This window comes from Varroa jacobsoni, unplaced genomic scaffold (genome assembly GCF_002532875.2).
Source record: "Varroa jacobsoni isolate VJ856 unplaced genomic scaffold, vjacob_1.0 contig02452, whole genome shotgun sequence".
NCBI classification, from domain to species: domain Eukaryota; kingdom Metazoa; phylum Arthropoda; class Arachnida; order Mesostigmata; family Varroidae; genus Varroa; species Varroa jacobsoni.
In genome coordinates this window covers 1-52,824 of record NW_019214818.1, presented here as the reverse complement: position 1 = coordinate 52,824, position 52,824 = coordinate 1, and the positions used below count along the sequence as shown (strand labels likewise).

General features: G+C 40.5%; 2 protein-coding genes and 1 long non-coding RNA gene across 9 annotated transcripts; 2 read left to right on the top strand and 1 right to left on the bottom strand.

Moving 5' to 3' along the window:
* The first annotated feature begins 5,243 nt into the window (after positions 1-5,243).
* Positions 5,244-8,013, top strand: LOC111272505 (phosphatidylglycerophosphatase and protein-tyrosine phosphatase 1). Its single transcript, XM_022854000.1, has 5 exons — positions 5,244-5,365; positions 5,998-6,238; positions 6,549-6,665; positions 7,245-7,322; positions 7,963-8,013. The coding sequence occupies exons 1-5, from the start codon at positions 5,244-5,246 to the stop codon at positions 8,011-8,013; spliced, it is 609 nt and encodes a 202-aa protein (XP_022709735.1).
* A 12,552-nt stretch (positions 8,014-20,565) lies between these two features.
* On the top strand, positions 20,566-25,246 carry LOC111272501 (trypsin-1). Of its 3 annotated transcripts, none has more exons than XM_022853995.2 (9): positions 20,566-20,721; positions 21,141-21,238; positions 21,926-22,014; positions 22,238-22,316; positions 22,910-23,102; positions 23,469-23,547; positions 23,774-23,898; positions 24,320-24,461; positions 24,794-25,246. In XM_022853995.2, exons 1-9 carry the CDS (start codon positions 20,616-20,618, stop codon positions 24,933-24,935), a joined length of 1,053 nt encoding a protein of 350 aa, XP_022709730.1. In that variant the 5' UTR covers positions 20,566-20,615; the 3' UTR covers positions 24,936-25,246. The 3 variants fall into 3 exon arrangements, with proteins under 3 accessions (XP_022709730.1, XP_022709731.1, XP_022709733.1); XM_022853996.2 differs by having other exon boundaries at positions 20,577-20,682; XM_022853998.1 differs by lacking the exons at positions 20,566-20,721; positions 21,141-21,238 and adding an exon at positions 21,641-21,778.
* On the bottom strand, positions 23,905-30,911 carry LOC111272503 (uncharacterized). Of its 5 annotated transcripts, none has more exons than XR_002687556.2 (5): positions 30,697-30,911; positions 30,264-30,405; positions 28,073-28,286; positions 26,516-26,584; positions 23,905-24,035 (listed from the first exon to the last, which is right to left on the bottom strand). It is a non-coding gene; the product is annotated as an uncharacterized LOC111272503 (long non-coding RNA). The 5 variants fall into 5 exon arrangements; XR_002687557.2 differs by having other exon boundaries at positions 30,264-30,384; XR_002687555.2 differs by having other exon boundaries at positions 28,073-28,325; positions 30,264-30,911.
* Positions 30,912-52,824: the final 21,913 nt, after the last annotated feature.

The following is a 52,824-nucleotide window of genomic DNA, read 5'->3' as shown; positions in this document are numbered from 1 at the left end:
GTTATATTGTAGATCTTTTCTCTGCTCTATATACACGTGATTTGTATGTGTCCGCGGGGAAAAGGTGGTCTGTCGGGCAGGTTTTTCTACCCAGCACAAACCAGATCGTTCACGGTTGTCATTAAGAAGAACCTGAACACACGGGCGATGGAGAAAAAATAAACCGAGGCACCTAGCCCATGTGAAAATGGCAAAAATGAACAAAACGCGAACATGAATGGCAACAGCTAAACACAATTGCGTCAATGAGCATCTGTGTATGCGTGTCTGTGTGTGTTTGAGTTGGAGAACGAGAAACGAGGCCGGCGCGAAGGTCAACGGAGAAAGAAATTCACACGGTGAACGTGCTAAAATGCTGCCAAGAGGAAACGATCCGTCAAATACGTTGTGTGAAATGCATAGCAGTGACGCCGGACTGGACGAATGGGCGCGAATGAAATATGAAACAAATAAAGTAATTTTACGTCGACAGCGAACAATTGGAAGACGGCGAGAATACAGAACACAGAAGGTGTGGAAGCAGTCAAGTTCGTAGAGTTTTGTAGCGGAGTTTAAGTTGACTTCCCCGTTTTTAGATAATAGAACGATAAAGAATAATAGATTAGTGTAGTCAAATAGGTTGTGAACGCCATCATGTGCTATGGATGTACTAACCAATCTGGTAGAAACTTGTATGTGGGTTGGCGTTCGTGTACTGACGTTTGATATTCAAAAACGTTTAGATGTACGTTCATATATATATATGTATATATATATGAGGGTAATAAAGATCCTTTGAAACATAAATGCAGCAGTGCAATAACCGAGCGATGCAAGGGAATTTTAATAAAAAAAAAAGTTTAGATTCGCCCAAATGCACGTGGACAGAACCCTAAGTTAAAACCCGTTTCTTGAGTTACAACAATTATTACTTCACCACTGCGTGAACTATTAATAAGACCGTGTGATCTACGGTGGTAACTTTGACGACGACGGAAAAAGCTACGTGCGGGGCTAAATTTAGGCATAAAACCAAGCAGAATCCTCATAGTAATAATAGTGAAATATGAAGCATGAAATTAACAGCGAAAGTAGGGAAAGTTATCGAGTAAAAGCATCATGAATTATATTCCACACGTAAATGAAAACATAGAAAACAACAAAAATACGAAAACGCAGCTGGTTCCCACAATCAGGGCAGTACAAAATGGGAGTGGAATCTTTTCCGACCATTGCTACTAATGGTGATAATGATTACGATTAAATATAATAAAATAGAAAAACAAAACATGTAGGCAAACGGAATATGGCTTTTTAATGATAAGAGGTGTCTGATGGTGTTTGTAATAAATATATTTTTAGGATTTGTCGTGATTTTCATTTAGGTTACTCCACGGGTGTTTTAGAAAGTTGGAGAGGGTGTAGAGAAAGACGGATATTGAAAATGTCGTTTGAATTTAAGACTACTCAGAAAAAAGCAGATACTATATCAATGAAGCGAAGAAATGGGCATATGATAATTGCAATAATAGTGAAATAAATGACCGACATTTCTGTCCCTCGTAGACACGTTCCCTCGAAGTCTTGTCCTCAATGCAGGCAAATGTCTTTTTTTCATTAAACAGTCGTCATTGCTCATTGCTTCGTCACACGACCTTTACATTCCATACTACCAGCCGTAGACACCGTAGCAGTATTGTTTCAAAGAGGTTCACCAGTCTTATGTATAGCAGGTTGCACTTTACGATCCTTTTGGTGAAGAATACTAAATTCAATAATTCAAGAAGTAGTTGCTATACAATCGTCACTACTCTACCTAATAGCTAGAATACCAGAAACCAATACATATCAAAATATAATTGTTAGTAGTAGTATGCCTCGGTCTGCTTGCTGTACGTTTTTTGAGTACTGTCTTATAACCTGTTAGTCATGGTTTCGTGTGTAGTAAGAGCCAGCGGTCACGCTTTCGTACGTAGTAGGAGTCAACGTAGGTAACCCAGAGGGTAGTTAACAGATTTGGGAGTTAGTGGGTCGAGGCTCTTTCCATCGACAGTTATCTTCACATATTTTGGCCAAAGGGGCATGTTCTTGCGCTGTCCGTTGATTACTTTAATCACAAGATTACTTTTTGCCCAAGCTCCGAAAGCATATAAACAGAAACGATTTTTGGACCGCACATAAATTTATTAGATATTCACTGAGAGATTTCTAAATGCACGGATATTTTGCATTGGTTTGAAATAAGTAGATGACTACCAAAAACATTGTCATACTTCCATGCTGAAGTATGTCTTCTCATCTTTCTACTTGAGAATTTAAAGTCCAGCGTGGCGCTCCTTTGTCCGAGCTCAATGTATGTATATACCAAGCATTTTTAAAGAAGCTATGCACCGACTCAACGATTATGCACTCTGACACTATACACTTTTTCATCTTTTTCTTAGCGAAAGTTCCCGGTATGAAATGTAAAAAGCTAATCCAGCTTTTTATGTTTCAGACTTTAAAAAAAGCACCTAGAAATTCTTTCAAGTGAAAAGGTACTTCATGAGGTTACAAGGTACTTTCGTTTTAATCATGTTATCCCTGAAATCAGTGGTGGTGAGCGCTGCTACAGAGCCGCAAAAACCGACAGCGAGAACACTGCAGGGGAAGAGAGCAAAAATAAAAAAAAAAAGCCGATCACGGTGGTGAGATCTGTGTTAGGCTAGTGGTCGCAAGGGGCAATGCAACCTTTTTTTACTGCGCTGCTGAAACTTTACTGTAGCTGTGTCGTAGGATGTAGTTTATGGCCGCAGTTCACTAGCGGCTCCATGGCAGCCACTAATGTCAACATCAGGCAATGCAGAACCAGCACGAAATCAGCGCAGTATTGGGTTTCAGCCGCGACCGCTGCATCGAGGCCCAATCGAAGTCATAGCTTGTGGCAAGCCTCCATAGGGAAGAAGGAGACAAGGCCAAGAAAGAACCAACGAGCACTGTTAGCAAATCAGTAAGCGGGCCAATACCCAGTGTTAACTCTAACTAATGTTGACCTCTGAACGGAACCTGGCATAACTGTGTTCAGTACGGTGCGCGATTTTTCTTCTCCTTATTATCACCACGTTGCGTTGGTGGACAGTCTTGTTGGAGTTAGCGCTTTGTTTGTTTATTCCTGTTTGCCTGTTTTGAACGACGATTCGTTCGATTTACAAACTCATCGGCTATAGCGCAGATCGGCGGGCTATATGAGTAAGGCAAAGCAGCGTTGCTTCTAGTATCTGATAGGAGCATATTGGTTCCCTTGGTCGCGGCCTCGCTGCTATGATCGCTATGGTTCATGATCGAGGTGGTTCTATAGTTCTTGTACGGTTTCGTACAGTTCTGTTGGCAATTAAGCAGTGATTAACAGTCGTAAGGATTTAGAGGCCTCTACAGAGATATAGAGGAATCTCTCCACTGTCTGACTGCTGTCTGCCGACTGTGTTTGCTGGTTAGTAAGCTGCACTGCACGCTACGCTTGACGGCAAAAATGGCTATGACTTCATAAGATCATAAGATTTCCGCTTTAGAAATCAATGAATAGCTCTATGAAGATCTCAGCAAATCAATGTGTACAGCTGCAACCGGAGAATTCTGCTTAAGTCGTAAGTGTTTTCTTTCACTTGTTTTTTTAAGCGACATTTCACAGTGGGTGAGAAAAATGGGGAAAGGGCCGAATGCTTTTTGTATTTTTGTGATGTTCGAAACAACCGATTTTGAGTCGAGCAAAAGTGTACTTGTCCTTGCGCATTTCTCTACCGAAAACCGATCTGTATTTTGTAGGCGCATTCCACGGTGCTTGCTTTTTCGTCTAGTTATTTAACGGGTACCATTGTAATTGGGTTGTTGTTGCATATATTCGACACAGAATTCTCTTTGTTCACTATCCATTTTATACAGCGGCAGGACCAGAAACAGTTAACGATCTTTGACCGTTTCGATTAAAGTTTTCGCCCGATATTCACAAGCATAAAAGTGTCACATTAACGGACCGTTAATGTGACCGTTAAAATGGCCGTTGCAATAATGGCAAAATTGCAAGCTCGATTAAAAAGCTAAATAGTGAAGAAAAATATATGGTAAACGTTGTAAAAAAAAGTTGCGAAGTATAATTGTGAAAAAGAAAACCGGTGATTCATTTACATCCAATTAAAAAGCTTAAAATCACGTTAAAAAATGCATTCGTTAACTTACATGATATTCTAGAATTACGGAATATGCAAGCGGGGGTACTGAAAAACATTCAGTGACGCAATGTTTTTCGTGCTTATTGAGTGAATCTCTCGAGTGATATCAGTTTTGCTATGTAGTCTGTTACTACATGTTGTTATGTAATTACTAAGGTAATCGTATAACCTGTGACATATTCCAAGAGCTGCCGAACATAGTGTATTGTTCATCAAATAAAGTGGTTATTAAATGTTCATGAAAAAAATTATCAAGAAGAGGTTAATTCAAGTGCGGTACACCATGTTGTTAAACAAACATAGACATTTTCCACTATTATTACCATTAGCCAAGATTTTTAATTATGCTATAAGTAGCACTTTTTTGCAGTTATACCACGCCGGTTTAGTAATTATCCCATGTTTCGTTTTGCATTGAAAATGTTAAGCTAACTATAAAAATTTATTTATTTAGAGTTTTATTAACTAATGTTATTATAATGACCGTGAAGTTCAGAATGTGCCGTATAGTCGTAATTGTAATTATTATCGAGCACAGTGTACGACTTGTTTGCGGTCCATTAACCATTATTTTATCATCTGGATTCTCGCTTGATTGACGTTGCCGTTCAGGAAACCGTTGACCAAACAATTCTAAGCCAACAAACGAGAATTTTTGTTCCACTAGGGACAGCCGCAGTTGTACCATCTGATTGTGCACAGGGTTTGTTGGCAGCTCGGATTGGCATTGCTGTAATCCGAGTAATTCTCAAATAATACGCAGATTGTTCCCGTTTTAGTAAAAACTTCTTTGTTCGTATCTTGCAGTACATCAATGTACGCTACAAATTTTCCAGTGAAATTATGAGTGAGCAGTCATTATCACATTATGCTTCCAATGCTAAACAAAACCAATACAATTTATGTATGCTAAATCCTTCGTTTCAGTAAAGTGTTTCCAGAAACACTCGAATTAAGTAACCGGAAAAGACAGCTTCGTGTACGTCGGATCGAAGGTTTTGGGTTAAGGAACTATAGCTATCAACTGTTCGATCTATCGAATTGGTGTAGATCGGGATCATGTTTTCCCGAATCACTTTTTACCCTTCGTTAGTGTACAACATCTTCATGGAGAAGATGAGCTCCCGACGATGGTTCGATAGAATCGACGAAACAGTGATTTTGGGCGCGTTGCCGTTCAGGTGAGTAAAAAGCACATGATCAGCTAGCAAGTTTATCAGTTCAACCGTCAAACATGTCGTGTCATATGTTTAATAAACATGTAGCTTTATATTGGTTAAAAAAGCCGCGCATACGTTCGGAGACAAACTCGCTTTAGTAACAGATTGTTCGTAGCTAGTTCCAGTAGCGTTTAACTTTATTTAGTTTTGCAAGTTTATTAAAAAAAGTGCATTAAAAAGCTACGTTCTAAAAAGGCAGTGTTGACTTGGGATTCGAATAGACAGTTACTGTAGCGTAGAGAGCACTGCGGTCAATTTGTTTGCTTCGATCAATTGTACAACGGAGTGATTTGTTAATCTTGTCAGATGATTAAGACAATTTACTTAACACAATTCTAATTCGTCGCTGATTTAAAAACGAAATTTCCCAAACTAAGAACTTCGCAACTCATCGTACATCGGGCTAGTTGTTATGTTACACATATATGATGTTACCCACTTTTGCCAGTGTATCAATCTTCATATCGCTATATATGTTACAATATAGTCACTATTAACATGCACTTCTTTTAAATTTCGATTCTATTTTTAATTTTTTTTTATTTTTATATTTTCGAATTTCCTTCTGTAATTCTCTGCTCGAATATACACAGGGGTGTTGCAGACCAGCTTGTAACTGAGGAGAATGTTCGGGGCGTTGTGTCGATGAACGAGGACTTTGAGCTGATGTTTTGGGTCCCTACTTCAGAAGAATGGAATCAGAAAGGTTGCGAGTTTCTTCAACTGTCCACAACGGATATTTTTGAAGCGCCGTCCGAGGACAAGCTCAGGAAGGGTGTTGAGTTTATTTACAAACTTTATCAGGCAGGTCATTCTGTCTATGTTCACTGTAAGGTATGTTTAACGCTGAATCGTAAACATAATTAAAGTTCAAACTGCGCAGTGGCCGACGTGCTTTTTAAATCATATGTCTCCAATGGGGCGAAACGAATATATCGTTGAGCGTTAATTTACATAAAAATCAGTCCTTTTGTTGGAAAAGAATAATTTAGTAAGAATGCATCTCGAGCATTTCTGGTCGCCGGTATGCTTAGTTTCTAGATTGAAACAATATGAGATTAATGTGCTACGTTTTATGCCGACGTCGGATTCCATAGACAAGTTAATGTGCAAATGTGATTTTGTTGGTCGCTGTTGATTTTAGGCTGGACGTACTCGCAGTGCAACGCTGGTGGGGTGCTACCTCATGAGGCGATATCGAATGACGCCGGAACAATGCGTTGATTTAATGCGCGGAAAGCGAGAGCATATTCTGCTACAGGTATGATACTCTGGCAGCTTGAATCTATGCCAAAAACACAAAACTGTTGTCCAACTAAAATCGAAGTGTTTTTGGGTGAATGTAGTGACAGTAAGATTCATTACAAAATACGTTGTTATTTTGTCGAAAATTGATAGATACTACTGAGTCACTTAGAAATTTCCTAGAGAATCACCACAGGTGTTTAGTCCTTTAAATCCCTGATGCTATACCAATGGGATATTTCCGAATACCTATTTGAACAAAGAAGAAGAGGAGAGCACTATATGGGTTACTTCTGAACTTATAGAAGTTCTTATCAAAGCTAAACGATCAAGATAATATTGTATTAGTAAGAGTCAACAGGTCGTCACGGGGTATAAATCCCTAATAGTTTTTAGTTGCTGCTATCTAATAATAAGAAAAATTAGTCTTCTTTTTTGAGTCTTCAATTAATTCTATTCCTCGTTAATTTAAAGCCTATAATAGTGTGTTAACATCACCGTTAACTTTTTCCCTCTGAAACTCCTTTTGCATGGCACTTTTAAATAATTCTACGCTGATTCTCTCTGTCGCTAATTCGTAAACTTCTACTTACAGACGGCCCAGTGGGACGCTCTTCGAACCCACTACAGTAATCACGTGAGGCCATTAGTAGACAAGGAGGGTGCGCCGCAGGTTTGTGTGATACGAATGGATTCAAACTGTTCACGTGTTGTGCATATAATACATATAGTAAATAACAAGTAATTTCCTCTGTTTACATAAATTGTGTACATTTCCGAGCAGTGGGTGTGTGGATGTATTAAGAACAATCAAATAAAGGAACAACTATTTTCTTTGTGCAAAGAAAATACTACCTGTCATGTGCTATTTATGACAAGCTTGAAAAACTAATTAAAATTCATCCTAGATTATTTTCTTCTAAAACGTAAGGCTAGCTTAGATATATGATCTATAAAAAAAACGTGCTGCATTGTTATTATAGAACTCCTATTAGAAAAGCCATTTTCGCTCACTAGTTAGTAAAGGGTTTTCTTTACTAACTTTGTCGTGTATCCTTATGCGAATAATGCACGTGAGTGTGGTATTGCAAAAAAATGAATATTTTCAACAGTACGGTAATAACACTAAGTAAACATCAGGCGAGTAAAACATTTCGTGCCTAATTAAAAATAAATAAATAAAAATAAAATAGTACCATAATTTGTATGCTGGTGGTGACCGTCTACCACTAAGCCATACAGGATACAAATTCACCGCATATAATATGGGATTGCATTCTTTAACGAGATACCTGTGCTTCTTGTTTCTACAGGATGGCGTCGACTATTGGGCACTCGAAAAAACGCCAAGGCCGATGGCGTGAAAAATAGCTGAGATACTTAGTGTTTGCTGGTTATTAAAGAAGAGATAACAGTGAAAAACAAATTTTAGGAATATGATCGTCATTTTTTTGCTATAACAGTACTAAATAAGGCTCAACGAAAAGCACGAATAAGCACATTTCGTTATAAACAATAGAATGAGTATGTATGCGAAGACGATGAAATGCAAAGGTGGGACAAAAGCAGAATCAGAAGTTCCCAAGAGCTTTTTCTGTCGACGCTCAATAATGAACGTGTGAAACGTAAGCACACGGCGATGGGAATCAGTCCGCAGGTCGTGCTTCACTGACTGCCTCAAAATTGACAGGTTGATAGCAATTATTGCAACCGCTGTTTACAGTTATAGGTGTAGACATATCATGCATGAGACAAACGGGTGTCCGTAATGAAACACGTTGACACTTGGGAAGGATATCCTGAGAAAAAAGTTTAAAGGATAACTGAGATCTAGCGACACTTTTATAACAAACCCAATACACATATATAGATGTATCACTTTTACAAAAAAACATTCTAAAGAACCGCTTCAACTATTGCTTTGAAGATGTGTAAATGAAAAAGCGATTGTTGTACATACTAATGACAATAATATATTATAGTACACTACTAATGACAGTTGAATTGAGAATGTACGTGGTTCGCTTGCATGTGCCCGGCCAACCAATGGTAAGAGCTTTCCTAGCGTTCAGACAGATGGTAAACATACGCTTATTTGATAGGAGAGCTTTTAATATAACTGCTATATACACAAGCGTATCCTGCAAATCGCCGGGTGGACACCAGCCTCTCACGATCTTTCACCACATTTCAGTTTTAAAATACATCGTCCTATGTAAATTCAAGGTGAATGATTCATTTCTTACTACTATTACGGTACGGTTAGATCATAGTATAACACAATAATAATCATTACGATTTAATATATCTGTAGCCCTCTGTATTAGGGCGGATTTTTAAACGTTGTTGTCAGTGCAATCGTTGACATATACACATATATATGATTAACGTGAAAAATAAAAACAAGTTCTCTGTTCTCCTGTGATGGGACTCCGATCAAACGGGCTGTATCAATGCTATCATTAATCGACATTACATTTGTATAAAGTGCGCATATTGTTAATATATGCAGTGTACGTATGATATGTAGGAGACATTGAGTACCTTTAGCAAGCCGCATTGTTGTGTGAAGGTTAGCTACCTACGACGATTTTTTTGCGTTAGTCAATGGTTGCACTGGCCGTTTACGGCGGTGCAATCAATCTACTAATATAGACAGCGACAATTGTCGTTGCTGCTCGATGCTCCAACGGATCAATGAACGAGCACACGTTGATGTTGTTAGATGTGAGGGGTAATGTTACGGAGTATTGATGTCTCGCCTTGTCCTGACAAAGAAGCGAAGTGCCATTAAATATTTATGAAAAATGCACGACTTCTTTAAACGAAAAAGAACCATGCAGCCTAACGAAGGAAAATATTTAATAGACGAAAACATTCCGTATCTATCTAAATTACGCACGAGGAAGCGTTCCTCTAATAGGACCTAACGACAGAACGGATAGATTTAGTTATAATTTAGCTGTATTGGGCGCTATTTCTTCAACTTTTCTTACCACAAAAAATGTGATTATTAATATTCGATTGTGATAAAAATGATGGCTTTCAGCGTGTATTTATCAGTAGGAGGGCTGGGGCACACGACCTTTGTTTAGCTTCGTCATACCAAAATTGTTTCTCATTTTATAGATCATTAGGATGTTGTTACGTCTAAAAATCGTTACGAAAATCTCTCTGAAAGTTGCCATAGCCACGGATATCTTGAATCATAACTTACCAGTCATCTACGAGCTAAGGTAGGCACTAGCAATTTTTGTCGATGTTTATGGAAGTCATCCAAAAAAAACGTTACACTGTTCCCCCTTGTCTTCAAAGGGAATTCGTGGTAGAATGACAACAAACAGTTAGCCACAGAAGGGAAACACTGATACAAAATAAAAAATGCGTGTAGAGGACGCCCTAAACTTACATTGCAGCAATAACAGATAATTAACTACAAGTATCACACAAATAAGATAGTAAATTTCTCATTGCAATTGATGGCAAGAATCTGGTTTATCATAGGGTGAAAGGCACGCTGTGTAAGCCACACGAAAAAGACCCGCTCTGCTTGTTCGATATCTTTTGTGATGATGACAGATCTACAGATCGACTTGCAACCGCGATCCTGCGTCAGTATGACACGGAAAAATCTAGGTGTTTATCGCTCATGATACCATAACGTCTAAAACGAAAAAAAAACATTGACGATTGTCATATTCGCTTTTGCATGGTACCATGCTTTACAGTAGAATTAATAAGATCTCAATTTCACCATACCAGATTTTTGTTCCGTGCGTTCCCAAGAAAGCCTGAGGATTCTGCCCGTTTACCTAATATCGCGTCCTATCAAATGATGATATCGTAGACGCCTGGTAATCAGGGTCGAATAACTGAGCACAACAAAAAACGAACAATAATGAATCCGAGTTTTTGCGGTTTTTCCTTCTTTTCACGGTCTGCACACACTGCGACACTGATGAGCAAAGTACACCTCAACAAGTATCGGATGTTTTGAGCCACAGTGATATATGGCGGTTGACGCCATTAGAGCTTGTGTACGGAAAAAAAATGTATAGTGAACCAAGTTGAACTAGTATAGAACTGAATCTACTGAAAGACATGTGTGACAACAAGGGATGATGAGTTGATGTCTTTTTCTTTCAATCATTTTTATCATTGTTATTGTTATTTACTCATATTATTATTTGTTGGCAATATTGCCCGAACTTCCCTGCCTCGATTCCTTTTCGATACAACACCGTACCCATAATGAATAACAATTTGTGTTCCTTGCGAATGCGTGAAATTAGCGTGAGAAATAAAAACAATAGGTGAACAACCAGACCAAATAAAAGACGCGAAAGCGCACCGATGATCTCGCGTGATTATTTCAACAAATAAAGTAAACAAAAAACGAAAAACAGCAAAGGAGTACTAGTTGTGTATTATAGTCATAGGTGAAGATTATTAAAGAATTGTTAACTACGGACTGTAGGAGGTACACGATAAATAAAATATACATTTCTAAAATAAAGTTAAGGTTTTCATTTGTCGCTGATGATTAAGCCAAAATGACGAATAAATTATAGAAACTTTATACATTTATTTCTTAGCACCGTTTTCTAGAGAGCCATCTCATAAGTTTTGCTGGCGATAAACTACGCTTCTTCTTCAGAGCATGTGTGTATTTGCTATTTGTTTCCTATGCTTCCACGCAAATTCTATAATTGTTACTTGAATAACCTAAAATTATTATAATGAAGAAGAAATCCTATTTTCATATGTAACACGCTGGTGCTTTCACTGGAGCTTGTTTATGCTCGATGAAGCGTTCCATCGATGCTATGAAACAAAGAAGCTATTGCAGTTTCAGACGTGTTACTTGTAAATGCATGTTAACATGTCGCATAGTTTCAAAACTCTAATCAAAACGTATTGACATTCTACATGAATGGTTGAGTTCCGCCCCTTGCGCTGCAGATTTTATGACTAATTGCAAGGGCTGCTGCTATTTCATAGCTGCCATGATTATTTGATAAACACCGTATTTTTGACGACATCCGGCCACATTACATGATTGACAAACAGAAGACGTGCACATTAAGAGAAAGTTTAACTTGCTAACGTGATGGAATAGCAGTGATTTAATTTGTTGTTTTCTATCATGGCTAATTATTGATACGAAAAAATTTGGAACCGAAGGGTTAACAGGCCAACAATTGACCAGATGCATGGCCACATCAAAGCAACATTTCTCTTTTAGATGGGGAACGTTGAACGAGATTTATCGTAGTTATAAGCTTCTGGCGTCGAATTGCGTACAGTTTACGGGCGACCACAGCTTTCAACGCTTACTTGATACTGAATCGTCATTATTCAGCCAGCTCAATTCAGCATTATCCAGCAACAGAGCAAATGTTGATTAACATTTGGCAGCTTGCCCGTCAGTAAGCATAAGAACAGGATAATACACTTCTACGTTATAATGACAGGTCAACATTTATTGATACAATTGCCATTAAACCGTCCGCAAGAGCCTACTTTGCTCAGGAGCGTTTCTCCGAGAAAATTTCGAATGTGTATCGTACTCAACGATAATTTCTCACGTTCCATCCAGTATCCGTTGACGCTTATATTTCGTCGATCATTCAACCCCGGCAATCTTCAGGTTGTCCGCGATCACCGCCAGTCTAACGCGAGTTCCGAATCATCATCGGCGGCCCGGGTGAATCGCTCGTTTGATTTTCAACTAACTCATCATCAGCTGATTCATCTTGAACTGGTTTATCCGTGTCAGTCTGTGTCTGCTCCTCAGCACGCGCCTGGTCTTCAGCCTGCGCCTTGTCAATTGGCAGCAGTTGTCTAGCAAGTTCAAGGTAAGCTCTCTTTTGCGTCTCGAGAAACCCTCGCGAAACTTGTTGGTAACTACTTCGCTGAAGATAACCAGTCTGGCTTAAACTAGGCTTGCCGTAGCCTCCGAACGCTTCCGGTGCTATCCGGGAAAAATATTGTGGATAATCCACGGCACCGCTCTGCAGATCATATCGGGGATCGCACTGCAGTTCATTCCGGAGACGGTATTGTTCCTGTGTCTGGTATGTGCACTGCCCCTGTGTTTGCTCTGTCGGACGCACGTACAGTGCGTGCTCCGTTGAAAGCACGTATTGTGTATGCTCCGCCGGACGCACGTACTGGGTATGCTCCGCCGGACGCACGTACTGGGTATGCTCCGCCGGACGCACGTACTGGGTATGCTCCGCCGGACGCACGTACTGGGTATGCTCCGTCGGGTGCACGTACTGTATCTGCTGCGAGTTTTGTGTAGATAGTCCTGGTTGGAAAAGCATCACTTTAGCCTCGGGCTGGTCTATATTCATACGCTTTACATATAAGGGATACCCGCTCGGTCCGTACATTTGCTTCCCATCACAAGTCGCTGGTTCTCCGTAAAGGATATACCACCTCCGCCCGTCGTGTTCGACACACACTGATCCATCCAGATTTAGTAATGGCATTGCCTCTACCAAACATGCCCCTTGTGGTAGGGCGTCGACCGTTGGCTGAATATGGCCTGGGTATTGGACGGGAGAATACAACATCTTCGTCGTTTCTAGCAATAACTAATAATATAGGTAGCTTTTTCACTAATGATTCATATACAATCCATATATATATTTATGCGAGAATCAATCTCACTCTCTTTCTGTGATGGGCCCGTCGCTGGCTTCAATAGATAATGACAAGAATATTTACACCTGCAGTTAGCGCGGAAGACACCTATAACACACAGCTAATGTGTCACGTTCGGAAACGATTTCTCTAAACTCTATGACATTCGTATCTACCAACTATTGCGATTGTTCCTTTCACGTTATTGCATCCATAGAACAATGAGCTACTCATAAAAAGCCCCTTTGTGATCTCATTCTCCGTTATAGTCCCTGGTGTTACGGAATTATCGAAGACATAAGCGAGAATAAAGATTTTAAACTTTATGTCGATATTCTAATAAAAAATTTTCCCTGATACTATCGGCCTGTAGAGTTTTCATTAGTTGTTGACGATGCTTAATTTCATCATCGTCGTGCTATCTTTCATTTCGACCAGCAAATTATTATTATTATTATCCTTATCTGACCGTTTAGTTTTATTGAAAGATTTTCGAAATTGAAAAAATATTAGGGCGACGTTCGATGTCGTCCACGGGCAATCTTGGCCTTGGTAATTGCGTCACAATATTTTTTAGTTACGTTCTAAATGGCTTATGTAGATATACGAACTCGCAGAGATAAACTCACTGCGACACTAGTACAAGTGTATCTCAAATGGTTGAATGCTATCTGAAGATGATTGATCGAAAGATAAGGATTTGCGATTTTTATATGTTCATTTTAATAAACTGTTCTTTTTTTTTCATTTTTGAAGTGAAGAGCGCAAGTTTATAGTCAGGAGGCACCTTATTATAAAGGGAATTGAAAAACTCTTCTTCTGACATGATTGACCGCTTATCGCACAAGAAAATAATGGTCCGGAGTTTTCAATGGCTTCAGCTCTTCGAATAATAGTGGGTTTCATGACGGTGTGATTTTCAAAATATCCTGTTGTAGTAATTAGGACAGCAGTGGCCCTCGGTTGTGAGCCTGGTTTTGTTACGTAAAAAATCTTTTCGACTGGATGACAAAACTGATGGTACCATAAATTTATTTTTTGCTCGTGCACTCTATTTCAATAGGCATACACGTGTAGGGCAGCACACGCTATTAGCGTCATTTTTGTTTACGTTCGCACATCCAAATAATATGGGTATAATAGACACAAATTGAGCGGTACAAAAGGGAATATCTTAATAGAAACCGTTCAACAATATGAGCCCACCTAAATTGTACCACTAAGCCCAACAACGCGAAAGACGAAACTTTCTGTTAAGGAATTAAACGGCTGATAAAGTAGGATTTTATAAGTGGATATCCTAACAGGTAAACCAGTCAGCGGTCAAATGACATTCAAGATCTACTTTACAGCGACGAACACTGCGGCTTTTCCCAACAGTAGCATTTACGGTACTACACAGCGTAAATATTCTGCTCATAGTACGCAGGCCTTTCCACGATGCTCCTTCTGGGGCAAATACTAAACTAGGCTGATGGGAGAGCTGGGTATTGGTGCAATTGTTGAAGCTCGGGATCGTCGTTGTAGTTCATCCACTCGATTTCGTCCTCCTCATGTAGACGCTCATGATTAATACGGTGCTTAGGTTTTGCGAACATCACTTCACAGTATTTGCACTTCGTCAATACTTCTTCCTTGTGGAGAATTGAGAGATGCAGATCCCGCCTTTTTTTCAAAACAAAAGCTTTGCCGCATTCTGGACATGGAAACGTCTTTTTTTTGGGATAGCGAGGAGGAGGATCGAATAGACTCTTCGGTATCTCTCCAAACTCCTGGGTGCTGTCATATTCGATATCACGCTGTTGATCGTACGACGCGTCTTCACCAAATGATTCTCCTTCTAACACTACATTTTCGGGCGCAATCACTTTCCTTTGTTCTTGACTTACACCCGATGGACCTGCCACATCAACAGCCACCCTTTGAGCTGCCATTTTTAGGATTTGCTAATTTAGGATATATACTGACAACCATAGATATACATTTACGATTCTCGTATATCAGATCGCACTACCATATCCGCACAATTCGTTTAACCACTGGTAACAAGTATATCGAAAGCGTAGAAGCGCTCATTAACGTTAGTATTTTTGCATCAAGCGGTTTTCTTTGAACTTGTTTATTTCCATTTCGCCCGTTATTTTGGCCGAAATTTAAAAACGTTTCTTCGTGTTACGCCAATAAATGAGAGTATGTTTTTCAATGATCTACAAATCGTCCGTAACCGTTGGCGTAGTCGAGGTACTCTGGCTGACTTTCTCCTATCTGAACAGCTGACAAACACCGGTCCATTTAAGCCTTACGTTCATTCGGTTACATCATCAGAATTGGCGCCGGGAATTGCGCGCGACGTACAACAATCTACTCGATTATGCACTGTGAATTTAGCTGACCCGTCAGTATAAAGAAGAGACGTAGGCGAGATATTTACATGCCATTCAAATATATACCATCCGAGCTCTTGTTAATTATTAACAAGAGCTCGAATGATTATATTTTATTAACCTTCATAAAATTACTTAGAAACTGAAATTAGAAACTGGCCATTTTTCAAGCTTATTTTTCTATTCATAAAATTCTCTAAATAAGGCTTTCTACGGGACAAACCGCTAAATAAAATAATTTTGTAAAAATTCAAGGCCAATGAGTTCGGTACGATAGTGAAGTCATACGTGCTGCTATTAAGAAGCGACGTTCCCGCTACAGGACGCAAATATACTTGAAGTGACAATCCTTTATTCCCTTGTTGCTCGAAATCGACAGAGCTCCAATGCCCAAGATGTCTAAAGGTCTGCAAAATTTCTAAATACCTTTTCAACTCTGTTCTAGCTACACAATGATTTCATCAAACGATAGTCTGGAATGACTAGGTCTACATTTGCTGCCCCAAGCCCCTGGCGCTCGTAAAGGGTCCTCACAGAAAGAGTCCTATATGTTGTACTCTAAAACATGTTTGACGATGCGACAGAAAATACTTGATTTTTTTGTCAATCGTAACAGTTGGCGCTATTTACGTGCTGCGTTCTGTGCGGAAGGAAATTCCTGTACACGGTTCTATAAGACTCAGATCATTCAGGAATTGAAGCCTGTACACCCCGTTGAGAGTCGCACGTTTAGTGCATGTCCCAAAGGGAAAGTATGACATGATCCTAGCTTTATGTTGAGATGATTTTTTCACTTGATTCGCACTTCACTGCCTCTTACTTGAGCAGAACTCCCGTATATAGACATACGAAAATCCTCATGTCATGTACGGCCAATTACCCTAAAACATTCGTATAATGCAGGCCTAGGTCTTCTACAGTTAAAAACCAAAAATAATGTATCTGATATGGCATTTTGGTGATTACACTTGATTTTTGTAAAAAAAAGAAGTCATGTATTTAGTTTTAAACTTGTAAAGTAGTTCCGGCGTTTAAGTGACACATGTAAAACATAATGCGCATGCTGGGCAGATAATCTTGAGGGTGATTTCAATATATATACATATATATATATATATATATATATTTGAAAATCTGTGCAAAACGACGAGAGAGCCTTAAAGACAAGCTGTGTAAGCGCTTTCCTCGGGAACGCGAGTTTGTTCGAGAAATTCTTCCATTGCTATAGGAAGGCGCGCGAAATGTTTAGCGAGTTCGTTAATTTTAAGCGATCTCTGTTAGAAGAGCTGGATATGAAACTCGTGTGTAGTGTGTTCCTAGGTAGCATTTGACGAGCGGTGGAATGAACACATCTCGCTTTCTCCCTGCGGCGAAGGCAACCTCCTATGCTGTCCTAGTCAACTTACTAGCCCAGTCACTACGAACGTTTTTAACGACGACGGTCTTGTGGTGTATCAACGCGGGTGTCAACATGCAGAAGGCGAGCAGCACCAATTGCTAGGTGTACTAACAGGGTAACAAACTGTTTAGGACGACAGGAGGCCCGGTTGTGTGGGCCTGTTGCCGCGGGCTCGTACGAGGCACCTCCGGCGACGTCGATAGTAGTAGTGCCACTCGTCAACTGGCGTTAACGACAACGGAAACCAACCCTGCACAGAGCCGTAAAAATCACGACAAGATCTACACACCGTAGCGATAAGGTAGATGCAGTAGGCGCAAAAAAATGCCCACCGCGAAATGAGAACACCTCGCCGAATAAGTGTGGTCGAGCTTCAATATATCTAATATTACTATATTATAGTTAAAATATATTTATTCCTATCGATGATAAAGCTAAGCCAGTTCCTTCAATATATTGTAGAAGCACGATACATAATCTCCGACGGTGTATAGGTGGGTAAGCACAGTGGCAAGCGTTTGTAGACCCATCAAAAAGTAAAGAGTACGTAAAGTTAAATACAAACTATTTAGACAATACAAACTATGCTGTAGGCTTGAATTTTAATATAAATAGTCTAAATAAGCACCCAAAAGGTAATAAGGACGTTGCAAGCTATGCACGACAATGCTTACCTTGCTTGGTTATTATATCCTTGATAAAATTTGCTTTTTGTTTGCTTAAGAAATTACTACAGGATTATTTAAGAATGTCCTACTTAAAGAGACTTAGCATTACGGGTAGATGGTATAATAATAAGAAATCAATAAAATATAAATTATAATAATTGGAATTTTTATGCTTATATGTTTAATAGTTGTTCTGGCCGTTCTGTTTCATTCGTATCGGACAAGGCAGAGCGCTACTGTGCAGAGGGCTGAATTTAAGTAAAAATTTGGAAAGGGAACCGTGATAAAATAACTCTTTTATAAGTTATAATAAAATACATATGCACGCTGGCGAAAAACTTTTGCCATTTCCCACCACTATGCTTCTCGCTATATACCCGCGTTCTATAATAATGATAAATATCAGTTTAAATATAAACGCTTTTGAGTGCAGCATATACAGTATGGCCAGGTTATTTTTTATAGTACTCATAGTTCTGTAACATAACGATGGTTAAGATGCAACATGAAATTGTTCCATATATTGCCGAAGACCTATTTAGACCTGACGATTATACCAGTTCTTTCATCCACTTCGAAGGTTGATCAATTCACTTATGTCGTAAACAGTCGTATTTCTCTGGTAGCATTCACAATACAGCGGCCTGCTACAATTCTTTTTTGCTTACAATTGCAAGTAGGGCAGGTTTCACCATAGCATCAACCTCACAACTTCTACTTTAACACCTCTAATATCAACATGAACAAGTTATTGCATGTAGTTTTTCACGGAACGCCAACAGAAAGGGCGAGCAGAAGAACCTATATTAACCTATTGAAATCTGCAACAAGGCCGATATCGTGTTCCATTTCCACCCACATTAGGCTCGAACATAAACTAGAAGGTCACTAGACGTGGTCCTGTGACAAATTAGCGAATAATCAGAAACTGGTGACAATTAGCAAGATTACAGAGCGAAACCTCAAACCAGAACAACGCCTGCTTGCCCGCGAAACTTTACCGTAAACGGCCTTCTCTTTGGGCTGCCAACGCTGACACCTCGTGTCAGTTTAGATACAACTCGACCTGAAAAATCTGTTTACTATATCTTTCATACACCTAATTAAGATCCATGAAGTCTATGGTATCGAGTACGAACTTATTCCATAGAGTTACTAGTATATTTCAATTTAAGAAAACAATTATGGCAAATCGAGGAATAACGTTATTTTAATTGAGGGGGAACTGTCTCTAATTCTCCTCGAGCATCTAGTCGTACCATAGCTGGACAAAACGTTGCCTAATGTTAAACATTAACAAAAGATTTGGTCATGTGGAGAACAACCTTTAACAGATACAGTTCTGCATGAGATGCGGGTCCTTTTTAAGCGGTGTTAACCTAAAGTTATTTTTCCCTGTGTCTAACGTCATTAGATAGCGACAAACTGACGATTTATCCCAGTAGGATCTGGTCCCACAGCGCAGTTGACGCGCAGACTGACATGGGACTTTTTATTACCAGTGACTGAAAATGAACTATCCACACAAATAAAGCTATTATATCCAATTTATCATTATCGGAAGTTTAGTTTTTCTTTATGATATCAATCGTTCGTTGTAAAATGTATTGATAGATTGCCAAGAGCAAAATCGCACGACTTGCTTAACTTTATGAGTTCTTGGTTTTGCTTGATCTTAATCTGAAGTCTGTAAAAACATAGAGCCGAATGTAAATATACCAGATATGTACATATGCAATCCGACATGAGCAGCTGGGTGGAATATCTAATTGTCTCATGAACATTATGTGCGTCGAATACGGATAACAAGTTCATTAGTAAACTTTTGTCAAGAGCAGCAGCTCTACTTACCCTTTTGAGCTTAGTGTCGTTGATACTCAAGTACCGTCAAGAGCTATGGCTCTTTACAAAGAATCCAGTAAGCTCGAACCCTGGTTTTCCTTCTTCTTTTTGAACAAGCGTTTTTTTTTCAGTTTGCCTCACTCTCAATACGAAAAAAAAACCTTATATTATAGTTATAACCTTCGAAGAAGGTCTAACAACATACTTCGGGTCTCTTTAATAGAATACGTCTTAATATTTAATAGAACTTTATTTAATATAACTTTATTTAATAGAACTTACATATATGAATAGTAAGATGCTAAGAGAGGCTGACAAAATAAGATTCTTCTAATAAGAAAAATTGGCATGCTTATTATGATTATTTTCGAATTGGTATCCGGGCATTCGAATGCGCCATCAAAATTCGAACTCTTTATAGCGATAAAGAAGGGTCTCACTGATAAAAAAAATAGCCTACGCATAAAAACACTTTGAGAAAATATTTTATTGTTTAACATTATAAGCACTTTCTATTGTGTTCATTGTTGTCGCTCAGAAAAATGGTCGGGCACAGTTTCGATGCCAAGGAGCTAATACTTGTTGCAGAAACAAGGTGAGTCCCGTGTACCTAGGTGACCTTGTGCCTCTTTAGCATGCATTTCTATATATATATATATATATATATATATTTTATATATATAAGGAACTATGATCCAGTCACGTGGAGAAATGCAGCTGCCCAACCAAATCCGGTGGCAGTTTTGCCAGGTTAACACTTGTTGTATATGATGTTTCAATATCTGAAATCTACATATTAATCTCACATGTAATAAGTTGCCATGAGGACGCCAGACCGATAAACGCGTTACTCCAATCAAAGCGACATATCAGAACCGTTACCGTCGAAGTGGGTAAGGGCGCTTTGCTGGCGGCAAGGTGATAATTGACGCTTTTGGACTGCCTATATGAACCGGTGCTTGACGCAGCACGATGAGTAGATTCTCCGCTCAATCGCTCTGCACAGATCATCGCAAAGTGTCATGGTTTGCCCTTTGAGTGTCAATACCTTACCAGTCGTGATGGCGTTCCTAGCCGTGTGGTGCTCGGGTAAGGCTGCTCGCCCGAAAACCGACATGGCAGGTTTCAGTGAGTAACAAAAGCAAAAAAGATTCAAATGATCAAATAAGGATTTGTGTCTGTACTATTGAACTTTGCACAGTCGTTTCTAAGCATCCCGTTTACACAGTACCTATTAAAAATAAAATCGACTTAGCTAAGATCGCACTGCTTTGCTACTGTTTCAGCTAGCAAAGCACGCCCTAGAGATTTAATTAGATACAATAAATCTCATACAGACTTGCAAGGCTTCCCAAGGTCCTAAGTTCGTTTACGTTACATTTAGATAGTTGTCGATTCGGCGAGTTAGTTAAAATAGTCATACACCTAATTATTCTCTAACAAAATCCATAATTGTTCTCGAAACTAGTATTTATAATTCTGCCATAGGGCGCGGGATTCGCTCACTAATCTTAAATGTACTTGCTGTTAATTTCTTAAAAAATTAGCCCCTGACAACATGAACTTCGAATGCGGCATGCAACCGATACCCGTTGAGAGGATTGTTGGTGGAACACCAGTTCAACCGGGAACGTTTCCTTGGCAGGTTAGCTGGCTTTATACTCGTAAATATACGCGTGTATCTCTCTCTCTCTCCCTCTCTCTCTGTGTTTGTCTGCGTGAGGGCGTGTGATACACGTAACTCACAACAGCTTTCATTGCATTGTTGTCACTTGGAGAAATTAGCTAATCAACTGGATCTAGCAAATTCAATTGATAGATAAGACGGTATAGTTGTAACGTTTGGCTTATCCAGTATACTAACGATTATCTGAATCGGATTAAATTGCGAAAGTAATGATTACGTGCTGCATAACAGCAAGTTTTATCTAGGTAAGGCTGAGCATCAAGGCCACCGTTTGGTACATGTCGACAGTTTTTGCGAGGGTTAATTGAGGAATTAGCTGTTGAAACTTTTCGAGACGACTCGCCCTATTCATTATTCCACCGAGACGGCATACAGTCTTGCATGCGTTTTACTGACTCATAAAAATGAAGAGGAGTACAGCAAACGACCATTAACCCTGACCTTGTCCTCTTGGCCCTTACGATGGAGCTTCTATCTTCACCCACGACCTCACAAAGCGTATGCTTAGATTCAATAGAGCGCATCTATGATCAATGAATTCGACACTAACTTCAATTCCGTATTCGCATCATTGCGAAATGCAACCTTTTTTGAGAATTAAGCCAAAACTGCCCAGTTTTTTCGATCATTTTTTGACTAATGTAGGTGTCGGTACGTCGTAACGGCTACGGAATCTGCGGCGGAGCAATTATATCCCCGACCGAGATCATCACTGCGGCGCATTGTGTCTCCTCGTAAGTCCAAATGTGTAATAGTTTTTTTTAACTTGAAACTTCGCCTATTTGAAAGAGGAACATTTTCATCTATTTTCAGTTAGGCAGGTAGGTTGATAAACCCTACAACTGTAGCCTAGTCTAATAGATGAACTTAGGCCTGATTTGATGATCAATATTCAGTTGATACCGCATATTGTATGAGTCTGGGTCTGTCAGTTGACATTACTTCATTTCGATGCAGGGTATCGGCAGAACGTTACCAGATTCTTGCGGGTGCCACCGACTTCCGCAATTTGAAGAACTCAACTCAAGTTCGAAGGGTACGGATACAGTTTTTCTCTCGGATGAAAACCTCATCCAGACTTGATAGAAAATGAGAGCTATTTTTAGCGAACGACATGCTCTGAAACATGTATTTACAATACGGTATTGGCACAGATTGGACACGTATTACTTCCAAATTTGGGCAAATGGGAAAAGCTGAGTGATTTATTTGTCTTAGAGTTCGCTGCATAAAATAGGATGGGCTTAATTGATTTCCTAGGTTTATTTCGTAAAAATAATTTTTCTAGAATTAGTAAATCGAAACAAAATTACCCATTCTATTGATGCGATTATGGCGGAGACATCTAGCTACGTTATGCTTAGTTTACTGGGAGTGCGAGAGAATACCGAATAACAATTTAAGTTGAATGTAACTATAAGAAAAGAGACAGACGTTTTTTTTTAGCGCGTTGTATGATGATGTGGGCCGATTCGGTGATTTAAAATTCCCACATAATAAACGGTGCCTTTCATGAAAAAGGAGAGTGAACGAAAGGTGGCTTTCTTCCAGGATATGACTATTGCAATGCAACAGTGATTCAAAGACATGTTTCTGCCGCCGATGCCTCGATACGCCTGAATATTACAGGTGTCAGAAATCCTCATTCATCCGAAATACGCTGGTCTTATTGCTGTTCGCTATGATGTAGCTTTGCTGCGACTCGATGGAGCGCTCGATTTCGTCGGCTCCAAGGGACTTGTGGCACCGATTTGTTTGCCCAGAAGATCATATCAGGTCAAAGGGGACGTAATCATTACAGGCTGGGGCCGAACCAAGGAAGGTGAGCAGATTCACTCCCACAGGTGCAATATATCTGCAGTTACATTGCTTCTATTTGAAAAAAAAGGTGTCATCTCACGTGGTTCCCTGAAAGCGTACTTAGTCTGTATATTGCAAGTCCCCGACACGTATCCTGCATATAAGCCTTTACAAGTTCAAAAGAATATGAACGTTAATTCATTATTTATGACGAAACCTATCCACTAGATCCCTCCAGATATAGAGCAGAGAAGCATTCCGACGAAGGCCACGAACTATAGGCATAATACACACCTCTCACCGTAAATAGTTTTCCCGAGAGTACCGAAATAGAGCAGGTATATGAGTACGCGTAAAATACGACTAAACTCTAATGTCTTTCCTCCAGGTGGTAACACGTCTAAGGTTCTAAACGCTGTTACCGTTCCGGTAATGTCGGACACCATGTGTCGACTCTACCTTTCGCGGTAAGCCCAAAATAGTGATGCGCATAAAAACCCGGCAGAATATATGGATTGCCTATGATAAACAGGACCTACAGCCTTCTAACGTGACAGATAAGGACTGTCGCCGTAACAAAACATATTTATTCATAAATACATAACTAATCATTTTAAATATACGGATTGTAGCTTGTCAAAGCAGAATTGAACGTTGTTAAAGTAGCTGTTCATCGTTCTTGGGTTTTCACAGACGGCTGGTAACAATCCTATTTGCGCCGTACGACGGCAGCAGTATGTTCTGTGCTGGACGATTTCAAGGGGGCGTCGACTCGTGTCAAGGTGATTCCGGTGGACCAGCTGTTCAGACCGTCGATGGTAAGCCTCAGCCTTTACACGAGCGGCTAATTAGTTATGCGAACGTTCCGTGGTCGCATACCGCACTTTAGCGCGTGCAATTGTATGAGACCATGGTTTGTAGACGCATGTGAGCGACTAGCGTGTTGAAGTGATACCTAACAGTGAAACGAGATAAAGTATTGGCCATCTGATTCAACGTACCCATCCATGGAGTCAAAATAATTCGAATATATGAGTTCTAGGTTAGTCGAAGTCATTTCGTATCTAAAAACTCCACGTGACAGATTAACTCGAAGTAAGCTTTATCATGGAGATAGAATACGGTATAAGCTAGTCCCATGAACTCGAACGTCGAAAGAGGACTGTGAATTTTTTATAATTGCATAGTCCAGTTTTATCTACCTATTTTTCATGGCAATTGTTTACGTAATCGCTTCAGGACGAGCAACACTTGTGGGTATCGTTTCTTGGGGTTTCGGTTGTGCGCGTATGATGTCACCGGGAGTATACGCCGAGGTTGCTAAGTTCATGGATTTTATCGATGATCACTCTGTTCTCAAAGGAAGCGTTGAAGCTCGAAGGTAAGTTAGCTTTTTTTTTTCTACCCAATTGTAAACACTTAATTTAAGGCGCTAATTTAGGCAGAAAAAGGCCTTACTTGCTTTACGTTTGTCAAAACAGCATCGATGGTAAAAGTGGCAGGGGAGGATGCTTTTATTGATACCACATTCTACCAAAGAGCATCTGTAAGCAAAAATGTTCTGTTTTGCTTTGTCAGAAAAACTAAGTTCCCCAAAAACTGAGTGAACCCGTTATATCTTGTTTCGAAGAATTTTTATGATCACTGATCTTTTCTTGTTTTTACTACTACTAATTATTGGCATTGATTCATGCATTTTTTAACCCGGGTTAGGAGTACGACCGTGCGACCTACTATCATACCAGAAGGTCTGCAAATACACCTGCCGGCCAACCTAACACTTCTCAAGCCATTGCTAGAAAACGATGAAGCCGATTATATCAGTCCGGATCAACTGCCCAACAATCGTTTGTAGTAATATATTCCACAGATTAAAAACAGGTCGACAATACAGACAACAGCATATATCTTCATGAATGCTGAGAGTCCATCATTCCATAGTACTATTTTTGATAAAATAGAAAAATACGAAATGCGCGTAGGGCCAATTTGAAGGTCTTAATAAAACCTTAATGCAAACTGACAAAACGTCTAATGTTTGAACGGTATAAGGTGAAAATTATCGCAGAACAAGGTGTTTTTTCGATAGTAAAACCAGAATATATTTCTTGAATCATATGTCATATATGTTAAACAACAATAAAAGCTTTGTAAACAATGATAAAATGTGCCTTTTTGTCTAAATATATGTATGTAGTCTTCTACTGATTGCCTGGTAGTTTGGATGTATTTTCAGTATTGTACGTTGGCTTGTCGTACGAGCAACGGTGTTATGAGTACTCGCTGAGAATTACTATGCACTTATGCAGTGTTATTATTCCAATCCGCACGGCTAAAAACTATAATTTGCCCATCTTAAATATGGTTTATGATTTGTAAGTTAAAAGCCGTTTCCGCACACAATCGCAGTTACGTAAATGAAAATACGTGTCCTTCCGTGAGCTTTAAAAATGAATCCGATAAGCACAATGAGGTTTCTATATTCATAGCCGGTCTTGGAGGATTTGGTCTCTTAGCGATAGACTAGTTATTTTCATCAGCTTTATGACATGAGCAATTGGTATTTAGCCCACATGTCGTCGAATCTTTTGGATTATAAACGAGACGTTAACAAGTTAATTTGAATGCACTGAAGGATACTAAATACTATGTAACTGCGAAACGTCTACTGCGATGATTTGAACCTCAACTAACTTATCAATCTGTTTAGATGTTTAGTGGAATAACAGTGAACGTCTAAGTTAAAATGTCCATGGTACGCGCCTTTTCAACGTGTTCTTGGAACTTCTAGGTTGTCTAATCGTTTGTACGTTGCCTGGCTAACGGACAAACTTTCGGGTAACTTACAACCGCCCTTAGTGTATGTAGAGACCTTCTAGATGCATAGATTTGCCAACGAAAAATCTTTAGCTAGCTGGTTTTTATAAATCAACTAGGATCGGTCTACCGAGAGGATCACTTTCGGCGTATACTTTGATTTTTCGTTTGCTGATCGGCTTAATTCTCATTATTTCGTTTCAAACGACCCTTTGCACTGAGCCTCAAGCCTAAATTGTATCGCATATTTCTGATATATCATTCCTTGCGTTGATTCTTGTAAATCCCTTTTGTAGTTCTAGGAGTTCACATCTACATTTTTTTAATCGCACAGAATAAATAATTTCCAAATTGTTACCCAAATGTTACCGTTACGACGGGCTTGAAACCCAGTTTTTGTTGACGTAAGTTGATTCTAGAATAAAATATAAAGCTAACGACGGACTATTTTCGGTATACGACTGAGACTTTCAACGCAGTAAATTCAAAACCTTTCTAAGGGGTCGAGCTTTTCCAGTAAGGAGTCCCAAACTAAATATTTCGAGTTTTATGTCCAATACCATTCTACTAGACGGCTGGTTTCGAGCACGAAACGAGTGTCTAGACCCAGATACTAACCCAGATTATGACGCGTTTCTCCAGGAATCCCGGACAGGACAAATTAATTACACGAATTACTCCAAATTTCTGTAATGCAATTAACAAATAAAAAAATAGACTTTATTATCTTTTGTATACCCAACAGAAACAGTGCTTTTGAAAGCTGAGCTTTAGCCCCACCTCGTCGAGCAGCATTCGCTTGGCTTGGACGTACTTTACGAATGTGTCTCTCTCATACTCTTAAAAACGTTGAGCTTTTTAGTAAACTTGAGCCCCCTTTTTCGGAAGGCGCTCCGCGTACTTATCGTGCAGGTATGGTACGATAGCAAGGCACCTTGCTTCGTGACTTTTCACGTTATTTGGTCGTCTTGTTTGTTTCGAATTGGGTCGAATTGTTTGACGCGATATCTTTTTGATCTCCCGCTTCGGTTTGATGCTATTAAATACGACACGTCCTGCTGTGTTGTACCGCTTCTGTGAAGCCTCCTACGATTTTGTTTATCCTGCAATACTGTCTCTGAGTTGCAAATCGGAGGATGTGGTCAGGCAATATTGGCCCTGTCGATCTCTGTGCTGTTCTCAGAAGCTATTTATTATAATATCAAGTATTCACATTAGTTTGCCTTAGTATATGCAGGCCTTATAATATAAGACAAGATTGGTAATATGTAGAGCTCATACTATTCTAAAAACATGGCGAAATGTATCCATTTGTCCTATATACGTAACATCAGCGCACAGCTTTCAAAGGTACCTTTCCCGTTGTTCTACCTATTTAATCTCCGTAGTTATTGCACGCAACCAAATGACTGAATGATAATAACATATTATTAACTAGTATATAAATGATGGGGAGCGTTCAATATCGTTCAGCTTAGCATATGTATGTCATCGACAAAACAGGTTGGCAGCTAAACTGAGGATCGTCCTCTGGGCGTTGATTTTTTCCACTTCTTCAAAGCCATCATTGCTGGAGATTGTCTGCATCAAAATAACAGCAGAAATAAACATCTAAAAGATAATTGCAGTGTTCATTGAGTTCTATCGGTTAGAAGTTGTTTCTGTTCCTATTTCGTTGTCACTGCGACCAATAACATACGAAGCATGTATAGCATAAACACAATTTAGAGAATAGCTCAAGCCTCAAAGAAACTACTTTAAAGATGATACGTTGAGGAAAAACAATTGATTTTTCTATGCAAAGTGTGTGATAATGTTTTAATAAATAGATTATTTTCCAAGAGTTGGATAAACCAGAGCTATAGTACCGTAGAAGATAATATTGTTAGAATACTCTGCATCGGCGTTAGCAAATGGTTTTCTCATATAAAATGACATTGGCTATCCTTTTGCCTATATAGACGGCAACCGCAACGCATACCGTAATGATAATGAAACAAAGAAGGAATTTCATCGTTTTCTGGATTTTTTCATTTAATCTATTTTATTTAACAATATCGAGTCGATAACCTTGAAGTTGGCCGTATTTTACGCGGTTATGGTTGGGGTTTAGACAGATTGCGCCGGCGGTAACAGAAAACATATATACATACGTATATATATATATATACACACCTTTTTCCCCGTGGGCTACGTAAAGTGAGAACTTTCCATGTATTTTGATTATGTAATGGTTGTACGTGGCATGAAACCGCACATCCGCTTCCGATCTTCCTTTAAACAAAGCACGTCAATCTTCACCGGATAATCTGGGCGTACAATTTTCAGGAGAATAACCACAGTAACACCTGCTAGAGGCTTGCGCGGTAGGTTTCCTAGGCACAGTCTTCTAAATATCCGCAGATAACAGTAACGCATTTTAACCAGGCTATTAAATGAACCAAGTAATAAATAGTAAATGGACATTAATATTTTTTGTTGGTTGATATGATTTCTTCATGAATTTCATTATAGCAGAAAATATTTCGACTAGTCTTTGTATCGTTACTTGAATGCCGCTTTAAGACTGAGCTCACTAACTACTAGCGACAGTACCGGAAGTAAAACCCAAAATATCTATCTAGCCCACGTTTCATTAATAATTTTGCCTGATGATGTGCACGATATTAAGTTAGTTTGTTAGTTAGTTAGTATTGCTATGTAGAAAGCTTTCGAGTCTCAGCGAGATAAATTAGAATAATACATGAAATCGTTTAAGCCATGATTTTTTCCTATACCTAGTATAGATAGGATCAGCGTTGCAGTAACTTTCAGCAACTTTTATCCAGCGGCTCTCTGTTCCTGAGAAATGCTGCGTTGTGTTCGAGCAAAACACCAGTATTGACGTGTGCCACGCTTCTGCGAAATAGAGCCGATAATTCGTGTTTGCCCCTAACAAAAAAAAGCCCTTGCAGTCGTCCCATTATTTTCATCGGTTGTACTTTTCACGTCTATTTTTTCTGACCGCAGACCCATCTATTAGCCAAAAATACACACAGAGTCATACTAAAGTACATGGCTGACTAGCTACACACATGTGCACGATGCGGTACTTCAAAACGCCTGCAATTTAATAAATGTCGCCCGGATCAGCAGATGTTCATGCTACGACTGTGCATTATGTTGTGTTGGAGTGTCAGGCCACGGTACTCAGAGCAAGCTATCTTGTCTAGTCCTATCTAATTTGATGTAGCATCACTTGACGAATTGATCTAGTACTGCGCGCCATCTACACATTTGTGAATCGTTGGTTTAGCCCTGTGGGTTTGCCCGGACGGGCGCCATAGGTCCTTCTTTCAGATTACCGCATAAAGTTAGTCTGTCTAGGTATGTATTTACTGCACGCCTCCAGATGTCGCCATCGGCACGTTGCTATAAGCGTACATAGTACTGGATCGCGCTGTGGCTCCATCTGGCGTCGGCTGCAGCTCTCGTAAGGTAATTCCTATTATTGATTTGAATCATTTATATAGGCAGTTCTCCGTCTAGTTTATCGGCTGGACTGGATATCCATCTCTCCCTCGTGATCTCTCGTCTACCTGAACATTTTAGACAGACTGCACTATTAGACCATGGATCCTGTGGACAGTGTTGGTGGACGCAGCTATTTTGGCATTTAGCTACCCACAGTGCTGCCAGCGTCGCCGTTGCTCCCACCATGATTGCCTGTGGTTCCTGCTCCTACAGCCTTTAGCAGTGACGCCGACTGCATGTAGGTCCGGCGCGAACATGTTATTATTGCTGTAGATCCTCAATAGGTGAGGAGCAGCGACGTGAACGCAGGTATCGGACGGGCGTTCGGTCAGGCAGGGTAACGAGCGCCTCGTTTCTCTTCGACCAATATATGCACAAGTATTATGGCTGTTATTGCTGGTCGCGATGCTGCTGCCACAGACTGCAGTTACTGCTAATTCTTGTGGCGGCGCTCTTCAATTCTTAGCGTCGTTCACTGCCACCAGATCAACTCGCTCTGCGCGAATAAGTATTCCGTTGCTGATGCCACAACCTCGCCTGTGCTCCATTCTGACCCTGGCATCTTCCTGCCCTATACGAATACCGGCATTGATACTGGTACATTAATACACTGACAGTGTGCGTACGTGATCTTTTCCGGCAGCGGATGACAATCGCCCGGCTCGCTAATAGCAGTTACGGGCGGCTGTAGAACAATTTCACTGAACTGGGTTAGATTGTCGTCATCCGGAATGCTGTAGTATTAGGAGTGACAGTCGCATTCTAGTCATCTCTGATCAAAAAAAAAAGGTGGGTCTAGGCATACATTCAGACAGATTGTTTTTCCCAGAACATGCCATTACTGTTACTTTACCTGCTGCAGATGATATTGTTAGATTGCTGAGATGATGTTACAACGGATCCTGGGCTGCCATGTTAGCTATACGGTAGCTCCAGTCAATTGCTGAAGTTCTGGATGATCAAATCCATCGATTCTATATAAAAGAAAAAAAAGCCTGAGGAGAGAAAGAAAAGAAAGTTCACCTTTTTTTCGTCGCTTTTTCTATCTACTAAATTGCCGAGCTCGTTGCACTTGGAAGTCTTAGATATACGGAACAATGTACATTGTCGGAGTGTATGCCAGATCAGCAAAATCAAGTTAGAAATCTAACAGATGACGAGTGGTCACAAGATCAGCACTACATCGCGAACACATTAAGGCTTATGTACACAGAAACGACGAGCACGATTAGCTGTGATTGTGATTGATTTAAGGGGGTTCACTTCAATAAGGAATGAAGAATTACACTTAAGGAAGATCAGTTGGATCTTTTACGAAACCAGCCATCAGGAGAACAGCTTCGTCCATTGAGGATTTCAGTGAAATCTATAGCGGAAAATCGTGCTTCGATTTTAGCATCAGCAACCTACGACGATTTAGGCTGTTACGGCTGCCCTGAAAGAGCGGTGTAGATCTGGCCTTGTGCCTTGAGCCTTTGTGTTGTTCAAGTAATGGCGTAACCATGTGCTGTACGCTCTGTGTTATCAATTTTCTTTTTGTGAAATGATCCCAATCCAACAATGGATTAATGATTTTGTAAACACCTTGTTTAGCGAAAAGAGCCATGAATGATTCGTGCCTATTAAGAAGATTATCTGCAAGATCCGGTAGATTCATGCCAGTGACGTACCTTGTCGGGTAAGCCTTTTTTAGAGCTTAAAATCAGCGCGTAAATGTCGAGGGAATAAGCTCCATAACAGATAGTTAGATAATAAGTAACTGATTATGATGCCACTGACTCGTAAAGTAAACAACTGCAGTGATTTCAGAGTTATATATATATATATATATATATATATATAACTATTAAAGTATAATAATAATAATAATAGTATAATATAGTATATATAGTAGTACTTTAATAGTATATATATATATATATATATATATATACTATTAAAGTTTTTATTTATCGCTCAATAACATGTAGATGACTAACGTAAATATATATACGATTTTTACCTAACGGGATCGCACTTACTATTGGGGCCCGAAAGGCATTCGACAACTGAAAAGGGCACAGTCATAGAGTTATATCAAAACCGGCTTTAACCATGATGCTCCATTTCAGCTATGACCGATGGAAATAGTCTTTAGTCGGGCAAACTCTATGATAATCTACAATATGGCTAAACGGTGTGACAGCGGGCCTTAAACAGAACTACCATCTTGATACCACCTGGACCTGTCATATCTGCAACCATTTGAATTAAGCGGTTACTCTCATTTTGACTGTGAATAATAACAGTTTGCGTCTCCATCCACACAAACAGTTAAAAGCTAATAAGATTTATATCGATCACTCGTCAAGAGCTCAATCGACCACTTTGTGTCTCGTCTCGACGGTTCTTTTGTGAACTCCATTAACTCAGTTGCACGATGTACGTTATGCGATTTAGTAATGCATGTTAAAACATGTGTCGCTTCTGCTCGTTACATAGTTAGCTCTATCGTTTGAGAGCCACTTTCAGCGTGCGACCTTTATTGACACGGTAAAAAAAACACTTTTAATTTTCAAATACTGCAAAAAGGAAACACTCAGATAAGCTAATACACGACTTAGGCTCGAGATTATTTGGAATGCTCAGCATTTTCAACTATTGAATTGTATCGGCCTTACTATAGCCCACCACAGCACTGGTAATGTCGGCGTATATTATTTATAATTATAATTAAGCTGAAATCACAAGAATTTTAAAGGCAGCTGAGAAATTTGCTGTCGGTCGTAGTTATCATGTGTTTTTCAAGCAAAAAACAAAATATATCATATAAGACGGCTTCAATATAGTTGACGACCGCGCACTGAAAGCTCAACGTACGGGATACGTATTCGTCTGAGCGAAGCTTTATCTCGTTTAGAAGGCACCATGTTGATTTACTTAAGATGATGAAAATCTATATTTACGCTTGCTAGCTATGTACGAAAACCGGGTGACTAAACGGCATATTTTACCATAGATGCAGCTGAAAGTATAAGAACTAAGCAGGCTTAAAGGAAGCCGAATATTCATAAATTATCCAGAGAGAATAACGGTTCTCAGAAGTGGATGTACGGCGTACCTGTTCTAAAATGTTTTTCTGTTATGCGAATGGATGTATATAAACATACCTCCATTTGGCAATTAACAGGAGGCACGGGTGGGTTTCGCAGTTTTTCCGACCCGATTTGGGTTTGAAGCGACGTTGATTAATACGCGATCGGGTGGAACCTCGTTTCAAGAATGGCTTTTATCGATAGAGAAATATATAAGCGCCTTGGGGGGCGCCAGAGATTTGTAGCCAAAAGCCAATTCTCCCTTGCTATTCAAATTTGAACACGCACGCCAGTGATATTCGTTTCCTCTATTCGTGCAACAAGGGCCATAAATTGTTTCTTAGAATTATTCCAACCCCCTGAGACCAATGTGTCTTAATTTATCTTAATTTCTATATAAAATAGAACGAATGTGTAATAATGCCTATCATATGAGAAAACTCACATCTGTGAAAATGCCTATTTGCTTCTCCAAGTGTTCAACATATCTAATTGGAAGCCATTTTAACTTCTCTGGTTGGCTTTCCACTGGATCGCCGGTCCGTATCGTTAACCGAGAGAATACGGTCGCATCGAGCAAACATAGAAACGATGGTCGATTTTTCTTTGCGTAAACAACCATATGTACCGCTCAAGAATACGTGAGTTTGCATCAGAAGGGGTTAGATGACAGGTCGATCATTGCAGATATGACAAGCCAAACAAACACGGGATAACAACTACCTACTAGGAACCTCTATATAATCGATGTCCTGCAGATGCAATTCCTACAACGTGACAACGCATGTACTGGCATTCAATACAGGGATCACTACCGGTGTTGCCTTCGCATCAGACTCTCTGCTCTACTGAAAAACGAATTTAAGCAGTTGTCCTGCAACGTTATAGGGACACCAGGGTCGCTCACGACCATCATCACAAGTGTCCCTAGAAGCCAAGCGGTAATAAAACTTATTGGAAGATATGGTCCGAGTTTGTCTGTGATCTTTACGATGAGCAAATAAAGTCTCTTTCTAGAAACCAACGGCAGCCGATAGCTTAGGACTGCCTCAATGACTTGGCGGGCCCATAGTAGGGAGCCATTATTCCGTCTGGGCAAAGCTTCGACTGTTCGTGTAGCTGTCGACGCTTGAATCAATAGGTTTTTTGGGTTCGCACAATTCAGCAGGTCCCGGTTCTATTTTTGCGCAGTGTGGCTAGACTAAGCTGACCACGTTTAGGTGAATTTATTAGGAGAGGTGGTTAATACATTTTAAGTTTGTCGACAGACTTTCAAAACGGTTTGTACGATTCCTAAGCGATATTGTTTGATAGATTTGCTCTCTGATGATTGGATACGGTTCGCGATGTTTCATAGTGCTGCTGTGAAAACTACGGTCCTTTGTTACTGCGTGGCTCCAGGCGTTATATTATTGGAATGTAGGTGGTTGCAAAGGGCCTGGCGAGCTCCACCTCAGTTTGCGTTGGTTAGAAGTTAACTCCGTACCTATCCAGGTATAGTGTTTAGGCATAGGTTTATTAAGATCAGTTTAAACTCACGCAAGGTTAACCCACTTGCTTTCAGATAGTTTCCTAAATGAAATTACAAGTAACGTGAAACTATGCTTAACTATAGTACACCACGTAACTCTTGAAACACTGAAGATCAAACGAGATTGCGAATGTGAACGTTTCTGTTAACTAGAAGCAAAGTTTATTTTTTTAGAACAGGATTTAGTAAACGATATTTACTAATTATTTTCACTAGCATAAACCCTACATCCTGCACACTTGATTCTTGAGTAAACGATATTCCGGTGGTGTTTTAACACCTAATCGCTTCGCATAGCTTCACAGCTTACGTGCTAAAATGTCTCCAACCATCCTGAAGATCCAATTAGGACTAAGAGGATTCAATTAGACTCGCATGCCTTGTCTGTGCTGCATGCATGGGCCAGAAATCGATGCTGGCTAGCCCAAACCCAGTCACCGACGCAGGATCTCAATATTTCAGTGCAATAGGCTACTATCTTCATCGCTACCAGACATCTTACGTGTTGGTCGATACGCCGGCTGTGAGATCGGTATGACTCGCAACTGATACGGTATTACCTTACTGGGCATCGACGCGTCCTTAATTTGGGCCCAGTGATTAATGACATGGTATTGGAAACGTTCATCATAACCTCAGGTCATAGAGTGAAGGGAAAAACAGGATTAATTTCTGCAGTTGGGATGTACGATGAAGACCGAGTTGGAAGCGGAGGTGAACTGCAGACATCTTAATGCTGAGTGTGGAATTTGAACAGCGAATAAACCTGGTCCTACTGAATCATAATATTTTCAGATTTGGTAGGATCCGAAGTAAGGTGAACGATGCAAGTTGGTTGTGCGGGCCATACAGCCATTTATTAGAAAATTTAACGAAATCTACTAGTAATTGTTGTGTGTTGATTATTAACCTTATCGAGTTTCGTCTACGATGGGGTTTAATTTTCAAAATAGAGCGCCATGTTCGTCTACTCCATTTTTATGTGAATGTGTCAATACGCTCCGAGCATAAAAATTGGTTCATCTATAAATTATACTCATCTTCATAGCGGCTTTGCAGCGGCGATATTCTGGGACGTCTTGGGTAAATAGTATAGAACCTAGCAGACGGGTCACCTTTGCTGAGTGTTGCTATTGAGCTTACTTGAAATGTTAGTTAACACTCGCGTCCTGTAACAACATGCTGCCATCATCCGAATAGTACGACAAACTACCAGGTTGCCCCCCCTACAACGTAACTAGGAGAACTTCCTAGCAAGAGGCTTTTGTTACAATGGCCATAACGCCTGTCGCAGAATAGAAACCGTTGCGCTATTAACTCGCTCGTTGTCGCATGTTGGCGCCGTTTTAAGCTTATCGAACGATTCGGTGACGCATAACTTTCGATCTCTTTGTACGCAATAAACAATCTTGTGCCTCTAGTAAAATTTGCACAAGCATAGCGCACTACCCAATCTCTTTTTGAGGGTTTTTATTCTGACTTTCATAATACTATCTCTATCCGTAGTGAGAATTACATGTTCTTGAGATCAAATCTCGTAACGCATCAATGCGACCATACATTAAACGTGTTTTCAAAGAAAGGTTAAGTCTGGCGTCTGAAAGCATTTTACATGCGGACATAAACGCTCCCAACCAGTCTTTGACCGTGTAATATGAAGACCCGAAAATGCGAGTATATTTATCGAAGTCGCATTGAGTAAGTATTTCTCAAGTTTTCATAACGTTTGGATGTAATGGGTTCCTTTCTTCACGGAGTACACTTACATATGTAATACGTTTTTTGAATAACTTTTTTTTTTTTTCACCGTGCGAAACAGCACATACAAAAGCAAAAGTTGGAACCTTTGTCCTGATGGAAGCAGCCAGGGTATAACTTAACTTTAAAGCTGAAATTCGTTCTGTTTTCTGGCATGTCACATTGGTGCTATTAATGGAAGCGTGTAACTTGATAGCTTAACTTCCGTGCTTGCAGTTGATGATAAAAAATGCAAGTTTTCGTACAGTAAATGTTTCGTTTTCTCGTCAAACGTTGCCATAGTTTCCTGCACGTTTCCTGCACGAATAAATGTCTACGTCCGATTTTGAACATAGGCTATCCTTTATTTGTGTACTATAATGAAGTAATGGGTTCTGCGTCGAGGAGACGACAACGTAAGCATGCAAAATCCACGTAATAATAAATACGTTAAACGTATTGGGGACAAATTGACGTTTAATTTTCTCGTTAATCTTCTGCCATTACATGAGTAGCAGTTGTGCAAGTGAAGGTCCGTTGTTCTCGTTCATTGGGACACACACACGAAGGCCGATTACTTGAGAAATGGCGTTGGAGATTATATCACGAAGTCGAGGGCGCGCACCAATTAGCCTTTAGTTGTGGGGTGATAGCTGGAGTCATTGTAAACGACCACGGCACAATCGCCGGTTAGCGAATATATACCGCTACTGTTTCCTTTACTACGGAGGCAGGAAAAGCAATTTGCGTACTATTGGAAGCTATCATCGCTGTTTCAGAAGCGGCTCAGTCAGCCGAAAATAATGGACGTTATCGCACGAGAACAAATCGACATTAGACGCCTTTAATCACCATCTGTTGTTTGTTGTTTTCGATTGTTAAGACGGGCGTGGACGCCGAAGTCAAACAGTCGGAAAGTGAACTATATAGGGTAAAGCAAAAATTAATTATGAACATAAACACACACACACACACACACATATAGCATGTTGATTTGATCTGACAGTTATAGGGTAGTAAATTATAGGTGATGAATGAGCTGTGCACGCCAGGCCCAATCACTACCCAGTTCATATCTAGTATTACTGGACACTCCCATCGACACGTGTGATAGCTTAAAAACGTTTCCAAAATGCAAAACGCTAGTTGACCATGCGGGATGCTAAGCGCGCATGTAGTGACTATTACTGCTCTTTTTTGTTACTGGCAAATTTGACGATCGCCGGCCGTTTATGTTGAAACAGCATCGAGTACTGGTGAACGACGTACTTTAAGTTACGCATCCCGCCTAGCTACCTTTACTACACGGCCTAGTGATTCTATTAGTTTTCTTTGTTTGCTGGTCGACTGTCTAATACAAGCCATTTAGGTCATATAACCAATGGGAACCGTCTTTGATATCTTTCTATGTGTTCCTTTTAACTAATGCACGTAAGCCGTATGCTTCCCGGGCTTAAAGCTGACTAAACCCGAACTGGCAGCCTGCGACCCTGTCATCCATCACATTGAGGTTTAATCGCGCTAGCCTTTGGAAACTTATCTATATAGCGCGGCCACATCATATACGAAACAATCCAATACTGAAACCGCCGAAAGGATTGCCGACAAATGATGTAAAACCCTCTGAGAATCGTGGAAATTTACCGCCTACCAATGATGCTCTGCCTACATCTGGTCTGCGCACGTAGTTTAAAACAGGCTTTGATGCCCGGCATTATTCGGATTGGAACAAACACGCTTTGAGTGTTAGGTGTCCAAAGTGCTGAAATCCACAGATGTTCACCCTCGACGTTAATAGCTGAATCTAGTGCATCATCCTGATTCGCCAACGCAATAGTGTTACCAGCCGTCGGGACGATTTGACCGATACCGCCGTCAACAACGGCCGTCATATACCCTTCGAGCCTCCTTTCGGTCGCCTCGTCAGCAGCTGACGATCCCGCCAAGCCATCGATATCATCGCGACTATCGTTGTCGCAATTGTGATCAATGCAATAGCGCGACGGCATGCCCCTGCAGTTGATCTCGATTCTGTGGTGGGAACATCAGTGGCAGTGAGGGAACTACCACTAGACTGATTTGGCCTTTTGTCGGTGTTTATTTTCACAGTACGCACTATATATACATTTCAATCATCAGATTGATAGCCTATAGCCGGCGAATGAGCCGGCTGACTGCCATTGTATATTCAACTGGCCAGCGGCAGCTCTAAGCGAATGCCATTTCAAGTCTATGACTACGTGACTGCTTAAAAAAGCCGACGGAAGGCACAGAAAGCGTCTAGTTCCAGCCATAGTAACATGGGGCTGTACGCGCGGCTCAGTTTCGCGGGTCGTGTTGATAAGTGCAAGCAGAAATTCAATCATCTAAATGTAGGTTGTTATCGGTGCTGCCCAAAACGCGTCGGTTAAGTCGATGGCTACGGTACTCGACAGCCGGTGATCGAAGGGCTTCAGCGAGCAAAGTATATAACGTGAGCTCGACGACACACCACTTATGCTTTATTGATTGCGTCTCGTAATAAGCTAGTACAGTCGCTCAGCTCGAGCCGTACTTCGTTATCTAGAGCTTAGTTCGTTCTCTTTACGAATACACAAGAAGATCCGCGCAAAAATCATCCTCTGCTTCACTGTGCGCGCTACAAGAGACAAACCTGAAGGCAGCAAGGTTCTGTGAGTGATGATGATTCAGTGTAAAGGTGATTCCAAGGATTGAGTCGTAGTCGATGCTGAAGCTCAGTGAGACACAATGAACAAAATATAAACATAGCTAATTACTGACCGCAAATGAGCTCGCCATGCTGATAATTTTACGAGCTAGATAAAACGGCAGTCCATCGTTCCTAGTTGACACTTTCCGTGTGTGTGATCTGTAAAAGCCAAACACATTGGCGATCAAATGACTCACGAAAAGGAACAGCTATATATATATATATATATATATATATATATGTATATATATTGTGCACGTACTATATCTTTAAAATTTCAGTAGGATGAAGTTTACCCTAGCTTCATTTTATATACATGTATATATTTTTTTTTTACCTTGATGTATTTTTATCTTTTTCCTTACAATTTTTGCTCAGTCAGTGTTGGTGCACTAACAGCATACGGTTGGTGGCATATTTACGGGATTGGTTAGAGATACTGATGAATTTTAGACTAGAAGACTTAGTTGTTTTTGACTGAGTGGCGGAGCGTTCATTTATAATACATTTCAAACTGCCAGTACATTCGTGCACAGGCGCAGCTCTTTCCTTCAATACATCGCTATATTTCAGATAGCATACAGCCTTCGTGAATTGTCCGGCGACCCGGAAAAGGGCATCGCGAGTTATACCAAATTACGCTGCTGCCTATTCAACGGTACAACATTATGTAGGTGTGAAAATATCGATGATAGAAAACGACACGTGGAGTTTACTATAAAGGTTATGGGCTAGGTAAGGGTATAGTGAGAAATTTCGTAGCCGTTATTTTCCATGGGCCTGGATGGCCTGTAGCGGTTGATTAGGTATTGCGCGACAAAAAGCTGACAGGGTTAACATAACAAGGCGATTTGACAGAACGATGAGCTTATTCTTTTGACTATAATAGCCGTTGAGTGCAAAAAAAAAAGCCTTAAATATTTGATACTTTACTTTGAATATGAGCACAGTGACTGGGCATGATCTCACTCTTCTTTTTTGAAAACAGCAAACCCGAAAGTACGAATAGTTCACCTAGGTTTCACTTCGGGCATGGGAACCATCGCTTAGAATTGACAGTTTTAAGTAATATTTTCACCAGATCCTGTGCAAAGATTTAGCAGATTGAATCCGCCGCACTTCTGAAGTCTAATTAGGAATTCTTCATATACTTATGACGCTGATGCTGTTTTATACTTGATGAGTAAAATACAACTATATTGTACTCGACAAAAGCAAACATCGTCAGCTCATAAGCTTGCGACCTACTACAAAATACGCACACTGCCATATCGGCGACCCCTGTACTAGCCGTCGATAAATGAAACGACCCAAAACTTGCATCTCTCCGGGGACCTCGAGAACGAGGGCTTCTCATGTGGGGGCGATATGGTCCGTTTTAGATTTGCCATATACATGACACCGCACCCGGATCCTGCACAGATGCATCAGCGGATCCCCACTGCATTTCGCCATGTAGAGACGTGCATTTTCAGCAAGCACGACACCATTTGCGTTTCACGAAGCAAAATAAAAAATTTACCGGCTGTCTCTTTTGCGCATGCTTTTTGTTTATTTAATCTGCTGTTTTTGTCGTATATTCGCAAATAGTTAACGATCTGAGAAGCTAGTTCGCTATTTCGAAATGACACCTGCCTCGCTTTTTACCAGTCGAACAACGCTCGGTGATGGGAACGAATTTTTGAACGATGTTCTAGCTTGGTGCCAAACGTATATAGTGGTATTATTCTTTACATCACACTCTACGGAAAACTTCAATTTTCTTATTAATTTATTATATGCAGCTGTCGGTACGATGGCTTGAGTACCTACGCATCCAGCTGTGTAAAGGATAAAAAGACCGCTGGCTGCATAATTTCTCGCTTCAAAGTGAACCACATTAGGATTTTCGTAGCGTGTTTTTGCGTGTGTTGATTGGGCGTAAGCGTGTCTCTGCGTCGTATCATCAGACGACTTCTCTGTGCCCTGTAAGATTGAGTGCAAGATATCCTAATGAAGCTAGTTTCTTACTCAGAGCATAAATACAAAGTGCGTAAATCAGTCGTTGTTGGACCCGAGTTGTCTGTTTGGCGATGAATAGATTTTCGGTCGGCTCTGCTATTGTACATGGCTAACAAATGGCGCACAGCTCCGTACCTTGGAACGACACTAATTCTAGATTCAGTGTCATAAACTGAGTAAGACACCGACTATAACTATAAGAGGTAACTTTATTTACCATAAACATGCACGCACAATCCTTTGAATGCAATGCTCTGTAGACGTAGCTCGTTCGGCTTACTTAGGAAACTAAGGGCGTCGAGCAGGTTAATATTTAAATGATCTGTAATACGGGAAAGCCGGTTGACAACATTTAATCTATTGTAGCTTTGTCGAAACTGCTAAAGTTGCACTTTATATTGTTCCGATTATTGCGTTCATTCCTTACACTCTAGATGCTTCTCGTGGCGTTCGGCATCTTGATGAAGGACTATGAAGGCCGAGAACAAGATAACTATGAGAGCGATAGGACGACATAGTGAGAAATGTGGTTGTTGGAATCGTAACCGTTCGGGCTGGCGAGAATCTCAGCGTGTGGTGAAAATCAGCAGCTGCCACCATAAGACCTACAGTGGATGAAGTTGCACCTGCAACACACAGCGCCACAGTAGACCTAAATGTATAGACCCTGTTTTCAGCTGGTGCCTTGTCTACTTCTGTAGGTAAATAGTATCTAGTATATCGAGTTTTCACAACCACAGCCAGGAACGCGTGCTCTACTATGAGTTGCGATGATTACAGGACCGCCGGACAACCCTATGAGATTCGAACACCCGGGGAGACCCTTGAGGGACAAGACGGTATGCCCTCTCCGTGTATTTGATCAGGTCGCGATATAGTAAACCTCGCCTACTTGTGCATACTGCTATATGAAATGGCATTGACTGCCGCTGGCAATGCTGGCGCTGCTTCAGCCGCTGACATCTCTCGACATCGTTTTCCTTGGTCTCGACGCGCCCGCGATCTGACATTGACCACACTGACCCATTGCCCGTGCTGCTACTGCCGTGGTGCTAAAACCACTTGACCGTTACTGTTTGCTGATTGTGGCAATGCGCGCAAAACTATTGGCCTACGGAAAGCAGCGTGATGCTTAAGTGAACCTGTCGTATCGTTAAAGCAGCTGAGCGGTCGAAGTCGAAAGTTCGACGCACCTGAGAAGTATAGGAAATGTCTATTTGAAGAAAAACGACTAGAAAATAGCTGGCATCAAGATTCCTATGCCTTGTCGCACCCTACTGTTTCAAACGTAAGACCGTGCGTGTACCTGATTAAGCGGAGAGAGAAGCACGTTTTCGCTAAATTAGTCCCAAGTCTTCGCCAGTCGAAACTCACCCGCCGATAAATACGGTTAACTGTCTACGGCTTCGCTTTGTCTTTTTGTGTGGTTTTTTGAAAAGTTTAATGTCCTGCTACGGTGCCTTGCTGCTGTTCTGCTGAATAGACGGTAGAAAAGGTTGAATCTCGAACTCGGCTTGAAAGAAATACTCATCTTAAATCTTTCGTTTGTATGATCTGTTTTGTTATACATTACTTTTCTCCAGATATGACTACGATCTGGAAATATCAGTGCCGACGTTTTGTGAACAATAGATAGTTATTGGAACATATAATACTAGTGTCTGTTGTTTGTATTCACGCTATAGACAGCTGATCTCTAACGAATGGTTTGGTGATTTCCTAGCCAGCGTTAGAGGCCACGACCGCTATATTTGAACTCATTACCTGTACGTTTTTTGCCGTCCCTCGAGCGGGTCACAGCCCATGAGAGCACAGTGCTAAAGCCAATATCGAAAAGAGTAAAATCTCAGCCCTTGCAGGTAGGCAGTGTCTCTATTGATCTAATACGTAAGGCTATCAGACACGGTAGGCGGTATATAATATCTATATACTGTCTGATCACTGTTACTCATCTTTATACTGCTGTATGTAACCGACCTATTTATGATGTACAAAATGGAGGATATATGCCTCTCCTCTTATCGAAGATACAATAATACTATGCGACGTTTACCAGTGCTTCGTTACGAGCTTCGTATTACCCTGGATATTGACTGCACTCATTGACCAGCACAAGTTAGCCGGTTGTCAGGAAGCAACAAAAAGATCGTGAACACTTGCGCTATCACTTGTCCTTCCAGCCTCATTGCCTACCTCGAGATTGTGTTTATGTGTATACCGTAAACAATAACAATTATACGATAATTCGACAAGGGTGAAGGTGTGCGAAGCTGACACAGACAGGGTTCGGAAACCAGTGGCTCCATAACTCGGTGGATTTGTGTGCGCTCATCATGGTTTTTCTTTTGCTTCCGTAGCTGAGAAGGTACACCATTTATTTGTTACGAGCATCTTAAGAGTGAATGGTCCGTTAGGGCCTGTGGAAATCACAGTGGGAATGAATCGATCAAAGCTACGACGATTCCATTCGGAATCGTACGACTTGAAACAACGCCCGTTGTTTCGGCGGCAGAGCCTATGTGAAGTGGTGTACGAAGAGCCGGAATTCGTTGGCCTGCTTGGTTATCACGAGCGACCTAGTTCGCCTCATACACCGGAAGAGGTGAGTGCTTATTTTCCACGTGATCTTTTCATTCTTTGACGACATCGAACGTTATGTATTGTGTAATATATATATATATATATCATCGGCAGTGAACTTCGTTGGCCCCGCCTTCGTTCTTTTACATGGATAGGTACCGCAAGCAGTTCTTTTGGCCTCGGGCAGAAATGCCGAAAAGAAGCTGAATAATAGAAATTGTCTACCATGCCAGATATAGTTGGAGCCATTCCATGCTCATTATATATATCCTAATTGGATAGAAGAGAAAATGGCGGGATCCTTTTGATTACTCTGCATTATGCCTCTAAAGAAGCAAAGTTAGCGGAAGCACCCGCGCAAGGAACTGAGTCGATGAATAAGAGACGTCGATTAGATCGTTTAAATTTAAATTAAACTAAATTCTCACTTTCCCCGCTCTCCTGTCGCCGTTATCTTCTTCTAAATAATGGAAATGAGTGTATGAGTATGCGGATCGAAGAGCTTTTCATTAATAGGTTCTTGCTACGTTCGGTTATGAAAAGGAGCAGATCTCAAGTCTCTGGTAGAGATAAGAAAGTGAGCCTGCTATGGGAGAAAACGGAGTGCTAGAACGTCCCGTTACAGCGCTGCTTTGTTCGTTCTCTCGATCGTCTTTGGATTACAAAACTGTCACAATAAAGGACACCTCTCATGGCGAGTACACAAGTGGACTCTTCGTCCAAGGCTCGTCTGCTCTGCTGTGAATCAGTGGCGCCCCCTGCTGGGCGCCCGTCCTGCTGCCTGGCTGGCTCTATAATAATAAAGGCCTTCAGCGGTCGAGACGGACGTTGTAGTTCCCGATTTTCTAATCCCTTCCTCACACGGCAAAAGCACCTCTCTCCCATTTAATCGGTGTCCTCTCCCTTTCAGCAACCCCACGTGCAGACCACGAGTCTTGTAGGCTCTCATGGACTTCGCTCGATATATCTCTACGTAATGCTTCGAGAAGTCACAGTCATGACGCCTGAGAAGTGCCGCCACAAATAGCCTTAGTTATCTTTGTTGAAAACTTACTGATAAACGCAAGATACACGTACTACGTCATAAATTTGTTAGATTTATCTCAGCTCAGTCGCGTCGTTCGACTGGATCGACAAGGAACTTCGAGGGTTGGACTAGAACGTTACTGTGACCCTTGTGGCTATTGACAGAATATTGAAAAAGTGAAATAGTTCCGTGCGTCGTAGAATTACTATCGCTATCAGCCATCAGTGGTCTGCAAGCAGTGTACAGTTTGTCTGGTGCGCGAGATTACAACCGCTCGCCTAGGCTTGTTTTGTTTGCCTTTGACACTGCCTAAATTTACGGGGTGTTTCCTAATTTGAATAGACCCACCAACAATTGGTTAACTGAAATATTAAAGAATTTTGTCTCTTTATTTGACAGGACATTTTATTTAGCAATGTCGATTGAGGAACGAAGCTGCTCATGATGATTGGTGAGCCAGATTACCATTCTGTTAAAGCCATAACAGAAAAACTGTTTTGTTAACATAAACGCACGCTTTTTAACACATGATGCTTTTTCGTATCGGGAAAAAAGGGAAATGCTGTTGTGACCTATTCGAAGTAGCAAACTGTGTCGCAATCGTAATGGTTACGTTACTAGCTACTGTGAAGACAGCTCAAAAAACCAACACAAAATAAGGACAACTCCTCTACGACATAATCATGGGCATCAAGATGCCCAAGTTTAACATATAATCAAGAAAACAATCTACGGCCCGACTGACTGCTCTATTTTGCTAGTGGTTAATAAGTAATGATTTGCCAAATTGGACCGGCTTACTCAAGGGACGGACGTCAAGCAAGAAGACAACACTCGCCAGTTCGGGTCGACGACGACAAACTGCAGGCTCGTTGCGTGCCCGTGCTTGTCGACCCGACAAGCACGAAGTCCAATGTGAGGGGTTCATTTTGCAGTTGGTGGTCTGGTCGACGGTGGACGCTCTCTGCGTATATGTCCTATACCCCTGTCAATCGATTGTGGCGTTTCATTGTCGCGACCGGGCGATGATGGAGTTTTGTGATTCGTTAAAGCTTTCGTAATATCTCCGCCATCGTAATTATGGTTCGGCTGGTAGCAAATTAACATGGTTGGTTACTGACGCAAAGGGTGGAACATAAGAGAGCAGTCAGGGAAAGCGATAGTCTATTTCGGCCACTGCTGCCTCAGTGGATAGTTTGTGGTCGCGTCATCGCTAAAGTTTCAGCACGGATTTCCTACAGAGGAGAAATCTTTACAAAAGAAGCAGTCGACGTTCAATACAGGTACGTCACAGCTTTACGAAACGTTGTCGAGTTTTCTCGGTGCTTATATTTACCGAACATTGTCAAACAGGATTAAAATATTGGATTAAATGGATTTACTGTTCATATCAACTAGCTGCAACATAAGTACTATGGCTGCTACCTTCGAGTGTTTACGTGTTAGCATCGTAAGCTATTTAGTATCTTCGTACTGCCACATACGTGTAAATGAAACGTATTGCGAAAGGTAAACAATGACATCTCGTTCCTTAGAATGAGCGTTGAAGTTCGCCCAATTTTTTTGTGTTTCTCACCAACTGCCTCTATAGAGGAGGAATTGTGGACGTAGATTAATAACATTTTACCAGCACGTCAATCGTGTGGAATTGCTTTTTGTGTGGCTTATTATAACAGCAAGCGGCCAGGGGGTGCACATAGCATTCGGCACGGACGTACATGATTCTCCTAATAACGCTAGCGCAATCCGGACTTCTTCAGGGGTTGGAAAAAGTCGATCTTGCGAGGTTCACACTAGGTTCTGTTAGCAGCCTATGAGCCATGCGCGTTACGAATTTGCGAAAACGCTTAAAATGTTCCGAACCGTGCACGGAATAAATAATTGGCCAACATACTATGCGTCTGGCGACCCTGTCCCGTACCCAAGTTGGGCAAATGAATATGTATGGCACCCTTCTCAGCAGATATTCATTTTAAGCTGCCCAGACTGAGCGAGGGAGTTTGGCCTCACATTCCTATACGTTTCCTACTATAAGGGTGGAACGCTGTCAGACATTTTTCCAATTTTCCTTGAACTCGTCATTTCATGTAGAAGGTCACTAGAGACTTCGTGTCAGATCACCATGTAAAAAGATCCTAGGAATCGATAAATACCATAAAATCTTTCGAACGAATTATTTCACGTATTAGCGAGTTTACCTTTATTATGAACGGCATTTAAATAATCAGTGCGTCCGAAGACACGTTTCTAAAACAGAGCGTTCGTTTGTCCCAATGAGAAAAGTTCTTTCTCCTGATAATTGTTTTCCTCAGGAACACAGTATTAAATGTTTGCTTACTGAATGACTCTAAGGCACGTTTGACAACAGCAAGCCATAGTTAATGATGGTGCACGCGGTGAAACGGCAAGAGAAGTGAAGCAAATATGACGTACATGATGATACATTTAACCCCTTTTACTAAGCATAGCTTTAAGCATCAAGTGGAACAATTATTACTTAGTTAAATTAAGTTCACAGTTAGCATGCCGTTAGATTTTACGGAACCTTTATACGGAAACATTTATCCTAGTTAGGTAAAAATTCCTCTCGTATAGGAGGCTTTACTCCCAAATCCTTGAGTCTCAACTTCAACTAGTAGCTTAAATTGACGAGCTTATCAATGAGAATAAATAAGCAAACCGTTATACCCAATGCACAAGGGATGGTTGCATTCTTCCTGCTGTAACATGAATTTAGCCGCCAATAGCGAATCCCCTTGTTAATGGGAAATCACGTCTGAGTGCGATTGTTGCCAGGCAGCTTTTGCGTCCATCTGGTTGCGTGTTTTTTTCCAAAGGAGTCCTTCGACGTACTCTTCTGCCTTTTACTAGACACCGTTGCTTCTTCAGAATGGCAGGCGAACGATTTATTAATTATTTGCCTGTATAGCAGCGTCTTGGAGAGTATGCGCTTTCCACGGTCATACTGGTCGGACCGCTATTGCCAAGTGTATTGACTCTCATCATATTGGTATGGCAAAGATCAAGGCTGTAGTTATGTCGGATACAGACACATACAATGAGGCTTTAGACAGGTTAATGGATCCAGTTTACTGCCCGTACGCCGGTAAAAAGTTTTCATGATACGGTTTCACGATACCGACATCAAGCTTTTCGAGGTTAGATCTTCACAAGTAATCTCTAGCCTTAACGCGAACGATACTTTTTTTTTTGTTAATATAAATACAATTTGGGTCCATCTATTGTGCAACTGTTTGAACAGGAGACTTTGGAAAGTCAGCGCTCAGAGCATTAGCTCAGTTAGTTATGTACCTCCATCCGTGGCCTTTTCAGTGAATGCTGACCCATTTAGTTCTGTAAATATTATGTCTGACATAAGTTCAAACGTCTATCACTTCAGCATTTATCATTCATAGTAATGTAACAATGATCTAGTCATTTTTGGAAATGGCACATCTTGAACAACGCTTGATTAGTACAGATCGCTCAGCGTAATCTCATTGGGCAAAGTTGGTAGCTTTTAGAGAATATTCATTGAACGCATCAACCCTTCATCGAAGCGTTGCGTGTTTACGAAGATGAACCTTCATTAGGTGTTATTTAACCTTGCTGATGTCGATACTGGAACGGCATTTGAAGAGAATGCCTCTTGTTAAACCTTGTCGGAGCCTTCGCAAAATCTTGGTGTTAGTTACAGTGAGCTCTCTAACGGTCTTTTTTGGAGATCATATTATGGTTCTGCGGATGATAAACTTGCTTACCTTCAATGACTTGCCAGCATTTCTTGGTTCACCGAACTATGTTAATATAGAAAAAATGTATACATATTGCGGATGCAGAAAGGATAGGGTACCTACTTGTTATTGAATAAACAAATGTATTTTGAATAACAGTTAGGTATGAACACGTAAATGCAATCATGATAGCGTTACTGACGGAATCTGCTGAAGAGATCATCAAGAAATTCCGTCACGGTAATACTCTAGTTGTGGGCACATGTCGAATATCGTTCTTCATAGATGTTTACCATTTTTATCCATATTGCTTTGTATGTTAACTCTGTAGCTCGTCGATCGTGTTTAGGGTTGTTCCATTTTTGTGACCATGTATAAATCGATATATAGTCCAGCAAAGATTATTAACAAATAAAAAATGAGGTACAAGTCCAATTAGTGTACAGATTAACAGAGCATTCTGAGACAACTGATTCACCAGTGTCTATATATTACACACATCTAGTTTCGTCTAGACGCAAATAGTTCTACGTTTTGGGACGCCATAGTGTTAAAAACTTATGTACAAACAAATGGCTTGTTAACACTATCGTACAATGTAGCGCTTCAGGAAGGTCACTTGTTTTTATGTTTATAAAAAACTATACGCTTTCAGCATTTAATTCGAAAGAAGCGTGACTATTGTGGAACGCAGCACGTACTATAAAAAAAAAAAAAAGAAGTTGTTGCAGGAGCACACTGCGTGCTCTGAAAATGAGCACACAGAGTAAAAAATTATTTGTACAGTGTACATGATAGGTACTTGCAAAGCAAACGCACAGGCATACCTGAAACTGTGAACTCAACTACCAATCGTATTTATCAATCTAATGTATGTGAGCATAAATTGTTCTACCTGCCACAACGTAGTGTGTCCCGTCTGAATCAGAACGAATTCTTTTGAACGAAGGTCAGACTATGGACATATGCTATAGAGTAATGACATCTTATTAGCCTTTAGTGGAGAGGTACGTAGATCGCCTTGAAGCTAATATGAAATGATGCACGCGCGTTTCAACGAACCTCGGCTTTCACGCGACTCAAAGGGAAAATTCTGAGGATTCTCTAGTCCTGCTTACTTTACACGTCGCTGGTAGAACAATGCTACAGAGAACAAGCTTTAGCCGATCTAAAATGAGTATCGTAAATTTCTCTTCACGTCAGTCCCACACACTATTTTCAGTGGTACTAACTAGTTTCCCTTTTGGCAGTCACATAGAGACCGTTTAGATAAATTTCTTAACGTTTCCAATGCTTACAACTGGTTCCACCAAATTGTCAAGCTAATCAAGCCAGTCTTATTTTTGGCGGGTACTCGTGCCTTCATACGAACGTGTTGTATTGGTATAAAACGCTTCCTCTTATCTGAGTAAAGTTCCCTTTGAATTTTTTTGTTGTTGACAAAACGTGCAGTGATTTTGTTATAGCAACGCTTATATCTGACTGTAAGACGGATTTCACGTTGTAAAGGTTGAATCGTTCTGCTTCTTGTTAGAATTACCCACAATGCACTGAGCATCGAAGAAACGTTCCTTGCCGCTGATGTACCATTGCAATTATAATTACAATGCAAACGTATTATATCTTCACACCTGGTCCTTTTGCATTCGGCCTCTCCGCCGCTTACGATTCGCTCTGTACGAGAAGAGTTCATATTCCGTTAGAAACTCTATATGTTTTCCAGTTCTTGCTCAGGTCCTAGCGTTGATATTTTACCGCTGAGCCTATCGTATCCGTATCGTGAGCTCGGCTTGCTATAGAGGGACTAATAACAGTAGCACTGCTGGCAATTACTTGCTGTGGAACATATTTTCTGTCAACAAGAAAAGCACTTCAGGCTTAATTTGAACAACTTTTGTTTTCAGTTACGGCCTTTATCGGCAAGCAAATGGGGAAAAAAGGCGGCACAGTTCATTTTTTTGCAGCAACTCGGTAGAAAATCGCATAGACGAACTCAAATGGGTTTCTTCTATAGTTTTCTTTTGCGTAGACTGAGTGGAACGGCAACGGCAGAAGCGCGTGCCATGTTACACAACCTTTGACATCAGCCAAAGTTGACGTAAGCTTAGCTGGCATCGGTACGTAAGATGCTAATAGGCCCTGGTCAAACCGCCGTGAACGAATTATAAAGCTGCTCTAATGGTAGTTGTTCAATACCCTGTAGAAAATTTACGAGCTGGCCAATACTGGAATATATGTATATCTCATAGCATCGGTGCCCAAGATATCAACGACACGACTGTTAACCTTCTGAAGTGAGTTTAACGCTATTTTGTTGGACGAGATCTATTTAGCGAGTCGTCCTGTTATCAGGAAAATGAATACTCGCTTCCTATATAACTATGGTTCTTTTATGGGTGTGGATCACGAAGTATCTCGAGAGGTTGCACTTCTAAATTGTTTATTGCTGCTTTTCGATAAAAGTTCATACCTCATGCTGAGTCCTTGTAAAATGGCGGCCAAACATTATCTATGTTTGGTAGGACAGATACTGAAATGATAAAAAAGTATGGTAATTATGTAGTATAGGATGCTCGAAGAGCAATCAAAGTTGTAGCTACAATAATTAAATTATAGTTAAAAAAAAAAGACAAATGAAAGCGCATATCTGTCACTTTATCACAAGATTACCTCTCTTTACAGATCTATTTGTGTTATAAGCTGGGATTACTTCGCATTACTAAGCTTACCGACTGGGCTGGATTTGTCAGCTTATCTTCATATTAAGCCATAATTGAACTAATGGATTGCCAGCGCCCATGTCTAAATCGAAAACGGCTCTCCGTCGTCTAGGAGCGCTGGCTGGCTGGAATCTTAATTCTCTTTGATTTTTTCATTTGGACGCACGTCAGTAAGCACGTTCTATCAAGCACATAGTTGCGTTTTGCCAGCGGATAGATAGGAAATTTACTGTACTACTTACTTATATACTAAATATATCTTGCTAAGGAGCTCCAAGTTATGGAAATAATCATTTAGATCGATTACGAAAATCTGCGAATTTTCAAATATACAGAAACCACTTTATCGACGCATCTACGTGCAAACTCTTAACTCGTTGTAAATAATGCAGAACCCCTAACAACATCGGTCGGACCCCCCATTAATGGGCTACCGCTAACCGGCCATGTATGATTTTTTGCTAATTCGGTTCGTGCAACCGTTGTTGTGGGTCGATCAATAAAAACCGAAAGATTGATGGCATTTGCCGGTACAAAGTAGAATCCGTTAGGTCAAGAAACAGAACTGTTTGCTTAGCCAGGCTTAATTCTTTTTTGCCGACGTTTCTCAAGGTTGCAGGTTATAGGTATGTGTACTGTGTGCGCCCGCCTCAACTCTGCTGTCATGGCACCTTGGCGTAGCGTTTCTAAGAGTCACACCACGGTCACAGCTATTGTTACACCTGTGCCTTGGATGCATGCCAGATATTTCTTGGCAGACTAAAAAAAGGTTTGTAATTTCTATTACTTCCAACGAACGAACCTATAGCCAGTCTCGTTGCATAAGGCCCAACTGGGCTGTAATACTGAGCAGCAGCAGCAGTGGCCACCACTAAGACTCAAGAGTGAAACCGTTGATTTGCCTTACGTGCAGGTGGGTTTGTCATCGGATCATATTATTATAAACAAACCACTTGGCTAACTAGGCTAAGACAGATCTGTAGTGAACGAGGCCCTATTAAACGTCATTTTTGTCCTTTAGCCTTTGTCTCGTACTGCTGAAGAAATATCAACAAAGTACTACTCCACTTCACTGTACAATGAAGTACTATAAGTAGAATGCTGTGGCCTCTGGAGCTGGCAATTTGTCATAAGCCGCTAGAAAGTAGGAGTAGGTTAAGCCTGTTATGTGCGATACGTGACATGTTGAATAGCTACAGCTGAGACGTTCCGCAGACTTCTTTTCAAAAATAAGAAGCATTGAATGGTTTTTTATTCGGAAAACAGTTATTAATATTGCAAGACATGCGAAACGTGTACTATTTTTCAAGCAGAGCTAAAATCCCAAAGTTCAGCGATGAGATTATCACAAAAAAAAAATAAAAAATAATGAACGTTACACATTATTTCATATAATTACTTCTGATTCTTCGGAGTTATGTTACGCTCTCTGATTTGGACGATCCAACAACTGAAAGCTGAGTCAGTAACAAATATTATTTTAGGTGTTTTTTTCTAATTATAACAATTATTGGCCCGTAAAGATCATCACGAGATTTCTTTGCTTGCGCTTTAGGCTGTGCAACGTGAGCTGTAGTATGGACTGGATACCCAGAGGTAAGCCTTTTCGGAAAAGTGCGCTTATGAGCTTACCGACCGTCGAGTAAGCTCGACCTAAAAAAAAGTTCAGTACTACACACTGGCTAGTCTAGGTTCATCAAGGTACCAATCGAATGCCACAGTTTGAGACATTCGGCACCGCCGTTAGATACTATAAGACGACTGGCTGCCGGGACGAAACGAGGTATGTCTACCCCCTGATTCGAACCTAGACCACTACGTGTCCGTGTGTACAGCACGCAAATACGTTACCTCCTAACCTATCGGCACGCACGTTTTGTTATACATACGTGAAAATCGCAAACAAAACGCAACGACAAGTGATATTCAGCGTGACGTTTGATCGGTAAACTCCGTTGACTCCACGATTAAAAAAGATTAGCTTTTACAAACTACAGCTAAATATATTTTGGTGCATCTGGAAACTAAATTATATATTATATATAAAATTCAGTTGATGTGTAGATATTTGCTAACTAGCAGCTCTATTTGACAAGAACAACAGTGGATCTTAATAATCGATAAAACATCGCCAATGAAAAATATATATTTATACATATATTATAATTAGAATTAGCGTAAAAGTAATATCAGGCATAAGAGTATGTTTAAAAAAAGTACGGGTTTATATTGTAACCGGAAAAAAGGTAATCCTGCAATTGACACAATATGTTCGTGTCCGTATATTTTTCGATTACCCG

Excerpts from the sequence above, each read along its gene's own strand:
- LOC111272505 (XM_022854000.1), top strand. The coding sequence starts at position 5,244 with ATGTTTTCCCGAATCACTTTTTACCCTTCGTTAGTGTACAACATCTTC. Across the intron at positions 6,666-7,244 it reads GAGAGCATATTCTGCTACAG|ACGGCCCAGTGGGACGCTCT; the intron begins GTATGATACTCT and ends TTCTACTTACAG. Across the intron at positions 7,323-7,962 it reads ACAAGGAGGGTGCGCCGCAG|GATGGCGTCGACTATTGGGC; the intron begins GTTTGTGTGATA and ends TTGTTTCTACAG.
- LOC111272501 (XM_022853995.2), top strand. The coding sequence starts at position 20,616 with ATGGTTTGCCCTTTGAGTGTCAATACCTTACCAGTCGTGATGGCGTTC. Across the intron at positions 20,722-21,140 it reads AACCGACATGGCAGGTTTCA|CCCCTGACAACATGAACTTC; the intron begins GTGAGTAACAAA and ends TTAAAAAATTAG. Across the intron at positions 21,239-21,925 it reads CGGGAACGTTTCCTTGGCAG|GTGTCGGTACGTCGTAACGG; the intron begins GTTAGCTGGCTT and ends TGACTAATGTAG.